Source organism: Vigna umbellata, chromosome 2 (genome assembly GCF_029865625.1).
Source record: "Vigna umbellata cultivar VRB3 chromosome 2, Vumbellata_1.0, whole genome shotgun sequence".
NCBI lineage: Eukaryota > Viridiplantae > Streptophyta > Magnoliopsida > Fabales > Fabaceae > Vigna > Vigna umbellata.
The window spans coordinates 4,698,580-4,770,668 of NC_142166.1; the positions used below are offsets into that span (position 1 = coordinate 4,698,580).

The 72,089-nt window shown below is 29.7% G+C and overlaps 6 protein-coding genes across 11 annotated transcripts; 2 read left to right on the top strand and 4 right to left on the bottom strand.

Moving 5' to 3' along the window:
• Positions 1–21,009: 21,009 nt before the first annotated feature.
• On the bottom strand, positions 21,010–27,942 carry LOC124834294 (glycosyltransferase BC10-like). The gene is made up of 11 exons (XM_088105825.1): positions 27,656–27,942; positions 26,048–26,562; positions 25,075–25,173; positions 24,277–24,377; positions 24,058–24,129; positions 23,837–23,927; positions 23,308–23,388; positions 22,602–22,661; positions 22,406–22,528; positions 21,772–21,810; positions 21,010–21,686 (listed from the first exon to the last, which is right to left on the bottom strand). Exons 2-11 carry the CDS (start codon positions 26,429–26,431, stop codon positions 21,558–21,560), a joined length of 1,179 nt encoding a protein of 392 aa, XP_087961951.1. The 5' UTR covers positions 26,432–26,562; positions 27,656–27,942; the 3' UTR covers positions 21,010–21,557.
• Positions 27,943–31,636: 3,694 nt separating this feature from the next.
• On the top strand, positions 31,637–33,201 carry LOC124821182 (aspartic proteinase CDR1-like). The gene has a single exon (XM_047293046.2). It carries the CDS (start codon positions 31,864–31,866, stop codon positions 33,199–33,201), a length of 1,338 nt encoding a protein of 445 aa, XP_047149002.2. The 5' UTR covers positions 31,637–31,863.
• LOC124821181 (Pentatricopeptide repeat (PPR) superfamily protein) lies at positions 33,146–41,031 on the bottom strand. Of its 4 annotated transcripts, none has more exons than XM_088105827.1 (4): positions 37,587–41,031; positions 36,400–36,571; positions 34,527–34,686; positions 33,146–33,272 (listed from the first exon to the last, which is right to left on the bottom strand). In XM_088105827.1, the coding sequence occupies exon 1, from the start codon at positions 40,869–40,871 to the stop codon at positions 37,677–37,679; it is 3,195 nt and encodes a 1,064-aa protein (XP_087961953.1). In that variant the 5' UTR covers positions 40,872–41,031; the 3' UTR covers positions 33,146–33,272; positions 34,527–34,686; positions 36,400–36,571; positions 37,587–37,676. The 4 variants fall into 4 exon arrangements, with proteins under 4 accessions (XP_087961953.1, XP_087961952.1, XP_047149001.1 ...); XM_088105826.1 differs by lacking the exon at positions 33,146–33,272 and adding an exon at positions 34,023–34,333; XM_047293045.2 differs by lacking the exon at positions 33,146–33,272 and adding an exon at positions 34,023–34,349.
• A 2,466-nt stretch (positions 41,032–43,497) lies between these two features.
• On the top strand, positions 43,498–44,524 carry LOC124821184 (uncharacterized). Its single transcript, XM_047293048.2, has one exon. The coding sequence runs from the start codon at positions 43,825–43,827 to the stop codon at positions 44,335–44,337; it is 513 nt and encodes a 170-aa protein (XP_047149004.1). The 5' UTR covers positions 43,498–43,824; the 3' UTR covers positions 44,338–44,524.
• Positions 44,525–47,285: 2,761 nt separating this feature from the next.
• Positions 47,286–52,101, bottom strand: LOC124821185 (oxysterol-binding protein-related protein 4B-like). Of its 3 annotated transcripts, XM_047293052.2 has the most exons (8): positions 51,949–52,101; positions 51,116–51,178; positions 50,866–51,027; positions 49,463–49,708; positions 49,028–49,124; positions 48,014–48,308; positions 47,733–47,835; positions 47,286–47,597 (listed from the first exon to the last, which is right to left on the bottom strand). In XM_047293052.2, exons 3-8 carry the CDS (start codon positions 51,019–51,021, stop codon positions 47,349–47,351), a joined length of 1,146 nt encoding a protein of 381 aa, XP_047149008.1. In that variant the 5' UTR covers positions 51,022–51,027; positions 51,116–51,178; positions 51,949–52,101; the 3' UTR covers positions 47,286–47,348. The 3 variants fall into 3 exon arrangements, with proteins under 3 accessions (XP_047149008.1, XP_047149006.1, XP_047149005.1); XM_047293050.2 differs by lacking the exon at positions 51,116–51,178; XM_047293049.2 differs by lacking the exons at positions 51,116–51,178; positions 51,949–52,101 and having other exon boundaries at positions 50,866–51,036.
• Positions 52,102–59,414: 7,313 nt separating this feature from the next.
• Positions 59,415–66,170, bottom strand: LOC124821183 (subtilisin-like protease SBT2.6). The gene is made up of 11 exons (XM_047293047.2): positions 65,910–66,170; positions 65,542–65,779; positions 64,823–64,967; positions 64,316–64,710; positions 64,023–64,118; positions 63,876–63,948; positions 63,304–63,589; positions 62,176–62,501; positions 61,710–61,977; positions 60,786–61,067; positions 59,415–60,051 (listed from the first exon to the last, which is right to left on the bottom strand). The coding sequence occupies exons 2-11, from the start codon at positions 65,724–65,726 to the stop codon at positions 59,642–59,644; spliced, it is 2,466 nt and encodes an 821-aa protein (XP_047149003.1). The 5' UTR covers positions 65,727–65,779; positions 65,910–66,170; the 3' UTR covers positions 59,415–59,641.
• Between the last annotated feature and the right edge of the window lie 5,919 nt (positions 66,171–72,089).

Below are 72,089 nucleotides of genomic sequence, written 5' to 3' on the forward strand. Positions count from 1 at the left end.
GCAACAAACACGTAGCAAAATCTACAAAATTTGATTCCAAACATATATTTTGACAATGGTTTTGGATAAGGCTTAAGGAGCAAAGAAAACATGCTCCTTCGCCTATATAAACAAAACATGCAACGATGTATAAGAGCAAAGAATTTAAATATAATGTAAGTTTAGAAGAGATGCATGTTAGTTGTTTGCTCAAATGTCTTGCATGAAGAGGAAAGAGAGTACGTTTGAGCCAAGGATGACTTGCCGGCATCTGGTACAAAAGCAGCTATCAGAAGGTTTTACACTTTTGAGTATGTTGCTGGCGAGACATCTTGGTTCACTTTTGCTCTCTTTCCTCTCATATCAGACTAGAAAGAGCTTGAATGCATGACCAAGACTCTGATAAGACATTCGAAATCATGTTAGAGATATATGCAAACCAATAAAGAAATTTGTTTGAATTTGTGCTTTGTACTTTTTGACCTCCACAAAATACTGATATTCTATGGAATAAGTTTCCATGAATAGTACTGTTCGGCATAAGGTCCGTAATATTTGATGATGACTGTAACATTATTCATTTTCATGCAGTATTAAGGTACGAATCCAACATGGTCAACCCAGAAATCTCATATGTCATTTTCTTTCACCATAAACCATAAATCACTCGATTACGATATTTTGAGAGAGAACAATATGCATAAACGACATGGAAGAGACAATCGTTGGAAGTTGATAATGATAGTGGGTTCGTCAACTTTTTCGTTTTCTATAATTTTTTAGAGACAAGTTTTAATACATATTTAACTATACGCTTATAATGCTTCATGTTTATAATTTTTATTTGTTTTCTTCTCTAAAATTTTAATTGTGGACATTGTGTACGTAACAATAATGAAAACTCTACTGAGGCTGTAAATACATTATCTAAAATGATCACTCAATTTCTAGCTAAACATAAATTGGTAAGTGTGTCACCTGATTTTAGAGAAAAAAAAACTTTTAAAATGATCAAAATAAAAAATTATAAGAATTAAAATCAAAACTTGTTAGTTTTATGTTTAATAAAACTGCATTTAATTCATAAATATTAAATATATATGTACCAATCATAAGGAAAAATAAGAAGCTCGTTCACTTAAACTATATCGTTTTCAACTCACCACTAGTAATTTTTTTTCATTTAAGATGGAATACATTGACATTAAAATATTTTTTCTACATTATCTCATCATGAATGATAATGTGTGTAATATCTCAATGATTTTTTCTGTATTTTGGCTATCTAATTTGTAAAATAATTCATTGCATGATAAATTATAAAATTTTTAGTTCAAGTTTTAAAAAAAATGTTTTTTTCACGTTTTGTATTTAATATTAGGTAAACTTCTTTTAGATAACTTTTGAAATATTTTGAGATATTTTTATTTTCCAATTTAATTTTTTGTCGATTTATCTTTTTTTATCGTAATAAATTATTGATGAATAAGTTAATGTTATACGCTTCATAGTTATGACATAAAGATTTTATTAATGAGAAGAATGAAAAAACATGAAGAACGCATGATAAAAATATATCCCACACATAGAAAGAAGCAACACCTATAATGAAAAAGCTAAATAAATACATATATGAAAAAAAATCAATGCAACAATAAAATACTAAAAGTCAACAGTCAAAATATTAACAAATTTATCATTAATTAACACATTTACCATCTATAAAAGGTCTTTAAAACTAATTTAAAAATTGTTGCTTTGCAAACTATAGTATGAACTTTCTTTTATTTACTTGACCAAGTTTCTTTTGTAGTTTGAATTAGTTCATATTTTTTCTCCAAATTATAATATTCCCTCTCATTAAACATACTAACTCATTTAGTGACTATTTTTAATATTATATTATATTATGATAAAAAATAGATAAATTGATAGAAAATAAATTGAGAAACAAATCATTTACATATTATTTTTTAAAATTTTAAATCATTTGAAATGTTTTTAAATTTTGCTTCATTTCAAAGAAAATTTTTCTAGATATTAAAAGTAAATATAATATATATATATATATATATATATATATATATATATATATATATATATATATATATATATATATATATATATATATATATGGGGTTTGCTAACGCACGTATACCCGTTGTTTTTCAGTTGGTATATTTTAGCAATGTGTACTGAGTTTTTTAGTAGACAAAAATATCCTTCTACATCATGGATTCTAAGTTTTAAGGTTAATTCTCATTCCTCTCAACCCTTTTCTCTTTCATCTCTCTCACTCTAACATTTTTTCTGTCATCCTTTGGTAGCATCAATTGAAAAAAATCAGAAACACTGACGGTTAAACAATCTTACAAAAAATGATTTTATAATGAGTTTTATATTTTATAATTTTTGTCTTATCTAATTTTATCCAATTTGCACAAGCATAAAGAAATTGGTAATTGACCTAGAAAAGAAATACTCGCGGTTAAACAATTTCTTACAAAAAGATGATTTTATAATGAGTTTTTCATTTTATAATTTTTGTCTTATCTAATTTTCACAAGCATAATGACATCAAATGAATTGGTAATTGGCCTGGAAAAAATCAGAAACACTCATTAAACAATTTCTTACAAAAAATGATTTTATAATAAGTTTTCATTTTATAATTTTTGTCGTATATAATTTTATCTAATTTTCACAAGCATAATGACATCCGAAGGAATTAGTAATTGGCTTAGAGGGTTTTTTTAGAGATGATGATTCAACATATGCAGATGATGAAATTAGAGAGGTTAGTGAAGATGGTGAAATTGAAGAGATCTTTAATGAACCTCTACCTGAAGGTGAATATGTCAATGACTCAACTCTTTACAAAGACAAATTGTTTAACGACAAGTGCTTCTGATTTTTTCAATTGGGACTACAGTAAGGATGATAGAGAAAAGGTTGGAGTGAGAGAAATGAAAGAAAAAGGGTTGAATAAGGGTTTGGGGTTTCTTTTTTAGTTTTGAGAATGAAAATTATTAAAATACCCTTAAACTTAAAACTTAGAATATATAAGGGTATTTTTGTCTATTAAAACCTCATACACATTGCTAAAATGGACCAACTGAAAAACAAGCAAACCCATATATATATATAAGCAATAACTTTACATTAACTACTAGCTCTACATTTTGCAGGACATGGCTTTTTTTTCTAACAGTGACTGTGATTATTACTTTTAAATTTCTAAATAATACATTAACAAAAATAGCAAAAAAATAAACTGAGAGCAGAGATTTCAGATCTTCAAGGGAAGTTTTCTGATTTTAGTGCTTTGGAGTTATTGATTGAACGTTCTATGGAATAAGTTCACATAAGCTTCATAATCTTTTGATGATGACAGGACTATTATGGAATAAGCTTCATAATGGTCAACCAAATTTAAAATACTCTCCTATTCCAATTCTTTCAACATTATCATACATAAATTGTTCCTGATGGGACACCACATGTTTCTCTTTCGGTTCAGACATACTTATATGGCGTAAAGGAGCAAAATAAATGCTATCTGTGGTTTCACGATGCACTATTCTATCCGCAAATTAAAGTTAGGGAGTAGTGTGTCACGTTCTTCATAGCCATAGTGATTAGATATAAACCCTACAAATTTTAATCCACTAATTAACTATTTGATATTGATTAAACAAATAATATATACTGTGAATTACGTTTTACACTAATCCTTAAATTTGTCATCCAGATACTGTGTAGGTTGAGCATTTTGATTTTGCAGACATTTTCAAAATTCTCATATCTATTATCTCAAAGCTTAAAGAGAGTAACTCAACACGAACAGGCATGCCATATATGAGTTGAGCAAAAAATAGGTATATTTAAGAAACGTCCACGATTATTGTATATCACTTTCATTTGTGGTACGTAAAATATTAAAGGATTGGATAAAGACAGGGATATATAATTTCAATGATAAAATCTATGTGCAATAGTAAAAGATTTTTAACCTGTTTTACATTATAAGATAGAATTTAGAGTGGTAGATGAGAAGGTTCTTGTATCCAAGGAGTCAAAGCACATGTTTTAAAACTGAGTGAAAACAGCAGAAAGAAAAGTACTGAGATATTAAAAGAAAGAGTGAAAGAAGTAGTAGCTGTTGCTAACTATTAACCTATAAGGGTAATGACACGCTTCAAACGCGCTTCATCCTTTTGTGTAACACTTTGAACAAATTCTAGCGTGTTGACCCTTGACATATATATCATTCATATATACTTATCTCTTTTGCAAGCGACAGAATCTATCTCCTACCTTCTATTCTCACAACCCAAATCTTATCTCAACAATAATTCCATGCTAATCTTTCACATCAATGCATGCTCTACGTTATCTATAAATATGTAAACTTGTTAGAAGAGAAGGAAAAGAAGGAGAAAGTTTATCAGTATTCGTGCAACTTTTATTTGTTCAAAGCTGATTTTCATGGAAGAGTGAATTGGTAAATGTGAGCCAAGGATGACTTGCCGGTTGTTGTGTAATATCACTCGGTAAAGTCTTTCTTGGCTCTTATTTACTATTTTTCTTTTCATGTAAAATCTTTGAACATTTGTAACATAAACTCAAATTTTAACCTAGCAGTAGATTACAGTTTGTTGCTTATGATAGACCACCATCATCATTCCTCTACCAACAACATAATCTGTACCACAAAGACTCAAATCTCTCGAGTCCTCCTATCAGATCTGTTTGCTACTGCAGAATACTTCTTCTTTCGTAGACCTCCTTCTGTTCACTAAGAACCTGTTTCTGCTATTTTGACAACCTAAATTCTTGAAAGTTGTATATGCTTGATTAGGTTTTACTTAGTTGTGACCACTTGTTACACATGTTTCATCATTATTTTCCTATGATATTAAATTATTAAAATAAGCTAAATAAAACTTTTTGAATTAAAATTTATCTTTATTAATATTTTATTAAATTATTTCTATTTAACTATATTTTAGTTATCTGTATTTTACAATATTTACTATAAAATTAAAAGATTATACGTGATAGAGATCTCGAGCGGAGAGAAAATCTATTTAAAAACTTTGACACTCAATCTAGTAAGAATGATAAATGAATAAAGTAGATAAATAATATATTGATCAATAACTCCTAAAATAATGTATTTATAACACTTTTTAGATCATACATGTCGGTCTACATTAACAAGGTAATATCCCTCTGAATAATAATTGAAGAGAAAGTAACGTCTTAATAGCAACATATGTTTTCAATATTATTATTATAATAACCTTTTATTATTGAGTTTCTTCAAAAGTTATTGGGCCGGCTTTTAGATAGGAAACATAAATACAATTACTTGTATATACAGATAGATAATATTAAATTAGTAATTGATCATGTTATGAAATAAATGTTAAATTTATCAAAGATTTTATCAAAGAAATAAGAACTTTCTCAAATGAAATTCATCGTTTGAGCTTCTTTCATGGTGGAAGGTGAGGTGCTCTATGTTCCTTATAAGTTTGTCAAGCAGGTTATAAGGGCTCGTACGATATAGAAGATGTACGGTGACATATCAGAATCTTACATTAAACCGATAAAGTTAATTTATAATATAAATGAATATAAAACTTATTTTATAAAATAATTTTGTTATGTTGAATTAGAAAATTTAATATTATAGTTTTATTGTTGGTTGGATGTATTATTTTATTCAACCAAGTGTTATTGGACTGCTCATTATATTTAATCTCACTTTTAAAATATATATTCTTTTACTGAGCGGGTGGAATACAAACATCATTTTACAAATCAATTTTATAAAATTAAATTAAACTTAAAATTTACTATTTAACTATTTATATTTATAGTAGATAAAAGAAATAAATGCATCTAAAAAAATAAATATATCTAAAACAAATATTCACATAATATAAAGATGTATTATATTAACATCACACTAACGAAATAAATAATAAAATAAATAAAATAATTTTATCTAATAAATTAATTTAAATAAATATTAAAACGGATATTAATTTTATTTATTTTAATAACATTTACAGAAATACTTTTACATATTAAAATATTAAAAATAACTAACATCATTTAGAATTAAATAAACTAATTCTAATACTGTCTAACATTAACTAAGCTTTAATCCAATACTAATATAAATAATTCTATTTATTAAAAAATTAACGTTAGCGTCAATCCTATTTCTATAATAAAAACCGACTTAACATTACTTGAAAAAAGTAAATTAAAAGTAACTTTATTCTTTTAAAAAAGTTAATTTCTTTTATTAGAATCAGCTTAATTAATTCTAATAATTTTATGATTTTTTTCATAAACATTATTAAATAATATATTGTTTCTCCCATAGCTAGAAGCTATAGGTTATTTTCTAGAAGAATATCTTCCAACATTTCATACAATTCAATGAAACTTTCGTTGCTTTACTCATTTTCCTCTTGATATTAATCAAACTTAACATTACTCACAATGAATGAATGTTGAAAAATCTAATTCAGAAATGAAAATAGAAAATAATTTTTACCGTTGTATGAGTTTTTCTAAAATTAATATAGATAAACAATACCATTTAAATTCTTCCGTTGAATCTAATCCATTTATCTTCAATATTATATATATGCATCTATTTTTGAATTTTTTTTTTATAAAAGATACTAGTTATGAGCTTTTTTTTTAAGGAATTGAACTCATACCCCTCATCTATTTCTTTAACTTTTATAAGATAACTTTATAATTTTTATCTATTTTTAAAATAGTAATAATAAAGTGATACATTTTTACATTTGTTTATTTACCAGATAACATGATAAAATGGTTATAAAAAGTAATTTTTTATACTTTTTTAAGAGAACAGATAATAAATTTAAAGTACAAAAATTTAATTTATAAGTGTAAAATTTAATTTATAAGTGTAAAATGATATAATATATATATATATATATATATATATATATATATAAATTTAAAGTATAAAAAATTACTTTGACAGAAAAAAATGATATAAAAAATTACTTTATATATATATATAAATTTAAAAGTACAAAAAAATTTTAAAGAAAAAGAAAAATAAACTTTGACAGACCAGTTTGTCGTGTTATTTTCTAACCAGATGGGTTAAGATTTTCATCTTATTTTCCTACTATAGATCAAGCTGTCCTGTCTTATTTTTAGCAGGCCAGCAGTGAAGAAAATAAAACAAGAAGGACTATTATTCCTGTTTTTATTTTTATTTTCATAAAAAAATGCGCCTGTATCGTATTCAGAAATATATTTAAATACTTGGTCAATAACATAAAATAAAGTGTCGTTTCTTAAATTTTCAATGTTGGAAGAAGATATTACTCTTGAAAATGCAAACACCAGTTATACACGAACAACATGACAACTGAGATATTAAGGTGAAGCACTGAAGCATGAAAGAAGGATCCAACCATTTTCCTACACGCATGAAAAACCATATTACATATCATATCACCCGAATGATTCATAAACTTTCCTATTGGTGTGCAAACAACATCACTGTTTACAGCTAGAAAAGTAAAATTTTCTGTTGAGGCATAAAGCCAAAAGAACAGTGTAAAGTCAAGAATCTGTATGTAACTTGAGTGGAGAGTTACCAAGAAAAACACCTACACAACAAGATATGAAGAACAGATTAGAAAGGTTAATTAGCCACTTTGACAACGTTGCTGTGATTCTGTGAAACCCAATTTCAAAATCTTATCAGACACTCTTCTCATCCACATATTTGGGAGAAGTGATATCAAATTCTCATTGACAATGCCATAACACAACCATGGGAACTATGATTGCACTCTCTTATATTATTCTATTCCCACAACAACAGTGCTAATGATTCAATCGACAAACAGTTATGAAACATTAATGGGGCAAAGTCAACTTTGGCTTATTCCTTGCCAATTCATTCACAGAACTACAAGTAGCATCAAGTGATGATTCTAGATAACAAAAACGATTGTGGAGAAGGAACAGCACGGAAGTGTTCGTGGCTAGGAACTTCAGCCTTTGACATTCTCTTCTTATAAATGCAAAGTTAACATTGATGCATGAGAGCATAGGGTTTGAAATGTAAGTGTAGAGGAGTGTGAGTGAAGTTTAATATTGTATGCTCAAATGACTTGCATAAAGAGGTAGAGAGAGTACGATTTGAGCCAAGGATGACTTGCCGGCATCTGAAAAAGCTTGATCCTTTTCTAAGATATTGCCGGCGAGATATCCGGGCTCATTTTTGCTCTCTTTCCTCTTATACGAGTCTCTGTAAAGAGCTTGATTTTCTCATTGCATGATTTCAATTGTGGCTTGTGTTGTTCAAATGTGCAGTATGTTCCATTGTTTTGTTACATAATGTATGTATATTGGATCATTTCGGTGAGCCTTTCTGTTGTCTTCCGTCTTAGGATGTTTTTTCTCTTCCTTTCTCACGAGTTCATAGTGCTTTGAACAACTTCGAATGAATTGGACAGAAAAATGAACTGGTTTGCATATCTCTCAAAGACAACAATCAGTTTCGCATGAATTTTTCCTATAAAAGAGAATGTATGTCGCTACTTTACAGGCTTTGGTGGTGGTTTTTCCTATTGCTTCATGCAGCACACAATCCACTGTTTGCACCTATTCTGACTTTCAATGCTACATTAATGTCAAACTAATTATCCTATTGACCTACTGGACAACCTTTCTAAGCTCCCACCACCACCACGAATCGTGCAAGACAATCTTCCATCTTTAGGTTATTCCAAAATCCATATTTTCCATATTCCATACTCCTCTTAAGCTAGTTGATAATCATTATTGTAGGTAATTTCAAACAAAACTAAGTTTCTTTTAAATTTACAATATAAAAATAACTTAAATTAATTTCAAAGGATACATATTAATTCGATTGTATTTGATTTTTAATATTGTTTTCTTACAAATTAATTTGGAGATCTAGACTTTAAAAACATAAAATCAAAGAATTAAAGTGCAATGAATTATAGAGAAAGGAAATAAAAGGCAAAAAATTAAATTTCTAAAACAGAAAAAACATATACAAACAAAAGTGTAAACAGATCAACAAATTCAAGAACTAAACAAACCAAAAAATTTCTTTGCTTGTGAGTTGATCGTTAGAGAATTGGAAAAAAAAAAACAACGTGGCAATGACAAAAGAGAGAAATGTGGCAAAGAATATAAAAAGAAAAAAAATCAAATAATTGAAGAGAAGAAAGAAAAGGAAAAATAATAAAGTTATGCAACTTTGCAAATGATTTCTCCATACACTTTCAGTACATTAAAAATCTTATATAACCTCTAAAATTTGAAGCTAAATTCAGTTTAATCTGGACTTTAAGCCCAATTACACAAGAAAAGCAAAAACAAGGAAAAACCTAATCCATAGGGTTTTATATAAAAAATTTCAGCAAATATTCTGTAACTTCTAAATAGAAAATAACAAAGCAATACAAATCTAGCAAATTATATATCTAAATTAATCTTTAGAAATGTAGAATCCAATTTAACTAGAATCAAGCAAAAACTATGTTTACAAAGAAAGTTATAGTTCAACCAGTGAGTAAAGGTCAACTAAACTAAAATTACAAGATGATTAAAATATATCATATTATCCAATTTATTACTAAAGAAAATTAAAATAAGCATATTAAGATAATAATTCTAATTTATGGACATTTTTATTAGTAAAATTTCATCATTAATTTCAATAAATTTTATAATGTATATTTTAATTAAAGAAGTTAATTACACTAACTTTATTTATTTTTAATATTTATTTTAATTGGTATTCATTAAATCCATAATTATTTATTTATTTCAATTAACATTTGCTAAACCATTGTTAATAAAAATATTTATTTAATAAAAAATTGAAAATATTTTTAATTTTTTTATTTTTGAAAATTAACATAACACTTCTGAACAAATTTATTTAAATAAAGAGTTACAGAAAAAAAAATTTCAAGAAAAATAGTTTTTTTATATTGTCTTAAAACCAACTAAATTAATTCTAGTAACATCATAATTTAACTGACAATGATATTTAAAAACTAAATTTATGTTTTTAATAATATAAAAAGTATGAAGACAGTAGAATGTTTATATACAAGTATTATTACTTTTAGTAATAAATAAATAAAAATGTCGCTATAAATATTATAGAAGTACTAATTACTTTTTTTTATCAGTTACAGACAAAAAAAAAAGTGTCACTATAAATATTATCATCAAATCTTAAATTCTCTTCCAAAGTCTATATCCTAATAATATCCTTAACATGTATTGTGTCACTATACTATGTACACATATGTCTAGCTTATGATTGTATCCCTACAGCGTAGTCCTCACAAGTTATCAGAAATTGATAAGAGCCTTTCTACCTTCTCATTTGTATCTACATTAACGGAATCTAATATCTTTAATCAAAACTGTTATGGATTCATGCATGCACTGAAAGTAAAAAAAAAAATAACATATTCTACCGTCATTGTTTGATAGAAAATTATTTGTAAAACAACTATTTAACAAATAATAAATTTTATTAAAATAAAATTATCTATAAAATTAATTTAACTTTATAAGATAAAATTCACACTTATGTTGGGATCTTTTTACATAAACCTTTTTTATAAAAGAAATAATATGGTAAACACCTTTGTTTTATTTGCTTTTAAAATCTAACTTAAATCTTTAAAATCTTGTAATCAAACTAATGTATTTAAATTAAATATCTCAATTAAGATATTTACAAAATCCCACTCAAAAAGTAAATTATATTTTATCTAAAAAAATATAAATGTCTGTAGAAATTAAAAAAGAAAAAAGAAAAATAGCTGCGGTCAATGGTTGAAGAACAACACAACGATTTTCCATTGGAAAAGATTAAGGGTTATGAAAATTATAAAGGAGATAAGAACAGACGAGTGTAATAGAGAATCTGCATGATGAACTTAGAGCATAATAAGAGGGACACGATATCTAGAAAAGAAGCAATGAAATTTATACATTCCTCTATTAAGTCAAAATCTTATCAGATATATACTGTTCTGATATACTAAAATTCTGAGAACAAATTCACACTGACAATGTCATTGCAGAAACGTTATACTACTGTCTCGTTGCCTTCACTTATACATTATTCTATTCCCACAACAATTTTTCGACAATCAGCGAACAGTTTTGAATGAGTCAAAGTCAACTTCTGCTTGTTCCTGGCTAATTCTCAAAGCTGCACGTAGCAGAACAAAGGGTAATTTCTAGTACATAAAAGTGCTTTGGGAATTTTCTTTCTGATGCCTATAAATTGAATACACATGCTACCAAAGTGTTTGAAGTGTTTGCTCAAATGTCTTGCATGAAGAAGTAGGGAGAGTGGTTTTGAGCCAAGGATGACTTGCCGGCTAAACTAATAACTGTGATTTCTTTTTAGGGTTTTTGCTGGCGAGACATCTTGGCTCACTTCTGCTCTCTTTTCTCTCATATGAGACTTGGAAAAGAGCTTTCAAAATTCAAAGTATGATATATTTGATAATGTCTCTTGTTGAAATCTACTATTAGCTATAACTAAACAATGTGACTTATAATCATATTCTAAAATAATTCTGAAATGTGCAGCTGATGAAAGTAAATTGTGATTCAGATGTGGTTATGTTGAATTAAACACAATTATACCCTGCAATACCTCAAAAATTAAATTTTAAAACTACCTATGTCCTTATTATTATACAATTTTACTTGTAACACTACAAAAATTTAGATTTTTTCATGAGGTTATTTTTTTTGCTTCTAACGATTTTAACTCCCAGAAAATACATTACCCATGATTAGGAAAGCCGCTAAAAAAAGTTGAGTCCCTAAGTAATTATCAATGGTTTTTTGAGAAACTGTCGCAATTTTCAAGGATTTATAAATAAGAGTTATTTTTAAATTTGTTTGGATTAAATATATTTTTGGTCTCTTAATTTTTAATGAAAATTAAAAATGTTTCATTTTCAAAACTTTGATCCAATTTAGTCTCCTAACTTTATAAATATGCAAATTTAGTTTTTTTAATTAAGTTTTGTTAAATTTATTTAATATTTTAAATGTGTTCCATAATAGCATTTGAATTGTTTTCTTCTGCTTAATTGTTAATCAAGAAACAAGTTAAAAATATCAAATAAATTTAAAATATTTTTATTGAAATTATTAAATTCAAAAGAAAAACTAAATTAGTTCAAAAGTTTAAAAAAAAGTCATTTCAATTTTTAGTTTTGATTGAAAGTTAAAAAACTAAAATATATTTAATCTAATTTTCTTTTATATTACTCTCTTTTATATTATTTATCTCATTTTATTTTATTATTTTTGTATTTTATATTTCATCGTTTCAAATAAACGAATTTCTCTTTGAGGTTAATTCAAATTTTAAAAATTGAAACTTGTAAAACTCTAACAAATTGAAATTATATTTTTCTATAGCCACATGAGATTACATACTGTATCCACCACCTCAAATTAACATATATTCATCAAAATAATTTATTTTTCAATTTTAAGGATTACTGTTATTTTATCTTATCATATAAAATACAATATTTACCGTTAAACTTTAGAAATTTAATTTATATTGATAAATTGTATTTAACATATAACTATTCATGTATAATCAGATACAAGTAATACTTTCTTGACAAAACAATCCTTAATATAAAACGAGAAAAAATTTATTTCATAACTTAATTTTAAAACATAATCATCATCATATCTTTTATTAAAAGTCACTAAATAATCTTATGAGCAAATATTATATTAAAATAATCTAACATAAAAGAAATGAAATTTATACACATATCTCTATCACGCTGTCATGCAAAGTGAAAGTCTTTTTATGAGATACTCTTGTAATGAACTAAAATTGTGAGAACAAATTCACATGACAATGTCGTTACACAGATCTGCATGCCATGGCTTCTCATATATTATTCTATTCCCATAACAATTATTAACCAATCAGCCATAGTGAGACCTATTGGAAGAAAAAATCAGCCAAAGTCAACGCTTGCTTATTAGAAATTAGAAAATTATGTAAAGTACACTAATTCCTCTTATGAAACAAATGCAAAATGCTCTTAATTAAATCATTTTTTGTGCTGTATTTTCACTATTAAGTGCATTATAATATCATAAACTCTGTCTCCATCAACGTAAAAGTAAACATAAAGCTACTTACCACACACAAAGAACAATACTCATTCGAAAATAGAACAATTTTTAGCAAGCAATCAGTCTTTAACACGTTAATATCTCTTGACCAAAACATTGACAGATTGTTCGATGATGGGAATGACTTCTGTATGACTTCAACAGCTTGACAAATCCTGCTGAATTTTTTAATGGCTGAGAGATTATTTCATTACTGCTGCAACATCTTGTTCTTAATTGGAAAATCACGAAAGTCAAAGCTGTCCCATATCACCTTCTCCTTTTACAACCCTTTTCTGCACTATACGTGAATTATATTATTCCTTAGCACCTTATGTACTAATCATTAAGATATCATGTGACAACTCATATGCCTAGCCTTTCAGCTAAATCAATCTGTGTCCATTTGCAAATGAAATTCAAGAGAGAGAAAAAGAACTTGACAAATAGCATATGTGCATTCATGACAAAAAGTCATGGCCATGTAGTGGCACAAATCCTCGTTAATTACCCTCCCTTTTATGAAAGATGCTATTCCCACAAAAAGAAATATAATTAGTCAATTGATTGAAACTTGAAAGGTTGGTGGAGACCCCATAAATCTTGATTGTGCTAAAGTGGCCAACCCAAATGCTGAAGGAAGAAGCTTTTGGAAGAAAATCAGATACTTTTTCAAATGGGATGTTTTTATCAAACAGATAGAATTGTTGGGTTGCCCTTTTGGAGTAACACCAATCAATTTTCTCCAAAAGATTAATAAAGTCAAAATGATAATATTGTCCATTGCATGAGAGCATCAACTTTTGCCACTAGGCCCTTCCTTGAGCTTATAAAAGGACACTAAGTGACTGAGAATAGCAACACATTGAGCTTGATATGGCTATGGATCCAAATTCATTAGCCATGTGAAAACAAGTTTGGAGAAGTTCGTAAGTTTTTGGTCTAAGAGTCTTTCATGGAGAGGTTGAAAGTGGAATGAAGCCAAGGATGACTTGCCGGCATTAATTTGCTACCGATCTAGCAACTTAGGTATCTTCATTTGCTGGTTTTTCCGGCAGGTCATCCTGTGGCTATATTTTGCTTTTTTCCTCTCATGTGAGACTCTAATGACTTTTCTCGTACAGTTTGAAGATGTTCTTTGATACTATTACAATTCCATGTTCTAAAGATGTTCTTTGATACTACTACAATTCCATGTTCTAAAAAGGATGAGCAATATTAAGCTGGCAAAACAAGTCAAATATATTTATCTCCTCCATGTTTCACAAGTTTGTAACATATATATTCAACATTATAATGCCTTTTATTATTTCGAACTTGTCTTCTTGAAGAGTAGAAGCTCCACAATTTAACTCTTGAAATTCTGTTTCAGGGACTTCTGTTTATTAGAACTTGTTTTAATAAATAAAATAAAATCAATAATCATGTTCATCCTGATTTATACTTTTAGCACCAGACTTATCTTACAACAATTTACACAAGTCAGACTACAAAACTATTGATTTACAAAAAGTGAATAATACTCTCTTTTTTTTGTTAAAAATTGTTAGTAATCTGCTGGACGATGATGATACCTTTTTTGTGTATTTCACTATTATATTAGATAGATAAAGATTATTCGTCCAGAACTGTGTTATGTTCATGCAGGTCTTACAAGGTGAAAAATGCAGACATTTGGAACATAGTTTTACAATTTTTAATAATGCATGAAAGGCTTTGATTGAGTTAGCATTGGCTTGTTGGGTTTGAGGATGCTTGGGGTGTAGTTAGTAATTATGGGATTGCAGTACGAAGGAACCTAAAGAAAGTGTAAATTTGAGCCCAATGCATGAATGGGACCAAAGTTATATTTACTGTGACCAGAACCGAAAGCATCATTAAAGAATTTCATATTCGAATATTTATTTTTCTCCTCTCCTTTTCCTTTTATCTCATACCATAACATAAAATAGCCGATAAGTACTAAATTAATAAAATTAAAAATACTTTAAGACTAGTTTTTCCAGATGAAAAGAAAATAAAATATTATATATATATATATATATATATATATATATATATATATATATATATATATATATATATATATATATATATATATATAAGCCAAAGAAAACATGTTCAAGTTAAATTCAAATTTTAAACTAGATTGTAAACATAACAGGACAAGTTCTAAACGTAGTTTATAAACTTAAAAGTGATTGGATTTTCAAGAAGAGATAAAACATTACAGAGACTTAAATCCAATCTATATATAAAGGATTCACACCAATTTTAATCCAAATTAAGATAATGAATTTATAGGTTTTCATCCTATGCTAAGTATATGGTAAAAGAAATTTTTCAAAAAGTTTTTCTTATGATTTCAAATAGTATTATATTGATGTGGAGATTTTGTATTGGGATTATTCTAACGCTCTATAATAATCATATCATCTCAAGCAGAGAATGATGGAATATATGTGGTAAGAGAAGTAGGAGGTCCTAGTCTAAGACATTTATCTTGAACAATGATGATTGACCGGCTAACTTTGTGTATGGTAATTTGAGTTGGCAAGTTGTTCCACTACTGCAAGTGTTTATGTGTAAACATTTATATTTTTGTCATGCCTTTTTTGATAAATTAACTTTTCTTTCTATTTAATTCTATTTGTTTGGTTTATTTTTCTTGTTTGCAATGATTGTATTAAATGGTGTGGGCAGATGAGGATGTATTGGTATGGAACTGAAACATATAGAGTATGATTTATCTTTTTGTAAAACTCTAATATTACACTTTTAGTTTTAATGATAAAACTCTTAGTGTAATTAGTGTTGTCAAAATGGGTTAGAATCTGCGGGCTAACCTGGCCCACCACGGGTCCGAGCCGGGTTGGGTTTGAAAAAATGAAATTTTTTTATACGGACCAATTTTCAACCTGGTTCAGTTAGAACCCGACTCACCCGGGTTGAACCCATGATGAGTCGGGTTGGCACCTAGTTTAATTTAATTATTTATAATTTTGTGTTTCGATATTATTAGTTAACATTTTTTTATTTGTATTATAAATGAGAATAAAGAAAAAGACGTTTCAAGAGCAAAATATTATAAATTTATCCATTCAAAACTCTAATCTTATAATTGGATAAGTGATACAAAAATTATCAATATTATAAACTTATTTATTCACTTTTTGGGTTTATATTTTTGGATTACATTTGAGTTGTTAATTTTTTTTTATTTTGAATTGTCTTTAGAGTTTAACATTATTTTAGAGTGAAATTATTTAAATTTGAATTACAAACAAATATTTTTGGATTTAAAACAAAAACTTGTAATTAAGTGAGTTAATGATTGAATGAGTTAACCCGTTTAACCCACCTGTGGTAGGTCGGACTGTGTTCGAATTTTTTTGCCTCGTTAATAAATTAGTCAGGTTAGGTTGACTCACTAAGTAACCAACCCGTGATGGGCCGGCCCAGATTCAATCGGGTGGCCTGTTTTGATATTACTGTAATAGGATTTTGTATATATATATATATATATATATATATGTTTTGTGTATGTAAATTATTATAAAATATTGTTATGTCTTTAAACTAAATAATAATATATGTAATGCTTATATTTTATAAGAAAAATATAAATAAAACAACATTTCTAACAAATAATATAAATGTTTTTTATGTGATAAAAGCATAATAGCTTAATAAACTAAAATATAATTGTTATATGTCTATTGGAAAAAAAAACATGTTTTATATTAAATTTTATAAAATACAAAAATTAAATACTTTATAATTTAATTTAAAAACTAAACACAATTCTTCATGGAAAAATATATATTTTATTCTTTATAGAATTATAAGTTTTAACCAGTTCAGCCTCATTGGAATTACCAATAGATGCGTATATAAAAAGACTAAAAAGAAAGCTTTTTAAGCCTCCAATAGGACTCGACCAACTAAAACTGAACAGGAAAAAAATTAGGACGAAAAAGAAAAAGAATATAAGAAAAATATTATGTTGAAAAGACTGTAATATTGACAATAACTTGATTGGGGAAATAAATTGGCACGGGATCCATTTAAGGAAATTATTTCTTAAAATGTATTATTTGGGGGGAATATTCAAAAAAATAATGTGCCATTTTTTCAAAGCACAAATACTCATTTCTTTTACCTTGTTAGAAATATATTCTCTCCTTTCCTCCCAATTAAAATTTTCTACATATATTTATTGAAATATTCTATTCCCACCAATAAAAAAGAACTTTTTAGCATCGCGGCATTGACTGAAGAAAAACTGTATGGATGTTTTAATCACAGAAAATATGTATTTTTTTAACATTTAAAACTTGAAATCAATTTTATCGAAATATTAACATGTGAAATTTATATTTCTTTATATATTATAAATTATTTATTTTATTTCGATATAGGATTTTCAATTATTTATATTTATTTAAAAAAATGAAACAAAGGAATTTGAGCTTAAATGTGATCATAAATCTAAGTTTGACTTGATTCGATATAAAAGAAAAGGAAACAACCAGAGAGACTGGCCTTTGAGAGAAGCAACCAATACATAGTTCATACAATATATTAATACTCTAAAAGGATTGAAATTAATACTCTAAATATTCTTTACATTATATTAATTATTTATTGGTGATATAAAAAAAACGCAACACAAAACATAACACACAAAAAAAATCTATAATAATAACCCATTTAAACTTACATTAAAAGTAAAAAAAAAAACAATTAAATAAATTCCTTAATTTGTGCAAAAACAAAATTATAAAAGAAAAGAATATTATAAGAAAAAAGTTTTGAAAAGAAAAAGAAAATATAGTTATTTAATTTAGCACCCAAAAGGAAAAATAGACACTGCAAATGTGTAGATATATATAGAATTTGCCCTAATTTGGATTACAAGCATATTTACATATACAAAAGTTAAAACCCTTAGCATAGAGTTTACAAGTCCCAACTCCATCTTTGTATTTTGCAGCACATTTTGAATTGCAGCAACCTTCATCACAATTGTCATTGCAAAGTCCCTGAGAACCATTGCAACTCCTTATAGGATCATCATCTTTCCACCATGACAGAGAGAATTCACCATTTATCTCAGACTCATTTGAATCTTCTTTTTGCCCTGTGTTCCAGAATTTCATGCACAAAAACCAAATGAAGGAAAATATTCATATCAGTTCTTCAAAAGAATCATATGTAATGATAATTCAGAAAGAGACTAACCTGTTACCACCATAACAAAAATGGTAAAGAGAAGAAAATGGAAGAAGATGTGGTTCACCATTCTCATATAAAACAAAAAACTTCTTTCTTTTGGAATCTCAAAATGAATTTGATGTGATATGCAGTGAAGATCATTGCTCTATAAATAACAGTTTCTGTGCATTGACTCGAGGCTTGCTAGCATTATTATGGTTATTAAAAGCTGTCTTAATGAAGGTTTAATTTGCTAAAGCACTTATATAATATTATGCCTCTAAATTATTTGTTATTATTTTTAATGAATTGAAAACTTAAAAAGTGTAAATATTTAAATGTTATAAACTTAAGTTCTTTTTTTTTCGCTAAAGATCAATGTGATAGAGTTTTGTTTCTTAAAAATGGAATTTTATTGTTTGAAAAAATAAGTTATTGATATTTTTTTTAGGAATTATTGTCGTATACTTTTTTGAAGAGAAATATGAAAAGTTAAAAATAAAACTATGACATGGAGTGCTGAAAAGTTTTAAAAAGGGAAAGATATACAGTAAGAATAGAAACGAACATTATACCAAACTAAGATCAGTTTCACTTTTGAGAAAACATCATTACATATTTGTTTATCATAATAAATATTTTGATTTATTTAAAGAGGTATTTAAAAAATTACAAGCAAAACTGTTTTAATGACTTTTGAATAAAATAAAATTAAAGTGCATTAAATTTTAGCTTAAATAGTATTGAATACTATTTATGGATATTTACTTGAATAAAGTTTTATTTTATTAAAAGACAACAATAAACACTAAATAAATGAGTATTCCAATAAGAGAATGTCTTTCATTTAGAAAAATGACAACAATAAATACGCACATTTCCATTTTTAATTATACACAAACTAAACTACTTTTTCAATTTCAAACACTAATAATCCCTCCTTTTATTTTTATCTTATAAATGTCACATTTGTTTAAACGCTTTTATTTCTATTTAATTTTCAATTTTAGAGTTTAAGTATATATTAATTATTTTTTTATATTTAAAAATATGATGATTTTTCTAATAATTACATCTAATCTTAAACTAGAATGAAGTACTCTCAATTTTAAAATTTCTATTTATGTTGGTAACTTAAATTAATAAGTTTTATATATGTATTAATTATTGTTCTATAATGTAAGAATGATATAGGATCAAGTTGAATGATAGTATTTATTCGCTCTCCAACTTGTATTATTCTTATTTGTTTTATTTGTTTAAAAAAATTTATAGACACAATTATTTAAAAAATGTATTGCATAAGTGTTTAACATGAGATAAAAAAATTATAAAAATAAAATATAAATTCAAATTTTATTATGATAATGCTTGTAATTTTATTATAAATTAAAAAAATGTTGGCAATTTTATTATGATTAATTATCCATGAAAAATAAATTTTGAAACTTATATGGGTACAATTAAAATTTGTATATATTTATTATATTTAATCATTTCAGATCACGGTAGCATGTTTAATTAATGACCATTCCTTCCACAATGGATTATTGTAATTGAGAAATGTGAAAAGGGGTAGAAATCTGAGCAGCATAACACTCTTAATTTGTTGATTTTATATTTTAAATTTTAGTTTTAATTACTTGCATGGAAAAGATATTAAAATAAAAAAAAAAGTTAAACATTGATACGTGAATCATAAACCATCTTTAATAATAAATTATATAAAATTTAGAATAAGACTTACATGTATAACTTCTTAGATTAGGAATGATCACAAAATCAAACTAATTAAACACTAATTTTCTCTTACTCATAAATAAATAATTAAACCGAACAAAACATAACAGCATGCGATTAAATTATAAAACAAAGTGAATTTTTAAAAACGGGAAAGAACCTTAGTACAAATAGCAATACAAAATGGTAATAAAAGACAAGTGAGAAAACAAAAACAAAATAATATCCAATGATCATAAAAAAGAAAAATTCATGGCAAAAATTAAATAGTTAGCACCTGTTTGTGGGAAACAATGACATTACAATAAAATAATAAACCATTATTACAGCCAATGGTGAAAATCGGGAAAGAAGCAAGAAAATAAAATAATTAATAATTAATAAAAATTGAGAATAAAATTTTAATTTTAATAATACTCACTGAGTATGGATATTATTCTCATCAATAATAACTTCTTATCAAATTTGTCCCGTAACTATTGTAATTATTTCTTCTCTTTATTAATATATGAAATACATTAAAAACAAAAATGAAAGATAAAGGAAAAGTAAGACAATTGCAAGGTAAAAAGAAAAGCAAGACAATTGTATACCGTTTTGGAATTTGGACAGAGGTGTCAAATTAATTTTTTATATATAAATTATTATTTTTAATTGAGAAAATTTCATTTCTTGTTTTTAATTTTGTTATTCCTTATCAAATAAGCTACACTCGAAAAGAGGTTAAAATGATAATTTTTATTTAAAAAAAAATTATACAAGACTTGATATCTTGTGGGACATACATAAGATATAAAGCTTTAGTCATTCAAACCGGGTATGTGGTCATTACAAGTTTCTTAGTTCATTGAATCAAGAAGTACAATTACAAGTATATAAAACTTCTGAAGCTATATCAATAAAATTAAAATTACAGATCTTCATGCTACATCTCAAAACCCTAGTTTAACAGCATAAGCCTCATCAATAGGCTACGAAGATTGCATCAAGGGGGTACAGTGATGCATGAATTTCTAGAACGAATGGTAACATTTGTATTTTAACTAAACATTTTTGCATTTGCAGAGTTCTACAAAGCCGAGCAACAAGAGAATGAGTTCTTATGATTCCCCCAAAATTTGAGATGCAATGAGAAAACTTACACAACCCAAAATGAAAACAAGGGGCAGAGGGGGATGAATCAAGCTACTGATCCCTATCCTTAAGGAAGCAACACTAAAATGTTAGCCACAGTAGCTGTGATGCCAATAGACTTTGCACTCAGTGTAGATAAAAATGATGTAATTTACAGCTGCTACCCTATGAGAGACCAAGAAGGAGGTCGAAAGCAACAGCTAATCCGACCAAAGAATGGATCAAAAATTGCTTGCTCAAGGTGCTGAGTAATTAGAAAAAAGCTGCAACAAAGTGTTCAGTGTTCCAGGATTGAATTTCCTAGCAAATAGATAACATGGCTTCTGAATCCCATTCCATAAGCAAGGCCAACTTTGTACTTGTCTCTGTAGCAATAAGTGATCACTTTTCAAGTCACTCAATGCATTCTTAATAAATTAAGGATATGAAGAAAGCTTTCAGAGAGCATACCTTCTCATCACTCGAGACATGCACACTAACATCAATGGACTGCGAATATGAATATTCATGATCTCAGTTAGAAAATATATTGAAAGAGCAGTTGAATGAGTAAATAAGTAAATTTTTCCCCACAGCACAGAAAAGCCAGATCAAAATGACATGATTGCACTACATAAGGGCAATTGATGGCAGCAAGATATAGAAAAGACGATCAGACCAGACACTAAAATCAAAATATGCCAACTTTACAGTAACTTCCAATACCTCTGCGGAATTTCATAAAAAAGTAAAGATAAATCATACATAGAAACCTGCACAACATGTATAGATATGGGATACACATCAAGGAGATTCTTCCAAATGGATTTTTTTCTTTCCAATTTTCCCAAAAGTCCAATTTCCAATTCTCCTTACTACTCTGGCTGTTACTTAGCATATGTTTTGGAGTGAGATTTTAAAGAGAAAGAAATACAAAGGAAGGGTACTTTTTTTGCTTTTAAACTGAGAGGATGTTTTTCTAATAAAAAAATACATTGCTTGGATTTCAAGGAAAATATGGTTCATAAGATTGGATATTCTCTTTACATTCACGTCGTGGGTGACTATTTCTGTATTGAAAAATAAATTTATCATAGCACTATACCGTAATATTCTTCAAAAGCTCATATGAAATATCTCGAACCCTATATGATTTTGGATGCCACTTTCTCTCAGACCAGTCAACATGAGTTGTTGACCAATTGGCAATTCCACCAGGATCAACAATCTGAAACAGAATCCTATTAGTTAACAGTTTGAAACTGTTAGAACAGGCCAGGATTACAGATAGAAATTCTCACCTGGAAGAATGTAGGTAAGTAATGCTCATCCGCAATGCAATTTTTCCCTTCAAAACCAGGCTGTAATATCATAATATTCACGTTAATAATTGAGCACAGCCAAATTTAAAAATTATTAAATTCATGCTTCAACACACGTTTGAGGGAAGAGCTAAGATATTTAAATAACTCCTTGCATCAGGTTTTCATTTCAAATGTAAGAGAACAATAAATAAGGGAGTTTAGGATAGCTTCTAGCTTATGGAACGTTTTCATATTAAAACTTTTTCAAGACAAGAATGAGAAGCTTGGCTAAATTAAATAGGTGCTTGTAAAGAAACTACAAGAGGGAGTTTCCTAAACAATTAAGACGCACAAGTTGATCATAACTTTGCAGCAAGTTTTATTCTTTCCATTTCCTTGATTTATCTTGTTTTCCTATTGGTGCAATTGTTAATTGAAAAGTTTATCAAAATCAGCTCAAAATACCCATCATTATGAGAAGGACGGAACTTACGGCAGAATACATATGTTGTATTAAAAGAAATTTCATGTAAACCATATGCCAAAGACACATAATCACTGAGCGTGTACGGTAAAAATGAAATACTTACACCTGCTTGGTTTGATGAACATGCCAGTTCAAAGCAAATTAATAAAATATTCAATAATGATAGACAAAAGAAATTGCTCAAAATTTTAATCCAAACAGTATTTAAAACTGTACCTGACAGTAAGCCTTAAATTTTGAGTAATACAGGTTGTCAGCCATAACTATAACAGCATGCTGGCGCTTCATTGAAAACCACTGCATCAGGAATCTAACAATTAGCCAGAAATCTAAACAGATGACATAATGAATTGAGCCCACGACTTATATTGAACAAAAACAATTGAGCTCCTCCACATCATGTGTGGAGGTATTAAACAACAATAAGATGCAAATAGAACTACAGAAAAGTAGAAAGAAAAAGGGGGCGATTTCAGGCAAGAACAAAGAATACTTATGTTATTGAGAATCTATTCACCCCTATGTTTTAAGCCAAAAGACTGGACTACTGCTTTCTCTTGTAATTGATGCTTTAGTAAAGCCTATTGACATAAATCATGGCCAACTCCATTTATTCAATTAATATCCTTTGAAAAGGGTAATTGCAAAATACTAAGTTCAAATTTCACATTCCATGTATTGTAGTAAACAAGAAAAGATTCTAATTGAAATGCATAATTTCCAGCAAGCAGCCTATGTAATATACCTGTGCACCCTTTCTAAAGTTCTTCATCTCAATTTCGGGTAACATGCGCTTTGAATACCTGCCATTGCCATGAGGACCAGGATCCATAAAGCTAACAAGAAAAAGAAAAGGTTGGATCAGTTGAGAACACCAAATTGGTGGCAGAAAACAGAAATTAGAAGAACAACCCACTTTACAAATGAACACACGGGTAGGTATACTCTATGTAAAGCATGACATACCAATCAACAAAGCTGACGTTTGTGTACATCAGATAATCAAAAATATAGTCAAAGGTATACAATGGCACACAGCTGCAAAACCAGTACGAAAGGATTAGAAACTAAAATATATATATATATATATATATATATATATATATATATATATATATATATATATAACATAAGTTACCTGGAAATAAGAATATAATTAAAAGCAATATCATGGCACATATTTACCTATCAGAAAGTAAAACAAATTGCTGGTTATCAGGATCTTGTAAAGCATTTGCCAGTAGTCGTCGTTCTGCATTAACCATAGATATTTTACCCCACACCACCTGCAATAAAGTAACCAACTATTAACATAGCTGCTAACTACCATAATAGCTACTTTTAGAGCATGTAGTTTAACTTCAAATTAAACTCATAGCTTATTATAAAAAAAATTCTAACTTCAAATATGTTACTAAGGCATTCTCAAAAATAGTAAAGTCACAAGTAAAACTAGACTAAACTTCCTAGCTTATATATAATGTTATCCTAGACTTCTAACATAATTCAAATAAGCAAATACATGTACATTATAATCTCTTAACAGGAAGTAAAGTGTGTGAAATTAGCAGATTATGTTACCAATGCAAAATATTGCATTTCAGACTGTCAGGTTGACAGAGTCAACACTACATTCCTATGCATGTCTATTAAATAGTTACAGCATCAGTTAATCTCTCACGTTGATAGACATTTTGGTTTCATATATTTGGGTACTCTAAAGTAGGAGATTCGTTTTGGTCACAACATTAACAAAAGTCGACTCATGCAAAGAGGGCACTTTAAAGGAAATTTCAAGAAGAAAAACAAGAAGTAACAACATTAAACAATGATTTAAATTCAATACATATACATGAGGAAAACAATTGATCGGTGATAGGAAACAGAACAATCATGAGACAAGTTGCACACATGGTCACTATGTATATCCTGATTGATAAAATAACAGATGATAGTAAACATAACAATCGTAACACTACACACCTGAGCACTTCGTATATCCCGGTCAACAAAATAACGGCTCACATGAATTGGTTTAGTCTTAGATGCATGCACATATACTGAGAATTTCCCTTCATGTCCCTACCAAAAAGGAGAAAAGTATTCTTCCAAGTGAGCACACTGAATTAGCATGGTTCAGAAGCAAAGACAATTAACCAACAGAATTGCAACTACAAACTATGACTGTTCATTCTCCCATATGCATGTATCAAGAATTTATGAATCGAACATATTTTACATCTTGTGGTGTACATTTATTCAAACTTAATAGCTAAGATCCAAACACTTAACCTAAATATAAAACCATTATTCATTGCATTCCGTTAGGACCAGAAAGACCATTAACAAATTTCATGCAAAGCACTTGTTCAGTATTCATATAAGTGTACAATAAACCAGTACCCTAGTTTGTCATTCAAGTTCAGTCTCACCGTCCCAACAGAAGGAATAAATTTTCCAAATTCTATCAAATCCTGATATCCTGATGATTCTCCTTCATCCTAGCACTTTTAATACAAGAGTAATAAAAGACAAACGAGTTTCACAATCAATGGAATCACTAGCGTCATTGGAGAGTACAGCAGGTTATTTCTCTAACTCGTCAAATTAAAGATTAAACTAAACATCGAGTATACTAATACAGACTGCTATATTCTCAAGGATCATATGCTTTAGAAGTATCAAAAATGTTTTAAAAAGAAAGTACTAAATTTATTTTAGAAAGGGAAACACATTAGTTGATTTAGTAAGAGACAATAAGAGCTTGCACATCCTAACTCTTGTACAAGCTAGCCATCAGTCCTTGTCCTAACTCTAACAATTGTCATGCTTGACTTGCTCACATATTTGTTTGAAAAAGAAATTATTTACAAATAAGATATGTGTACATGAACTAATACAATCATCAAAACAATACAAAATAATCAGTTACAGATAACACGTGACAATTCCTTACTTGAAAAAATTTATCCCATAATCTTTCAAATGGTAGAGAACCAGGTGACAGAAACATGAAGGCGATTTTCGGATTCTTTGAAAGTGCTAGAGGTGTTTTCAAAATATCCCTAACAACAGCTCGTGATGCAATCTCTTCATCTGTGTATTCCCTTGCAGGAGCTGGTGGAAGCCAATCAGTAATTGACCGGCAATTTTCAGAAGAAAAGATGTAGCAAGCAGAACTGCTTTTTGGTGGGTAGATATAAGCACATATTAGAAACACGCATACGAATAAAACCAAGACAATAATCCACATTGGCTTCTTCATAGGAGGACGATGACGAGACCCAGGCAGGATCTGCACATCGCCCGCGCCTAGGCGCAAATCTTTTACTGTCTTCATCTAGGCACTTGAATCACAATTTTCACCAATTCCAACCAATTTCCTTTTCATTCATATTCCGCACCACTCTAAAATGATCAATCAAGATAAATGGCCAAAAAGAAGTCTTCAACAGGTTGATGCAGAAAAATCTGAAACAAAAACAGAACAAAGATACATTAGCAAACAACTCGGCCAACTAAATCCACTAAGGTTCAGAAACCAGCATCTGGGCCCAAAATAATATGCACAGTGCATGCTAAGGTTCGCCACAGAATTGACTGCAACAGCTCAAAATATGATCAAAAGCAAACCTTTGACACATTTTTGAACCCCACATAATAATTTACTGACCAATGAAAAAAACTCGGTCACAAATTCCAAACTTTAAGAAACGGATGTCGAAATCAAAAATATCTTAATATGTGTTAAAGAGTAGACAATCCTAACTGAATAACCAACAAATTGTGAGGAAGAGGAAGGAACAAATATGTGTAAGGTTGAACACAAAGTCAAAAGCAATTTTCTTTAGCCAATTTAAAAATGAAAAAATAAAATATCAACATAACATAACATAACCCACACACTCCAATCTGATCCCACAAAGTCCCAGTTCCTCAATCATAGGAGCGATTACGTAAATATACAACAAAACCCACGATCGGGTGGGAAAGGGAAGTTTCTCTAAAAATCTAAAATCATAAAACAAACCTATTTTCATTCCACCACACCTTTCTGGTATAACCAAACACGATAATAACATTAAGGAATCAGAAAAAGACATTGTCCCAGAGAAAAAAAAACACACGAGCGTGAAAAGTGTGAGCATTTATTACATCTCATAAGTTAACACAACCAATCAATTCAACGTTTTATAATTCAAAGGGGGCACTTCTACAAAAAATACACAAGTAACCACCCATACAAAAACCACGTGAAAACTCAAACACAAAAACATATCGAAGAAAAAAGAAAACCTTACACGTTAAAATCGAATTATCTTGCAAAACACTACACGATTTCATTAATTAATTTACCACAAAAACACCAAACAACCTTAAAGATTGAAACTGAACTATCTAGAAAAACACTACACAATCCCATTAATTAATTCACCAAAAAAAAAGGCATTCCCTTCCCTCCTTCACTGTTTTCAAATCTTCCACACCCAACATCCCAAACGCTTCAAAACACAAACTTTCTCTCTCTCTCACGCAGTGAGAATGGAAAAAAGAGTGTCGATACCTGCAACGTGAAGAAGACGAAAAAATTCACATCACACGTCAAAGGAAAGATCTCAGAGGAAAATGAGCGTTGAAAGATCTATCCTTGTAGGGGGAAATCGCAAGGAACCATGCACGATCACAAAACACATACGCGAGAAGAGTAAGAAAGAAAGACAGTGTGTGTGCCTCTATTTCGTTGTGATGGCTTTTTCAAAACGCGAATCGTTTCGCTTTCTTTTGTTTCTGCGTTTGCGTTTTGCTTTTTCTCTGAAAAACCAAAAGGGTCCTTGCTTGTAGCAGTGGCACACACTAAGACACAAAAAACAAAGTATACCATGGTTTAGAAAAAAAAATCATTAATTAATCAATACTGGTTATAATATATATTTAAGGTAATTAGTGGAAAATTCATTAATGTGTTTGCAATTAAATGAGAAACTAAGTCATGACAAATATGTAAATTGATTAAAAAGCAAGTGAAAAGAAGAATATAAAGCATAAATAAATATGTTGAAAATTAAAAAATAAAGATGTTTAGAAAATATTAAGGTGTGTGTTGCAATGGAGCAATGAGAAAGTTGGGGTTGACTAGGAATCATAAGGTCCTTCTGCTTTTCTCCACTTTAGTGTTTGTTGACAAAGAAGTTTGGTATTTTTGTGATGACTCTGTTGTCACATTTGCAGCTTTTGGAAATGAATTGCAGTTTCTGCTGCTTTATTCATCACTCATTACAAAAACCAAACTTGGGCTGTCAAACTAAAAATGGAATATTAGTAATCAGAAAAGAAAAAAAATGTATAAAGAACTAAATTACATTTGTTAAATCTTACTTAATATTATACTGACAATATATTTTTATTGATTTCTTTTAAATGATATTGATGATGAGCTGAGATTTTTCTTTTATTGTTTAATTTTTATAATTGTGATATTGATGATGAATTATTGCTTAGTCGTTAATTGATAAAATTCTCGTTTTTTATTTATACAAAGTTATTGATAGTCTAAAATTTCATGAAAGTTTCCAATTTTTTTTTAATTAGACATTTTAAAAAAAAAATCTCACGTCATTATATTGAGAGTTCTTTTTATATATATAGTTTTTTATATTAATTTAGAATAATTGATATATCAAAATGTGGTTTTCAAAATTTATTAAAATATTATTTATAATTTAATGGTTAGATTAATATAAAGTTACTAATTATGTAATATTTAATAGTAAAAGTTACATCATCTAACATCTTAGCATGTAACTGTCAAATAAAACATTAAAAATTAATAATAAATAAAAGATAATGAAAAATATATATAATATTAATACATATTTGTAAAAACGTGACATATATGTACATATAAAAACGTAATATATATATCTATATACCAAAAGAAATTACAAAAATTATTTTTAAAAGCAAGAAACTCCTACATTATCAATTACATAAAACTAAATAATCATTTTGCTACATCTTTATCTTCCACTTAACTTGTTATCTGCTCGTATTGGGAAGTGATCATCATAAAAAATAACAAAACACAAAAAGAAAAGATATGGTAAGTTAATATACAAAAGAAAAATCATAATACAGTTTAATCGTGTCAAATATAAGCTTAACATTTATAAAGTACTATAACTTATTATAAAAACACGCATAATACTTTAGACTCAATTATCCATATACATACATTTGACATAGAGTTTCACTCTATGTATGCACTTGTAGTAGTATTTATACTCTGTAGAGTCATAAACATAGGTGTTGTCATTCTCTCCCCCACCTCATTCCTCTCTATATGAGATGAAGGACTGGTAGTATATCAGGATATCTCCTTTAACAAGAATACCACACATAATCATAATAAACATCCTTATTTTCATACATACAATTGTCATACTCACAAGCATATTCAATGGTTATATAAATCAATACCAAATAGCCAAAAAGAAGAAGCAGAACTATCATACAGACTACCGTTCAAAGTTGGCACTCGTCAGAACTTTCGCAAAAAGGTGGCGCTCAACGACAGTCCTAACACCCAGCATCAAACCTTTCGCAAAAGGTGATGCAAAGCATCTTGGAACTAAAATTGATACAGACCTGCAATGCAAGATGACATTAAGTTGTACCTTGTCACCACTCAATGCCAAAATATTCTCAAAACTAGGCGCTCAATGATAAAAAGGGGCACTTCGCGAACTGAAGAACAAATGTTTCCAAACTTGTACAACCAAACTTGTGCTCAACACCACACCAATACCTGTTAATGCTACACCAAATTACAGTACACTCATATTTTTGATTTTAAGTGAATTAAGACTTGTTCAATTACTCAAATTGGTATTCTTTTTTCAGAGAGATGGTTCAACACATTTTTTATACCTTAAATTCATACCAATTTGTGCAATTTAGTTCCCTCAATCACAATAGTCCAAACCACAAGTCAAAACTCAATTCAAGTACAAACATCAATTAGATTCAACAACGTACCAATATCAATCAAAATTATTCAACTGACACACACTAAAACAACTAGCTTCCCTTACCTACAAGACAACCAAATAGCTTAATGATCCCTAAAACATACTTAAATGCACATGTAGCTCAATCTACCCCTATGAAAAACACAAAGACAATCAGGACACACAATTATGACCACTGATCAATAGAGACTAGCAAGAAGAACACGAATACTACATGCGAGCCAAAAAGACTACATGTAGAAGAAGAACCAACAAACTAAAAGAGAGACAAAAAATCAACTTATTTTATTGAAGAAACTAATCGGATGATTTGATGAACTTACTCTTAAGAAAAATCTTACCGTCTCTTATATTTAGAAGATGAACGGATTGTAAAAAATCTTAGAGAAAAGATAAAAAGAGTTATAGGAAAAGATTTTTTAGAAATAATGTATATTTTTTAATAATGAAACTTGTTTATAAATATTATATTTATACTTTAAAATTTTAATATTAAAATTATTAAGTCTCCTCATTTTAAACATATTATCAATTTTAAAACACGATTTTCTAAACTCTTACACATCACTCACATCATATGTTGATTAAAATTGATGTATCATGTTGATTAAAATTGATGTAATATATTTTTTAAATATAAATAACTTACTTATTATTTTTATTATATAAAATTCAATATTAATAATTATGATAATATGAAATTATAATTTAAAAATTACAGCAATAAATTAATGTTATTATGTAAAGTTATATACTTTGTAACACCGATTAAAAGTTATGTTTATATTTATACGAGAGGGGGTCAGTTTTTAAACTCAAATTCTTTATATTTTTATTATTTATGATAAGATTCGATAATTAATATTTATTTTTCTTACTCTTCTGCTGCACAGAATATGGTGTAGTCACTTTGTGTTTGTACTTCCTTCTCTAACTTCAGCATTATTATAAGCATATGTGTGGTGATTTTTTTTACTCTAACTTTTATTTTATTTTAACATTAAATATTACTTTAAATATTATTAGACTAATTGTGTTTTTAGTTCCTGTGAATCCTTTCTAGTTTTTATCCAATAAAATTTTAAAGGCTTTTATTTTTATTCTTTGCTGAGTTTTGGTTAAGAATTTTTACGAGGCGAGTTACTATAATGATATGATATATCTAAAACTATTAATAAAGATAGTTTTTAACTATTTATCTCGTATGCATAATATTTTACTATTTCTATCTTAATATTTGTTACAAAAAAACTAATAGTGAGATGTTGTGATGAAAGATTATATAACATTTAATTAATAAAAGTAAGTAATTTTTGTAACCAATTTTCTATATATTTATTGTAATTTTATTTTTTATGTTTGGATATTTAGATTTTACTATAATAAGAATTACATCAAATAAAGAATGTCAAATCACAACAAAAGCTGGTGCTCATTTTCTAGATTGATTATTGGTAGAGAATGTAAAGATGGGCCTAGTAGAAAAAAATAAAGACATGCAACGTTCATGTGGCTGGTGCCTCTTAAGGGTAATTTACTTTTTCATTTCTTCTCATAAATTTCTTTTGTATATACAAATCATACCTTCCACAAGGTGAATCAATCAATAGATATATGTGCGTGCAAAGCCTAAAGGTTCATTTATCACTATATATAACTATCTTGAATGTCTTGGAAGCAATATATAACTACAATCTACCAATAAACTAAAACAACAAATTCAATAACAAAGAAGATCAATATTATGGCATTTGCATATGAACAATTTCTTCTTTTGTTGATGGCTTTTTCAACATGTTTCTCATCAACTAGCAGCAATTCATCTGTTAAACCTCAAAGACTGGTCTCCAGACTCATTCACCCTGGCTCAATTCATCATCCTCACTACAAGCCACATGCAACAGCTCAAGACCGAATTCAACTTGATATCCAACACTCAGCAGCACGTTTAGCCTACATTCAAGCAAGGATAGAAGGTTCTTTGGTCTCTAATAATGACAACAAAGCTAGTGTTTCTCCCTCTTTAACTGGTAGAACCATACTGGCCAATATCTCAATAGGCCAACCCCCTATCCCACAACTAGTTATTATAGACACTGCCAGTGACAGCTTCTGGATCATGTGCTCCCCTTGCACAAATTGTGACAACCATTTAGGACCACTCTTTGACCCCTCAAAGTCTTCCACCTTTTTCCCACAGTGCAAAATACCATGTCTCTTCAAGGGTTGCAAATGTGACCCTATTCCATTTCGTGCATCTTATGCAGATGGCTCCACAGCTTCAGGAACATATGGTCGTGATACTGTTGTCTTTGAGACAACTGATGAAGGTACCTCTAAGATATTAGATGTACTATTTGGATGTGGCCACTACATTGGATACGATTCAGATCCAGGACACAATGGAATACTAGGACTAAACAGTGCAGTTGAATCTTTGGCAACAAAAATTGGTAGAAAGTTTTCTTACTGCATAGGCAACCTGGCTGACCCTCATTACAATTACAACCAACTGATATTAGGTGAAGGGGCAGATCTTGAAGGTTTTTCCACCCCTTTTGAAGTCCACAATGGTTTTTATTATGTCACCATGGAAGGCATAAGTATAGGGGAGAAAAGGCTTGACATAGCTCCAAGAACTTTTGAGATAAAAGAGAATGGCACAGGAGGAGTCATCATTGACACAGGTAGCACTATCAGCTACCTAGTTGATAATGTGCATAAACTAATCTACAAAGAAGTTAGAAATCTCATTGGTAGGTCCTTTAGAGGAGCAATAATTGAAAATTCCCCGTGGATGTTGTGTTATTATGGTAGTATCAACAAAGATCTAGCTGGGTTTCCAGTGGTTACATTTCATTTTGCTGAAGGAGCAGATTTGGCTATGGATTCTGGAAGCTTTTTTAGTCAAGTCAGTAATGACATATTCTGCATGACTATAGGTCCAGCCAGTAACATCGACATTAAAAGTAAGCCTTCAGTGGTTGGATTGTTAGCCCAACAGAGCTACAACGTGGGATATGACCTTGTTAATAACTATGTTTACTTTCAAAGAATTGATTGTGAACTTCTTAGTGGTTGATGATTGTGAATGCATTCACAAATCACAACTCTTGAACTCCAATTTGATTGAATCCACAACAAAAGCATTATCTGTGCACTAACAAGGTAAAGTAAATGGCAATGCGTTGCTCTCATGGCATATATGGCTTTAATTATTTTGAATTTAGATACAAGACATTAGAAGCTATAACAACTCTTGTATTCTGAGTATTGTGATAGTATAACTAACCTCCAAGCTCAAATATAAGCAAAAGCAAATTATTTGGAGACATTATTCTTTAAAGACTTCCAAAAAAGTAAAATAAGAAATAATATATCTAAATCTGTGTTGTTGTTTAACTTGTACAAAAAGTAAATTTAACTTAATGAAAATAATTATTTCATTCTTTTCTACACTTTTTTTTCTCTTTCAGAATTCATATTTGTCACAACGTACTTTAAGATTGATAAATAAAGATAACATCACTAAATAAAAACATTCAATATATTTTCTATCATAAGTAGCATTTTGTCAGTACTAGTGACAAAAGGAACTTAATAAAATCATTACTACTACAAATCATATGATACATGTTCTTTCAACTTAACAAACACATAAACAGTAATTAATCTCTCAACTTATTTTTATAACCAATATGATTTTCATAATCCAGCGACATATCTTATTAGTACACTTAACAAAAGAGACTTAATATATACTATTTCTCAACACTACAAATTGTATGACATGTGCTCAACTTAAATAACATGTAAACTCGAGAACTCAAAAGTAATAGACTTAAACTAAAACATGTACTCAAGAAAAAAAACAAATATTTATATTAAGTACTGAAAAAAAAATTAACCACATATTAAAACTATAAACTTTATTTAAGCCATAAATGAATAATGTAAGTAGTTTAGGTAGGTGACTGGACTGACATGTAAATTTGAACTATCTATGAATACATCATAATTGTTCTTACATAATATTAATTTTCAATCACCAACAAAAAACACTTTTTCACACCTTCCTATAATGTTACAGTTCTATTTTTAGTGACATGACAAAAATCATTCTTCCAGACAGGCATTTTTCAACGTCTAACTCCAGTTTTCTCCACAGTCCAGCCATCTCTGTTAAAGGCTCGTTTGCAATTACATGCAACTGGCTGAGAAATACTTATCCTTAGTAGAAAAAACAATCAAGATCTATAAGGCCAGATAGAATAAGGTAAAAAATTAATGTCTACAAATCAAGCATCATTCAGTTGAAAGAGGGGAAGAAAGGAAGAAAAACAAAAAACAATAACCCCACTCAATATGCTTATTTATTATAGCATGAACAGAAAGGAAAACACTTACGTTCAATAACCATTTAGAGAAGGAGTAACTTTGGTCGATCCAGGCCTAAAGCAGAAATTAGCATGCAGTTTATCACCTTTCTTTCTAGAAATACAACATTATGACAGCTCTTGTATTCCGAGTATTGTGTTAGCAGCCATTCTTCATGTATTACCATGAGCTGTATATCATAAGAGTAGAACCAATCACAGATGGAAAAAATACTACAAAGTGGTGGAAACTCTGTTCAGATCAGTAATGTGTAATGTTCAACATGTTGTAACACCTTTACTGCTCTTGGCAGTTACACAGTCATTTTATTTAAAATATGTTTCCATACAGTTCATAGTCAATACATGCATACGCACACATTGTTAGAAATATAAGAAATATCTTCAGACTATCTTAGAATATTGTATAGTATCTTAGATTATCTCTTAGGACTTATTCGTCTTTTATACTTTGATTTATTTTCTTACTTAATTAGGATCTTTATTATAAGAATATCTTATTAGAATATCATCTATAGGCATATCATAATATTATGTATGTAAAAATAAAATATCCTATAATTATTTGTATTTATCGTCATCAATCTGTTTAAAATGAACTTTGCAGTGTAGTCCATATCCATACACAGTTTTTAGCATCTCTTCCATCTACTTCTCTCTCTTTCATCACTTCCATCCTTAAGTCTAAATCATTTGTCAAAAAATTGTCAGCACAACCCACAACCATTGTTCAAGTGCTGCTTCAAAACACGTTTCCTTTTGAAAATTTGAATTTAGTTGCTCGAAGGAAGTTCACAGATGAAGTTCATCAAAATGCTATGCTTCAAGAAAAATAAAGATAAACAGTATTCTTTTTATCGTGAAAGATATGAAAGAAACCAGTTTTCTCTACAAATTCTCAACATAACTTCCATGCACAACAATTTTATAGAGTAAACTGAGACGTGACTATATGTAATCTTAGCCAAAGGTTCATTTCTTCCAAGCCAAGCCAAGAACCTTTCAGATTCAAGGTTCTTAAAACAAATATATGAAATGGCTAGAAATTAGAAAGTATAATAATCAAAACAAGAATCTTCAAGTCAATGAAAACTAAAAAGTAGAATAAAATAACAATTCAATAGGCAGTGCATAAGAAAAATTCAAAGTTTCTGTTTCACTCATCAAAATGTGGATTAGCCTTTCTTCCATCAATTCAAAATTTATATGCATAAAGAAGAAAGAAAACATAGAGATGCAACTTTTGAGTTTATGAAAAGAAAAAAGAAGTCTGGGCAGTGTGTATACAATGTGTCTTCTCTAATTTTTCCAGGTATTTGGGTTTCCTTGTCTGCCTTCCTTAACTAATAAAATTTTATTTCTTTTCCATGTTTAATAAAGCCTATTTTATGAGAATGTTATGATTTTTGAGTCCATATAATTTATTTTATGAACAAAAAGTGTCTACTAAACAACAGTTAGACAGAAAATGCATCATGACATGACATACCCTCACAAAAAGGAAGTTATCTACCGAAAGAACTACTTCACACAAATTAAAGAAAAGTGTTTCAGTCTGTTCAGTTTGAGCCTAAGAAAAAAAATACTTCTTTTAATGTTTTTGGTATACAAGTACTATATTAGCCAGCATAAATGAAAACCACATATAATTGAAAACAGAAAACAAATAGAGTATGAAACTAATTTCATCACCTATCCAGTGTAATTATATACAGTTTAATAAAGTGAAAAAAAAAAGTAAAAATAAAATAAAATAATTGTATAGTTGTAGGGGAAACCAAAGGAATTAAAAAAAAAGTTCAATTTTATCATCAACAAGATGCGCTTTACCAGAATCATTGCTGTAGCTAAATCTCTTTACTGGAAAGAATTATATATATTACCATTTCTATAGTGGCTTAGTGTTGAGTCCAGCAGGTTCCTTGGTAGTCACTTTATGGGTGAAAGTGCAGAACAGGAGCAAGGACAGACGGTAGTTCATCAACCACGTTACATAACTGCCTTTTCAAACAGGATCCAGCATTGATCCAGTCCTGTGACTCAAAGCATGATACCCTGAATGTACATGTCAAATGTCAAGAATACCCTGAATGAGCTTTCACTGTCTCGTGCCTCGTACTAAAGATTATCATAAGGTTATAAAAAATAATTATGATTATTTCTGCAATGTATTTTAGGCTGATATTGTTTCCCCTTTCTTTAGACTTTTGTCCCTTTCAGATTGATTGTAGCAAAAAGGAAGACAGAGGGCTACAAAATCACTTCTCTGTCTGGCTTGTTATTACTACAATGGAAACTGGAAATCTTGTTCGTCTATATCATAGTAAGGGAATGTAAAAGAGAAAGAGACCACTGCAACCACCCTTCATAGTCCAGAACATTGAACATGACAGAAATTTTTCATTTTTTATCATTACACACACATTACTATTATGCATTTATAGAAAGGATTAACCCTTTAAGGAAAATCAGAAAGGGTGCCACATTCATTGACTTCCAGGAACTGATTTACTGGAAGCATGGACACACAGATCAAGGTTGATGGTATGCTTTAAGGTTTAGGGCTAGGCAAGGAGGAAAAGAGTGAAAGGCAGCTTCTGGCAGCGAAAGCATGTATTGTATTGCAATACCATAAACTAATACACCCATTTATTTAGTAATAAAATTAGATCCAGTATTAGTACAGGCCCAGGTCTTTGGACAATATGTGTAATAACCCCAATATCTCCAAGCATTGGGGACTGGGAACAGCAGAGTCACAACCAGATTGACCAAATAAAATTGAAAGACAAAGGGTAAAAGCACTCAAACCAATTGACACTAGCAATGACATGCAATAAATGTAATAGTTCAGAAGACAATAAACATGATTACAAGAATGGAAATTGTAAAGAAAGTAGATGCCATGCCAAAATTGTCTAACAAAGAAGTTAAGAATTTACATAATTTAAAAGGTGGCATTAAGCTTTCAGGTAAGTTTCAATAAATTATGTTAAGTACCAAAGGAATGGTAAACCATTATACATGGATAGACACTTTAGAAGCTTAACTATAATGAAATATTATGTACCTGTAGGTGTCATCCATGTGCTCTCTTTGCCAACCGCACACGGGAACCAGTTCAAGCACTAAAAGAATTTTCCTTATTTACCCCACACGTTCAGTTCATGGACTCTGTCAGATCAGAAAGCATTTCTTTCGCTGATTGATTTGCTTTCTGAAGTTCCCCTTTGGCACAAAATGCAGCAATTCTAGAATAATAGAAGTCAAAACCCTGCATCTGGGATCTTGTCATACAATCACTGTTATTTGTTGCAAGATTATTTACATCTTTGCCATCACAAGATCCAAGATTCCAACCACTTTTGCAAGAGGAAGGTAGAATGCTTGAGCATTTAGAACCAAAATCCTTCCATTCATAAATCTTTTGTCGTTTATAAGTGGACAACTTTTGAACGGGAAAAAGTATACAGGCAATTTCATTGAGAACTGTAACAGCTTCTTGAACCCTTCCTTGCTCACACAAAGTGGTAAGGAAATCACTTATTGACTCACTATCAACCTCCTTGTTGACTATGTTTATCAATTCTGCCACATGCTTGGATTGGAGCATTTCTCTCAAGACACTCCTGGCTTCTTCCATCCTTCCCTTGGAACAAAGACCTCTTATCAAATATAAGAAGCCAAAAAAATCAGGTGATACAGATTTCATCTTGAACTTATAATAGAATTCAAGGGCTCCTTGCATGTCACCCTTTTGGCAATAGCAATTAATTGCGGCACTTATAGTCAAACTGTCAGGCTCGATATATTTTGTCTCCATATCAATAAGAAGCTCAAATGCCTTTTCTAATTGTCCAAGCTTAGAAAATCCATCAAGTAATGAGTTGTAAACTTGTACTTTAGGCTGAAAGCCCTTGAGGACCATTTTCCTGAAAATATGCTCCGCATCTAGCAAAAACCCCTCTCTACATAGAGCATAAACTACTGTAGCGTAAGTTATTTCAGAGGGTACTAAATTAAGTTTCTCTAACGAATCTAACAGCCGAAATGCTTCAATAAGACATCCCTCATGACACAATCCATTTAAGATTGAATTATATATGACTATGTTCAAATTCATCCCCTTCCTTTCAACAAAGGAACAGAGATCCAATGCTTTATTGAGATATCCACCCTTGCACAAGCCATCAATAACAATTGCATAATCAAAATATGTGACTGCTAAATTATCTTGAATCGCTGTGACAAGCTTATATGCATCTATAGATCTACCTTCCTTTATGAGAATCTTAAGAATAGAGGCAGGGAAAATGTCGGCAAAAGAGTTATCCACCATTTTTCCAAGATACTGAAGGGCAAGGTTGACATCTTTCAGACAGAGGTAACATGCAAGTATACTTTGTACGGTTGGTTCAACTAGACCATATTCTTTCAGGAAGCTATTCAAAAGGGGCAGAATTTTCTCCCTGTTCCCATTACTAAGATACCCTCTCAAAATTGAGTAATAAGACTTGCCCGTGACAGGTTGACCTCTCTTTTTCAGCATCATGCACATATGATTTGCATCATCAAGTAATCCTCTTTGACATAATAAAAAGATAGAATAATTACATACTGCACTATATATGTCTGGTCCCAAACCATCCATTCTGTAAACAAAATCTAAAGCCTCTTTTGTATTGTTTTCTTCAAAGATTGTATTCATTAACATCCTAAATGTACCTATATTCAACTCGAGACCTGAGTTATGGAGTTCAAGTAATGCGTCAATGGCCATTTCTGCCATACCATTCTTGCAAAGGCCATTAATAATACTATTGTAGCACGCCTGTGACAAGATTGAAGTCTTTCTAAATTCATCAAATACCTCAAGAGCCTCGTCAATTCTACCTACCTTGCAATAGCCGTCAATCATTGTGCAGTAAGTCACTGAATTTGGAACCAGATCCATTTCAGACATTCCTCTGTAAAGTGCATAAACATCTTCAAAAGCACCCATCATAAACAGTGCTTTGATCAGTACATTACACATCACAACATCCATAGCTATCCCAGATTCTTCTATTCGCTTCTTTGTCTGCAACATCCGGGGAATGTTCTCTTCTTCAGTATACCCATGCAAAAGTGTGCTGTATGTAATCACATCTGCAGCAACATTTTTCGATAACTCATCCGCCTCGACTGTCCTCCCATGCTTGGATAAACCATTCATAACAGCATTGTATGTAACAACACTAGGGCTGATCTTGCTCCTCTCCATTTCATCAAACAGACTAAACACCTTACTGAAATCCCCTCTCTTTCCAAACCCATCAATCAAAATCACAAACACATATTCATCCATTTCAATTCCTAATTCTTTCATGCTTTCGAATACAGCGAACGCTTCCTCCACCTTACCCTTCTTACAATAAGCAGACATGATTGCACTGTATGTGACTTTATTAGGTCTGTGTCCTTCTTTTATCATCTTGGCCAAGAAAGTAAACGACTTCTCCACATCACCTAGCTTGGAGAACCCATCTACAAGCACAGTATAACTCACACAATCATGGCCTATTCCCTTCTCCTCCATTTCCCTCATCCTCCTTAAAACCTCAACCAAAACCCTCTCCTCAACATACCCACAAGCCCAAGCACTATACAAAACAACATCCAATGCCAACCCTTCCTTCTCCATCCACTGCACCAAACCACATACTTCTCCAACCCTCCCCATCTTACAGAGAGCCACCACAAGAGCCGTGCACGTCACCACATTGGGCCTAAACCCACCACAATCAGTGACTCTCTTAAAAAAATCCACCCCAAGTTCCGGTTTTCCAACCCTACAAAACCCAGAAATCACGGAACTACACACAAAATCATCAAAAGGGTACCTAACTCCATCCTCAGCCATCAACTCCAGCACCTCAACGGCCATACCCATCAGCCCCTTTGAGCTCAATTCATGAACTATAAAACAAAAGGTGAAAGAAGAAGGAACTACAGCACGGTTCCTAACACAACGCCGCAAAACGGAGAGAGCTTTCTCAGGGTCGTGGCGTTGGGCACAGAGGCCTTGGATGAGGGTGTCCCACATGAAGGGGTGAGTGATTTTCAAGTGAGTGTGCATGAATTGTTCTGCTTGTTCGAATTTGTGGGATTTGAGGAGTGCCCATGTGAGGAGGGAGAGGGTTCGGGGGTTGGTGGGGGCGTTGTTGGTTTGCAGCTGAGAGAAGAAGTGGGTTATTAGGTTGAACTTTTGAAGGTGGAAGAGGAAAAGGAGGAAGCGGTTGATGGGTTTGGGAGTGGGGGTGAAGCCACGCTTGAGCAAGGTTTGGAGGGACAAGGGTCGTGGGTGGAACAACATAGAAGGGAAAAGACAACGCTTGGATTTCAAAAACAACGTAGTTGTTGTTCCAACATTGGATGAAAATTGAAATGCTACTTCCTTCGGTCAGATTCTCTTCGGTTCGAGACTGAATTGAAGCTGAGAGAGTGACATGATCAGAGGGGTGCTCCCTCCCACTTCAATTGGGCCTGGTCGATCACTGGATACAATTAGGCTACATATACTCTTGAATTTTGGAAGGACTTTGCTTCCTGCACTTCCACGATTATTAACTGCATCTCGACATTAATATGAAAAGGATTAAACCACCCTTGAGTCAAATATGATTTTTAAATAAATTCTAAGAATTAAAATTGTATTACAAATTATGATTTCAACCTAAAATTTAAAAATTAATACTAAAATTATGCTTAAAATTATATTTTCTTCTTCTTATGAAATTATGACTTATCTATCTATCCATATATGTATTTAAATTTTTCACAATTATTGTTTGAACTCCTTACACCTAAGTCTCACAACTCTTATTACCAACTTTTAAAGATATAAGAAACGTGTTAATGTATAAAATCTTACAAAGTAAGTTCATATATAATCTTTTTAAAAGAGAATAAATTAAAAAATGTGAAACTTTGGTGCATGTTAGAATATTCAAAACTATAAGGTAAGAAAATCACACATATGAAACATTATTATATGGTAATAACATCCCACGTTCCAATCAATGTTTTTCAATGCCAAATTTAAATATTCCCAACTTCATCATCTTTTCAACCATGACACTTTAATTTGATATTATCTTTAATTATTTATGTAGACAATTAATATTAAACACTTTAAGCTTTCATCTTTTTATAACTTCAATGTCTATTACGAATTTTAGGCATTAATATTGTATTTTATCCATTAACTGGAAAATAATTTGGATGTTGAAAATTGATTTTGTATACACCAAAAATCACGTATAGAGAATTTTGATTCTTTTATTGACCCAGAAGAATAGATTTTAAGGTGAGTATTTTTCAAGATTTGTCTTATTTGCACACGTCAACTTCACTAGGCTAACTAAGTAAAACTTATCAACAGCCACTGAAAGTATTTTAAACAAAAACCACTTTTTACAAAATCGATTTCCAACTTAAAAGATCATGGATAGGTTTTTTATTTGTATTGATTTTTTATATATATATATTTTTTTAGTCGACTGAGTCTATTTTTTTGAAAAAGAATTTAATCAATTGTTTTTATTTAAAAATATTGTTTAAAAGTGTCACGTGTTAAAATATTAATATGTCACATATTAAAATTTAAATTATTTTTTACTTAGAATGTGTTATATGTAAAAATAAAAATAAATATTTAAAATAAAAATTAAACAAAATTTTGACACATGACAAATTTAAATTTTTATATTAATTAAACAGAGAAGAAAACATATTGAATTCTTTTTACAGAAATAACAATTAAGTTAAAAACAAAATATAAGAATAAAAACAAATAAAAATCTAAATAAATAGACTAAATTGCTAATTAAAAAAAATTAGATTTATCAAAATTTGGAATTATATAATAAGAGTAAATGAAGGAAAGAATTTAAAAAATTTAAGAAGTTTATATTAATTAATCTGTGACACAGTTTTCTTCTTTGACACAAGTTATTATCCACCAAGAAAAATCCAAGAGCGAAGAAATAGTCAAACAAAAATGAAACTTTGCTATTTTTTTTCTCTCCTAAAAGGAAATTAAATAACATTCAATAAAAGTCACAATCACTAATTTCAAGATACCATTTGAATTTTCTATTTTACGTTATTATTAAAAAAATCATTATAATTTACAATCGAATTGAGAACACTTTTTTTCAAAAAAACATTATATTTATAAAATAAATCAATAATAAAACATCAATATTAAAGTTTACATGTAAAATGAGTTATTTATATAAAAAAACGAGAAATAATGTTAAATGGATATATAAAAAATTCAATATAAAAATACCATTGTCATTTTCAAAAGAGTCTAAATTTTTCTCCCAATAAATGCATTCAAACTAATATTATACATTATACACGCATTCACGCATGTTAGAAAGGTAAAATAATTATAATTTTACTACTACCAAAAATATATAAAATATAATAAGAATAGTTTCAAATTAATGTAAAATTTTATACATGACAAATTATCTTTTCCTGAAACAAAAACTCCAACTTAATAGAATCAAACCAAAAGGGTCAATCATTCACTGTAAAATCACAATGACAAAGTTAGCTTTTCCAATACTTCAGTCAAGACCTCGTGTTCTAAGTCCACAATCTTCTGTTGAATGCATATTTCCCTCCAATAAAAGGGACCCACCAACACATTCTCTGAGAGCTGTGATTGGTAATGCTTCTCACACTAAAATCAAAAAATGCTAATTATGCCATTAAAGTCTTTTAATTCTTGAGTTTACTTCTAATTGCATGATTACAATCACTAATTTGGCTCTGTTTTGAATGTTTCAACGCTTCAAGATAGCATTTGCAGGTCTAATTGGTCAATTACCCGTTTCATACGCTTGGGTTAGAAATTATGGTGTTTGAAAAAATACCACAGAGAGTTTCTCACTTAAACTAACATGTATAAATGCCTTTATTGGCCACATGAGGCTTCAGCTTGTGTTTCCATGCAGAAGCACTTTTATTAAATGGCCACCCTTTTGAGTCCTTGAATGAAGTTGAAGATAAACACAAGGAATCAGTCAGAAAATTCACTGCTTAGGTTACCAATAACCGTCCATTTCAGTTTATCAAAAAGGCTGCTCAGGCAAAAAAAATACTAGAAAATTATCCCTCCACGCATCAATAATCAAACCCCAGTTGTGTATTCTATATAGTAAATTAACATTAGTCATACATAATAAGTACAAACTTAGTAGTTAGCTTTACCCTTTCATTCTGCATCATCATCTGCCAAGAAAGAGTCACATATGGGAGCCTGTTTTTCTTCCAAACCATCCTCCACAACCAACAATGTCCGTTTGGTTCATCTCAGTGGATATGTGGAGGATTTTGAGAAGCCAATTTCTGTGAGCCAACTCACTGGCACCTCTCAGAAGCACTTTGTTTGTACCTCACTTCAGCTTCTTTCACCTTGCTCAAAACCATTGAATGGAGACACAGAACTTCAACCTGGGAATGTCTACTTCATGCTACCATACTCAATCCTTCAAGCTGATGTTTCTCCTGTGGATTTGGCTTCCCTTGCAAAGAGGCTCACTGCAATAGCAAAAACCAGCAAAGGGTCTTCCCTCAAAGATGGTCCTTTCTCAAGCCAACAAGGGTTGAACGATGTTTGGAATTCGCCTTCAAGGAGTCCTGGGAGGCTTGGTGTGGTTGAACGAAGTCCGTGTAGAGTGCAGCCTTGGAAACCTATCTTGGACACCATCAGAGAGAAGTCTTTCAATCGGAGAAGTGAATCAGATTTGCAAGAACATATTTGATGTTTGAAAGACCTTGAATTGAGGTAAAACTAGGAAGGAAGAAGACACATGTTAGTTGGTTTGATTATCTTTTGACAAGGAAAAAAATTGAAATTTGAGACGGTTACGCTTGAATTTTTCTTGTGTATAATTCTTCTTTGTATTTATGATCCAAATTATTAAGAACTTGATATTTCAGTTTGCAGAATTCGTACACAATCTTTGATTACTGAAAATGTGTCTTGCAATTAAAATTAATGGAGCAATCAGATGAAGAGAAATCTCTGGTAGGGGATTGCAAATTAGGATATAATACAACACAACACAACACACAATTTATAACTTATTTAGCAACTGATACTATAATTTGGTTGTCTGATTGAAGGGAAAGAAAAAGGATCAAACTTAATTTTTGTTGAGTCAGGTAGCAAAACTTGTATCATAGACATAATTTCTTCCTTCTGAACACCAATCCAATAAGGGATGTGTGTAATATCAGATAGACTTTTCTTTGTTCTTGTTTTCAGGAAGGTTGGCCAAGCTAATTGTGACTTTGGCAAAAACTCTCACATGGCTACTTTTATAAAATAGTACTAATAATGTAGTAGGGGGACTGGTGGCTAATATAAACAAAACGGCAAATTACAAGGTTACAAGGAGATGATGGGACCCACTATTGAATAGGTAAAACAGTCCAGACCACTTCTTTGCATTGAGACAGAATCAAATGTTAAGGAACATCAGTTTCTCACTTCCTCAATTGCTCCCTTTGTCTTTCCTCCACAGCTTTCTTTGTTTCTCTTGCTTTTTCCCAGTCTTTGCTAAGGATGGCTTGGCTCAATTCACTCCATATAAGAGCTGATTCAGTTGGCCACACACTGTGATTAAAAATATACACAACAAAATCTAGGTTGAACTCAAGAACACATGGCAACTCATGCATATTGTGCTTTGTTATTGAGCTGACATATGCATGAAAATAAAACATCATGATTTCCCTTTGCATTTTTGAACTCTTTATATTTTAATTGGAACTAGAGCAACCAAAATCAGTGAGAAGGGAAGAAAAAGTTGCTTTGATTGGTTTAAAGTAAAATTTATTTTACAGTAACATGCTTGGATTTCTGTAAGAACTTAAAGAGTGCACATGAAAATACCCTCTTTATAATGTGAATAATAAACACTACTGTGTAGAATGAGAATAATAATTTGCACACGAAAATACACTCATATATAACGTCTGCATCCTTCAAGTAGGAGCCTGAAGCCCTGAAACTACCTCTTTTTGCATCATACATAACTTCATGTAGAATCTTCAATGAAGATGAATCGATGATCTTCCCATTTACCAATCTTTTACTTCCCAAATCCAAGGAAAGGGAAGTTTGACTCATGCAGAATGATTCAACCAAGTCGAGGACTAAGGAGTAAGAATCACATAAAACCTTTTTGTTTCCTCCATATACAAACACTACTGTTAAAGGAGCAGGAATATAAACTCTCCTTAAACTTAACAAAATAAGAACATTTTAGACCAAAAGTTATATTTATGAAATACTTCTTAATATATCTACTCTTAACTTTATTTTGTACCACAACATTTGTCATGCCAAAGAATAATAATAACATTGAACTTTGGAACGGGATATGGAACCAAGTAATTTGTATGTTTTCTTCTAATCAGTTGCTTCATGGCAGACAAAGGAGGGTAGTGTGAAACCTGCAAACAAGTAAATACAGAACAGTACTTACTGAAAAATGTCTGTCCATGATGTGTCATAACACAAGACATGAGAGGCTTAAGCATAAAGATTATGAGAATGCAATGATTGATCAAATCTGATAATTTTATGACAACATTGAGCTTGTACAAGAATGCAAAAGCATGTGCTGCTTTAGTAAGACATTATGATTTCCTTCGGAAACATGATGAATAGAGGGGATAGCTGCATTTAGATTTATTTTTTACATATGATAAATGTGTATAAAATATTTTTGAATTAATTTTAATAATTTTTAATGTATCTATTTATAATTCACATTTTTCCTTGAAATGGTCACACCACCTAATAATGGACCAAAAGTTATAAACCACCTTCTTTCTGAGAAAGCAAGAACTGTTGTCTTGGATGAACCTAAAAGAAGTGTTGAAAAAGGTCTAGTTATTGTCAAAAGTAACAAGATTTCATCTAGGAGTATCTATTGTTTCGGATGGATTGAAAAACTTCATGCACTTGTTATTGCTTAAAAAAACAATTATTATGATTAATAATTTAGTACTGTATTCTTAATATTTTAAATTTAAAAATAAAAATATAATTAAAATATTAATATTTTGAAGTAATAAATGTTTTTTTATTGGTAGGTGTCAAAATATAACTTCCCATTACTGAAAACATAAAAATGTGGGACATTCGAATGGTTATGAAAATAAAAAATGTTCAGTGTAAGTAGTACAATTGTTAATCTAATAAAAACACTTTAAACAAAATTTTTAAAATAATTATCATAAATACCAATATTTTATATTATATATGTACCATCATAAAAATTTACACTATACAAAGCGAGTTTCTGTTTTTAATGCGTGAACGATTAGATTTTTTGATTTGTCATAAATATTTCTTGAAAGATTTATATCAGTTTCTTGAGAATTTAAAAGTAATGTGATTTTTTTTACCAAAATAATTGATTCTTATCTAATAATAAAAACATCATATTACTTTTATCTATTAATATTTTAAAAATTGAAAAAATTTAGATTCTTATCTCTTCCATTCGAACAATTATCTGAAAAACTTCATTTAAAAACATTTATTGGTTTTCTAATAATGTTACCTTTAAAACATAAACCAAACATAGATAATCAACATTTTCAATCTTAAATTCCTAAAAGCTCTTATCTTTTTTTTTATCAAACTTTTCCTTACTAGATAACTTATATATATATTTAAATTTCAACAATTAAATTCTTCAATGAACATTCTCTTCTAAAATGTATTTCATTGCTTTTGAGTACTGAACAGTAACAATTATTGTGCTGTGATGGGGGCAGCAGGTACAGTGTTTTGAATAGGTGAACATTCCCACCCTTCTTTGTTGTTAGATACTACAAAATGCTTAGAAACCCATGTTTCTCCTTTTGACTCTCTTTCTTTCAAGAGCTTCCTTTGTCTTTCCTCAATTTCTAGCTTTGCTTCTCTTGCTTTCTCCCAGTCCTTCCTCAATATGGCTTCACTCAGTTCTCCCCAAACATGAGCTGACTCAGTTGGCCACACACTCTGATGAACATAAATTCTCATGTCAAAATCAGGAAAACATGACACAACACACTCACTATTTGAACATAAAGTTTGATTGTTTGATGTGCATACACATTGAGTATAGAATGAAGTGGAGAGTAGAATTTTTAGTACCTCCGAATCCTTGAGTTTTGGAGTTTCTAGACCTGAGAGAAATTCCTTTGCATCATATATTACTCTTACTTCCTTATTATTTGTATCCTTCAATTTTACAACCCTGCATAACAAAAGGGATAAGAACATGCACCTTGGTTGAAAAGTACCATTCTTGAAAATAACACAGCCATGTAACTAGTGAATAAGTTACTAGATACTATGCACATTATATACTTATACTAGATACGATTTGAAAAACAAGTGAAAGTTGTGAGATGTGTTTAGGAGGAATATAATACCTATCCCAATGACCATCAACTTCATACAAAACTTTTAATGATGAAGAGTCAAGGATCTTTCCTTTGATCACTCTATGATTCCCTCCAATTCCTAGAAAGGAACTACTTGATCTGTAGGATAACTCAGCCACTATGCCTGTCTCTTGGCACCGGATGGTAACTGTGCCAGACCAATCAGCCGAAGTAACTGGAAAAATTCTAAGTAAAAGGTGAGGGCAATTCATTTCATATGTTTCACCATGATTGAGTAGCTTCAGCTGCCGAATACCATGCACCTTAGCTTCAACTGATGTGCCTGTATGTTTAATTTGCAGACAGACATAAAAATTTGTAAGTCTTTGCTGTCAGAGGCTACATTTAGAACATGAAAGTTGAAACTGACTTGCTCAGGTCTGTCTGAATAATCTTTCCTCACACAAATTAAAATCAAATCATGTTCTTCATCTTATTGATGAGATGTCAAAGGAGGAAGCTTTTTTTAAAATGTTGAAATTTTAATTTTGAGAAACTTTGATTTTTTTTTTCTTCATTTTCTGAAAGTACTTGTTGAAATGTTTAAGCTATTTGAACCTTATTATAATTATTCTTTGTGAAGAATTTAAGCAATCCAAGAATTCAAATTGTGATGCACATTTCTGGTTTCAAAATCAGAAAGATCTTTAAAGAGTTAGATAAACACTGGCACTGAGTTCCTAATAATTTTGTCAGCATGGAAGTTTCCTTGGTACTGGAAACTATCAAATCAACAACTTAATATAAAGGATTGCTAATAAGTGTGTCTAGAACCACTGATTCTTAGATTTCCCCTGTTGACATCTGATTGATAATATGAAGAATATGTCCTCAGTAATGATTCTTTGTTGACATCTGGTCACAGTTTTATTTAATAAATTAATCAGAATCACAAATCTTTGCAACACGAATCACACACAGATGAAACTTTTTGAGCAAACATTTGAAAGTTTATTTTTGAAATGGATAACAGTCTAGAAAAGTGTCAATATAGTGAAATACCATTAAACTTTGGATCAGGTCGCTGGCACCATATCATTTCAATGTTTTCCTTCTCATCAGTTGCATGGAGAGCAGCTACTGGAGGGTGATGTGAAATCTGCACACAAGAAGAAGTAAACCCAGAATTTAATTAAGTAGGAAGATATCAAGAAAGGGAACCAAGCCAAAAATCATGTTTCAAGTTCCTATTAACTAGTCAAAAAGTCACCAATATAGAGTTCAGGAGAAACAGAATTTGTACAATATCTTGTATAACAAATGATGGTTGATATGATCAACAGAGGAAAAAACGGATGCAGAATTTGTTTATGAATAACATTACTTCATAAAAATTCAGAATGAAGCCAGTCTTAGCATTGTGACCAAACGTAAGTAAGCATTTAGACATAAAATACTAGGAAGAAATATGCAAATGTGGAAATGAGAAGCATGTACCTGCTCCAATAACACATTAAGATTTCCCTTTGAAACATGGTGTGTCTCACCAAGAATTGGATTATAAGGCGCAACCCCAAAAGTCACAGGGCGAGTGGTAGATATGGTCCATGCTACAACAGATATGAACCTGTCAATTGGACTCTCTCCATTGTTGCACATGCTTAGCAAGTCTGAACCTGTGCAATACACTGATTCACCATAGCACTGAAGTTGTGACTTCGGTAAGTTGAATAGTGGAGGCAGCTACAATCATGGTAAAAGATTTTCATCATTCTCTGTAACATGGTGACTCAAATGACACCAGTTAATAGACCAATCAAATGTAATTCTTCCTAAAATTTCTTTCAGAAACGAGTTAACTTTCACAAAACCTAAGCTACACTTGGCGTAGTGTATACAATATTTGCATTTCATGTATTTCAAAGAGTAAAATATATTTTTACTTAACAAATTTTTATTAATAAATAATATGTCAAACATCTCAAGATTACTCGATATACATCACCTTCCAATGGTTGCTGCTCTGACATGAATTCAAGAATGTCAATTCAACTAACAAAAATTAAGTTAGAATTGGTGAAAATTGAAGTACAATAACTGAATGTAAGTCAAATAATGTACTATTTATCACACTTTTTCTTTCTATCTACGTTAATAGAACAGGAAGTTAACACTGTAGAACAATCTCTGACTTACGTGCTGATAATAAGAAGAAATAACAATTGTGTTTACTTGAAGAAACAAAAACAAACCAGACTTTACATTTTTTTCAATATCATAAGTCGTGATCATTACTGTGTAGTTGCCAAGTGGGGACATTATTTGGTCCCAAAAGGTGTGGCTTAGGCTCTCATAAGCCATAAATGCATTAATATCCCAATTTATCAAATTTCCCACTTGATACATATGCATTTCCTATTAAATTATAATATATAAATAGATATAAATCTTACCTTATAAACTGATTTTATAAAATGATGGGCTTAAAATTAAATTAGCATGTTATTGGAGCTTATCAAAGTCTATCCTAACTAGTGTCGTTGAATATATCGAACCACCTGCCATCGAGCTTTCTCTCTTTTTCTCATCATCGATGTGTCTAATCCTCATTATAAGCATAAGGGTATTTCGATTTGTGAAATTGAGTGAGACTTTCTGTTAAACAAAATTTAAGTAAAGTACCTGAAAGGGTGTGAGGTAAGTTTAAGATTAAATTTCTTAACTTTCATGAATGGAAAAACATACTAAAAAAATTATATTAAAGGTAGATTACCAAAACTACTTTGAATAGTTAGTAATTGTTTGAAGTTGGAAAGTGATAGACAGTGCAAATGTGAGATCAAAGTGGAAATGGAATAAGAACAAAGAAGAAAAAGACGTGAAAGAAAGTGAAGTAGTACCTGAAAGCGTGTGAGGTCAGAACCGGGGCGTACATTCTTGAATAAACTGAGCATTCGTTGCATAAGATTAGGGGCTTTATACGCGTCTGAATTAGATTCACTGTCTATCGTTAATGGCTTTGTGAGTACAATTTTCCTCTCTTTTTCCTCTTTCATCTTAACCTGCACCATTTTTCACATTCTTATTACCAAAACGCGGAAAGGGTTACAACAATATTGCCATAAACACGTGTTGTGCATCGCACGTTACCGTTCTTGAATATTCTTAATTTATGCAAAGTAAAAGCAACGGTGACCACAATGCAGTCTGGGCCTGCAAATTGCAAATACAGTCCAAATCTAAGTCTACAAAGTTTGACCCGACACCAGATGTTCTAAAATTTCGATTTTTTTTATGGAAATGTCTAAACATTGTTCTGCAAACATATCGAACTTGTTTTCAGAGGTTTCACAAAAGCAATAGAATTCTTGAGCCAATCAAAACACTCTCAACCAAAGGGTTGTTGCCAACTCGCAATTGACAGGTTCCGATGCACTTTGCCCGTGAAATAAGGAACAATAAATTAAAAAGCATCAACTCTTTTGTTTTCCTTTTCCTCATTCACATGCATGCTTGAAAAGAGAATCATTATATATACTATTGTAAAATATTCTGTCCACACAAGGAACTGTTACATTAATCTTGTAATGATAAAGATGGATTAACTTTCCAAGACAAGAAACTGAGAATCTGTGATTATCTGTGAAATTGCATGCCTCGGAATACCACTCATTCGACCCTTGAAACACTAAACCACCTTCCGAATCCGAAAAGCAGAAACATCAGAGAGATTTTCACCACGACGCAGATCATTCACGCTTGTGAAGAAGAAAGAAACTTATCATGCAGAAAGTTAAAATTTTTTAGTGGGTATGTCGGTTCTACAAGCCTTATTTAATCGGCGTAAAAAGAAGATTTTTCTAATGAAAAAAAAGAAAAACTTAGCAGAAAAGAAAACATATGAAACAAAAGAGAAACGTATATATGACAGAGAAACTTATGCTTATGAGAACACAAACTAAAGCAATAGACTAGAGACATACCATGTTTATGTTGAAGAAGAAAGACTTCGAGTGAAGAACAATGGCAAAAGGATGTGATGAGAAGTAAGGGTAGATTTGAAGATGTTAAGGAAAGTGTGAAGTGCTTTGGTTTTGGTGTTGAAATTAAGAAAAGAAATGGTGTTTATAGAGATAGCCAATAGAAGATGCAATGGATTGGGAGGTATATATATATATGTGTGTGTGTGCAAGGTTGTCTTTTTCTATTTTTATGATATAAAATGTTTGCAATATCAATTCACACATGATGCATACATTATTTGTCTTTACTTGTTTTCCTTTTGTAGGATTTGTCTTTACTTTAAATGCTTGATTTGTTTTTAATAATTATCCATCTTTTTAGTTAATTAGTTAAGTATATCCTCGTAATTATACTTAAATATGAGTAAAATGATGGTTTCCGAGAGTTTCTTAATGGGATTTATCATTGCCTTTTTAACAAAAAAAAAAACCACTAAAGATAATTTAGAAAATCAAGATTGGTATCATGTGATTTGCGTCATTTTTTCTTTCTTCTTCTTTTTTTTACATTTTTATATAGAGTGTAACAATGGAAAGTGTCATCAAATAAAATAAAAGAAAAATCTTGCAAATGATTGATCCATCATACACGGGGAAAAAAATAAAGAAAGAAAGTTTTGGAAGCATTTTATACGAAAAATATTCTAAAGTACTTTTATGAATATTTAAAACATCGAAAGTCAAAAGAATTCTACGCGTTATATTGTGATATATGAAATGAAGCTTCTAAGCTAACAATATTAAGTGGGGAAAGAACATGGACCTAAACGCATGATTGAAAATAGTTAAAGCATACGAAATTAATTACGTTCTTACAAAAAAGTTAATAAAGAAAAAAGAAAAATGAGATGCTGCTTCTAGCAATTTTTTTATTTTACTTTTATGATTAGTAAGAATAAACGAAGAGATGCGGATTTATAATCAAACAATACATCTAATTAATGTTCCGTCCATTCATAAAGTTAAACTAAAATAAATTATACTATTAATATTCATTTTGGACACGTTGAGAATTTTAATATAAGAAATTAAACGCGTCATATATATCAGTTGTAACACGTCGAAATATTTATGTACATGTTATATTAGTTGATGAAGTCTTGTTGCATTTGACAATTTTAAAGCTTTTAGTAAATTTTCATTCTATTTTAAAATATCAATTAATCAATTAAAAAGTTTCATTTTCTTTATTTTGTTATTGTCTTTTGCGATGTGTATGTTTTTTCTGGAATTTAACATTAATATGACACGAGTTTAAGATATTATGTTTAATTCAAAATTTTAAATATTTTTTTTATAAAGTATTGAACTTCTTTATATATGTTATATATGAAACGTAAATTTTCTGGAATTGAACTTCTGTTATATATGAAACGTAAATTTATACTTAAATTTGCAACAATTTCTTTTTAAAGTAAGTCTTTTTTTTCATTTATACAGTTCATGAAAAACATTTTTAATCACATGTGTTTTAATTTTTTATATCATTATAATACAACTTAGATATGATAAAACGGATCAGTTTGGTTAGTTTTGGTCCAACGTATCATTGACCTGTCAAATATAGGTTGTTTTGAGTTAATATGTTATAACAAAATGGATTAGAATTTGTGACCCATCCTAAAAGAATAATTTTTTTTTAAAATTTTTTTAATTTAATTCTCTAATTTATTAAAAAAATTATATATATATATATATATATATATATATATATATAACCATATAATTATTTTCTAAGTTTTTAATTGACTAATTAATATTTTTAATTAAATAAATTAAAATAATTATTACAAGTTTTTTTAACATAGTTATTTTGTTAAAAAATGACTTATATTTAAAATATTATTTTTTTATCTACTAACATTTCATTTTATGATTTCTAATAATTTAATCATTTGATAAAATTAAATTTAGAAAAATATATTTTACTTTTGTTTTTTAAAATGATATTATTTAAAATATAACATGTGTTTACCGATAATAAAATATATAAAAACAACTGTGATGAATAATTTGATTTTTAAAAATTATATTTATCATTTTTATATAAAACAATAATATAAATATTCTTATTATTAAGTAATTTTCATCTTTTTAGCATGTAAAAATTAAATTATTTTTGTCTAATAAAAATTACCATTAATAATATGTACATAAAATTTCGTACAAGTTTTAAATAATTATATTTAAAATAAAATAAATTAAAATATTGTATTTAATAATTTATTTCAAAAAATTTAAATAAATACTTGTAATAAAAAAAGTTACATTATTTTGTTTACTTAATACATTTCAAATGTTTAAAAAATATATTTGTAATAAAAAAAATCATACTTTTTAATATTATAGTTTTTTATTACATTCTTTTAATTCATTGTTTATTATTTTCAACTTCAAAATGTAACAAGTTATAATTTTAGTAAGACCAAAACAAAAGGTAAAAGCTAAAAAACTAATTGTCTTAAAATATATAATTAATGTATTTATATTGTCATTGAATGAGTATAAAAACATAGGTTAATCATTCATTAACTAAATAAGTCTAGAAACACATGCTATATGAATATAAAAAAATTAGATGAGTTTAACAATACACATGAGATAATTTTGTTCATACACTAATTATATGAATATAGAAAAAAATTAGATAATTATAGAAATATATATTACTCAAGTCTATCTATTTATTAATTAAACGAGTATAACAAAAGACATTACACAAGCCATTTCGTTCATTACTTACACAAATATAACAAAATTTATTAAACACATCTTGCAATACACATTAAACTAATCTGTCAATACACTGACTAGATTAGAACAATGAAAAATATTACACAAGTCTAACAATATACATTAAACGAGTATGTTCATATATTAATTAAAAAAATATATCAAAAATATTAGAAGAATCATTTCATTCATTGATTAAACAAATATAACAAAAAACATTAAAAAAAATTATCAATGTATTGATTTAACAAGTATAACAACACATATTAAACGACTTTGTCCATACAATCAACTGACAAGTATAGTAAACAACATTAAATGAGAAATTTCACACATTGATTACACGAGTTTAGGAATACTCATTATAGAAGTTTGTCTAAACACTGATTAAACGAGTTTACCAACAACTTACATTTGAATCTACCAATAACTTACATTGATAAGATGAATTTATCAATATACATTAGACAAATCTATTTATACAAAAATTAGACAAGTATTAAAACAATCTAACCCTCTTCATATACTCATTGGACAAGTTTTGCAATACACTTTAAACAATTATAAACAAACACTAATTAAACAACTCTGTCAATATCCTAATTAAATGAGTTTAGAAAAAAAATCATTAGATGAATCATTCCATAATTTAATTAGATGAGTCTAGACAAGTCTTTTCTTGCATTGATTAGACGAGTCTATAAAAAAAACTATACGAGTTTGTCCATACACTAATAAAATGAGTATAGCAAAATAAATTAGACAAGTCTTTTCATACATAGATTAGACGAGTTAGTTCACTCGCTAATTAGACGAGTCTTACAATACACAATAAATGGGTTTGAACATACATTGATTAGACGAGTTTAACAATATACATTAGACAAAGATTTTTCATACACAAATTAGACGAGTCTATTAATACACATTAGACGAGTATGTTTATTCACTCATTTGATGAGTTTTGTAATGTGCATAGTTTGTTCATACACTAATTATACGAGTTTAACAATATACATTAGACAAGTATATCCATACACTAATAAGACAAGTATTTTGCGCATGAAACAAATCATTGTTTGGATTAATTAGACGAGTCTAAGAATACATATTAGGTGAGTCTATCCATACATTGATTAAAGAAGTATTGCAACACACATTAGATGTTTTTTTCCATACACTAATTAAATAAGTTTAACAACATACATTAGAAGAGTCTATTTATACACATATTATACAAGTTTATTAATACACATTAGACAACTCTATCCATTCTCTGGTTGGACGTGTCTTGCCATACACATTAGAGGATTATGTTCATATACATTAGATGAGTATAACAATACACATTAGATAAATGTATCCATATACTCATTATATGAGTCTAACATTAAATATAAAACAAATTTGTCAATGTCCTGATTATACGAATCTATTATACCAATATGTCCATACATTAATTTGTATTTATAATGAATATACCAAACGTATTTTTGCATAGTTTATCTTTTGTATTTTTATAAAATTAACTCTTTACCTTTTTACATATATATTGATTTAAAATTTTCACATTAATTCTATTAAAAATTTAATTATAAATTTAAAAATATTATTATTTCTTTTCTCAACTTCTAAACTTCTTTTAGCATAATATATTTAAATATCTTTTAATATAATTTATTACCAACATAAAAAAAACATATACAAACAAATCAACTCGTGTATATATAGAGATATTTAAAACTAGTATCGTAAATACTATACCAATCCATTAAGTTTAAATTGTTTTTTAACACTTAAGTTTTAGTTTTAATAAGAGTATACATTTTCTTCTATATAATCTTTGAGGGAAAAGCACAAGAAGACGGTAAGACGTTCGATTGCAAGTTTTTTTATTTTTCTATTTTGAGACATTCATAAAAAATAAAATATAATAATCCTAAGACTTAGTCAAATTCACATAAAAAATAATATTATCTTTAATTTAGAATGTTAAGATAATAAATTCATGTCAAATTCACATAAAAAATAATATTATCTTTAATTTAGAATTTTAAGATAATAAATTCATGCATCTTTCTTCTCTATATGTTAGTCAGATTTTTTATTTTTATATTTGAATTTTTAAAATGTAAATAATTTGGGTGACTGGAATGAATGCCCAGTTGGTGTTTGATAAAAGTCCTCTGAAATCTTAATGGGTACGTATAGGACCACAAACGAACAGCCCAATTTGCCCATATCTTGTGCAAATTACTTTATTATATCTTGTGCAAGTAAATTGATGGTGATTCATATTTTTATATATTAATCTTATCATAAAACCTCGTGCACATAAATACTTCAACTTTACCTTATCTTCAACTCAACTTTCTCTTTCTCTTGCATTTAATGAGAACAAAAGAAAATTTTCTGGGGAAACAAAGATTTGAAATTTTAAATATCGTTAAAATATAGTTTCTTTAATAATTTGGATTCTCTACTACTGGCTTAATCATTGTGATTTTTATATTTTTTTGTGAACAATCAATATGATTAAATATTAGCGAAACATTTAAAGTATAGTTAATGGTTGGATTAGATCGATGGGTATAAAATGAACTTTAACAGGTATGTTCGAAAAAGGATAATATACTTCACTTTACCCAAAAAAAAACTGAATTCTTTACTGTAAAACAATGGGTTTATAAATTGGTTCCAGTCAACAAAGCATTTAAAAAATAATAAGTTTTTTTTATCAAGTGAAATTAATTTGCACTTGTGTTCGAAGAGGACATTTAGATAAGTATTTATAAAAATAAAAAATAAAACAACTTAGACAAGTTGAAATGTGTAGTTAAACATCTGATTTTAATTAAACTAGTATAACATAGTTTATATAAATGAATTAGGACAGAAATCAATTTAAACTAATGAAAAACCTTATTTCATTTGTTGGAAAATACGGAAGAGGCTCATCAATACATTGTTCAAGTATTTTATTATTATATGGATGATATACAATTTTATTTTTATTTTCACTATATTTCACTTTTTAAAGATATAATACTATTTTTTAAAAATATTATAATATCTAATAATATATTTTAAAATGAAAAGGAAATAAAGTTAATAAATGAAAATTAGATGCTCACTTTAAAATCTTCAATTTTAGATTTTTTTTTCTTATTCTTTCTAAATATTATCGGTTTTTGACTGTGAAATTTTAATCAAATCATGATTTTGAGAAGTTGGTGGGCTCTAAAGTTTAGTTTTAAAGTAAAATTAATTTTATCTAAGTTTCGATCTTGTTTTTCTTCTCTTATTAGATACAGAGAGGTGTCATTAAGAGTCCAAATTCTCTTATGAGTTTATGATGTTGTTTATATTTTCGAAATTAACTGATTTTAATATATTAAAAAAAGTTTTTAATATATTTTATAATATCACAATCAAATTATAAATTGGTCTTATCTCTAATCAATAGACATAGTTTTGATATCATTTTTAAATTTACTTTAATCTCACAAAATCAGTTTATAAGATAAGGTTATTATCCACTTATATATTATAAATTGATTTTATCTCTAACAAAAAGAGAAATATTTTTATATAAAATCTTTGTTATAAATGCATTATTATAGTAATTATATATTATCTAAAAATTATAAAAATTTTAGATTGATATTACTTTGTAATTTTACTTACAACATTGTCAATTTTGTAAATAAATTTAGAAAAGAAAAAAACTTTCAAAACTGTTGGAACAATGTGAATTATTTGAGATTTATATAAAAGTAAAAAAATCTTTTAATATTTTATAACTTGAGTGAATAAACAATCAAAATTATTATTTCTTTTTTTAAAAGTATATTATACTATACACTAGATAATAAGTAAAGTTTCTACTTACTTATATATTATAAAAATATTTTATTTTATATGAAATTCAAATTCATCTCTCCCACATTAATAAATATATATATTTTAAATATTTTAAATGTAAGATTGATGTTATAAAGTACTTCACTAACGACTTAGATGATTCGATATATCTTATTGAAAACAAATATCCTTAGAATAAACATTAAATTACTTATACTATCTTATATCTTAAAATTGACTTTAAACCTAATTTAAATCTTATAAAACCATGTTAAAGCATTTGACTTATACGTTTAAATTTAATTCTTAAATTTGATACGACACTTTAAATCCTTTAAATTTACCAATCACCATGGAGACGCTCGTATCAAACTTGATTCAAAACTTACTGGTGGCTTTAATTCGAGTGATTAATGTCAAAAAATAGTCTCAACACTCTAGTTTTACTGCTCTCTTTCTTTATAGCCTTTAACTTGTATTTAGAAAACATTAAGAAGAAGCTTCATTCGTAAGCCCTCCCTACACTTTGATAACATTGTATTTAGTGTGTGGATCCAAATTTACTTGATAGATTATAGCTTGCTTATGCTTTCTTTTGATCAAAGGTGGAAGAAAATAGGGATGAAGTTTTTGGGTGTTGGTAATGAACCATTCCCAAGTTAAATATTATCTCTTTAAACTGAACCAAATAGTATAAAAGAAACCAGCAAACCGTTAACGTAGTACCGTCCCTTTATGACTTATATGATATGTCATACTCTAATTATTTTCTTGTGTTCCAACCTGCTATAAGAAATTTGATACGAACAGTGGAAAAAGGGACAGAGACATGTAAAACCTTCAGAAGAAGCATTCCGATAAATAACAAGATGTTATTTGCAAAACTTTAAATGTGAAATAAAATAAACCAGGAGTCTTCCCCTTACACCTTCTTACCTTTACATCTATTCAACACCATATTATATTTTCAGAATAAATCTAAAGCCGTACATACCTTATTTCCACAAGTTACAAAGAATATTACATGCATAACTTTGCTTTGCTGACCAGACTAAAGCTATCTTGAGTATCCATGGGCAAGAACAGGGATCCTCACCTTGTGCCCTCTGCTTCCTTTCATTAACACCTCTCCAAAACTATACGATCCTGTCACTGAGCGAACAGTGAGTGTCACAGTAAACTTACGTGATGCACCTGCTCTAATGGTCATTGCTGGAGGGTTCACGTCAATGGCAACTGCTGGTTGCATCCTGGCTGTGATCACGTAGGTTTCTTCCTCATCAGCAACATTCGTGACAGTGCGTGTGACAATTTGAGTTCTTACAAGATGGGAAATTGTAATGGATGGAGTGTTTAAATTTGATGGGTGGCCCAGGCTGTTGTTACATGGCGAGTTTGTGTAGTTCTTTATCTCATGAACGTCAATGCCAGGTGTTGTGCACAAGAACCCTAGATAATCCTCATACCCTGCAAAATCAATAGAAAAATTACGTAAACAGTTCTTTGCTGTTTGTTTTGCTGTACAAATTGATACTAAAACGGATTACAGGGACGCATTGTCTTTTTTAATTAAATTTAAAATACATGCACAAAACTGGAAAGAAAACTTCCAGACCTTCAGAAAGATGTATTTAAGTACATATTTTAGTAAGAGAAAGATTCTAAAAGAAGTCTCGGTACAATATTTTCCATAAAGGAACCGCAATATCTTAGAATAACTATCTTAACCCAGACCTTCAGAAAGATATATTTAAGTACATAGTCTAGTAAGAGAAGATTCCAAAAGAAGTCTTGGCACAATACTTTTCCATAAAGGAACAACAATATCTTAGAATAACTATTTTAACCCTTTTTTAAATGACTTTTCTTTAATGGTACCGTTTAATTACATCTCCTACCTCTCAGCTAATGCGATCGGTTGGAATTGCTGTCCTGATCATTGAAACCTCAAAAAAACTTGACTTTATTGCCACAATGGCAGTTTTCAATCGCTTTTACAAACTTGCTCAAGAACTTGGTCACATCGATTTAAGTAATTTTTTATAAAGAAGTGTTGCATCCAATGCCAATTTCTTGTCACAAATTCTTCAATTTTACTTTAACTTAAATTCTCACATACAAGCGAATTCAAGTTTATTGGTCAACTCAGAACACAAACGTGCCAGTAGAGGAGTACATTAGAGAGGGAGAGGTGAACAAACCTGCGTCAAAGACTAGGCCAGGGTCCAAGGCAGCTCTTGGATTAACGTGTCCACTCCCATAATCAAAAGGAGTGGCTCTGACCAGGTTCATAGCTTCTGATTCAGAATATTGCTGTGCTAAAATAGGATTTCCTGCTCTGTCTAGAGTTGTCGATGTTGTCATCAAGGCTGATTTAATGGCAGCAGGACTCCAATGTGGATGTTTTTGCTTTATAAGAGCAGCAATTCCAGCTATATGTGGTGCAGCCATACTGGTCCCAGATATCATGGCAAATCCCTCTCCTGCTCAAGAAAAAACTGCTTAAATAAATCAATTTCTATAATATATTGACGATATATCTTATTTCATATTTTTCTTCTCTTTCGTACTTAATAGTGCAACAATTCTTCCAAAAATGCTACGAAATCCTGCCACATGCGCAGGGTCCGAAAGTCTTTCAAAGAAGTAGATCTATGTTCAAAATTGAAGACTCTTTTTTCTGGATATTGCAGACTGCACCCATCATCCCAATAAATTTTACAGTTTCATATCACAACACTAAGCATTGTTATAACTTTTAAAATAATTATATGCTGACTTATGATTAGATGATGAGCTAAAACAAATTTTCTTAAAAAACACTAATTGACGCTTATTGAGAAAAATAATAGGCATTATTTAATTGTACCAACATTTAAAGATAAACTTTTTATTAAACTACTTTTTCTTAAAACTACGTCTCAAAAGTAAAACAGAGTTATGGGAAATAAAATCTCAAATTATGAAAGGCCTTTTAGGATAGTCTCACTAAATTATTTAAGATTTGTTTACACGTAAGACACAAGAACCTTTTATATATTTGGATGAAAGGGAGTAATTGTTTGAATAAAGGCAAAAAAGATCCAACGACAATTAAAAGGCAACTTAGTCAAACCATTACTTACCAACATAATTTGGCTCATCAGTTCCATTTAGAGACCAAGCAGCCCAAATCAAAGAACCCGGAGCTAATATATCTGGTTTGAGAAGATCTGCCTCTTGGAAGCTAAAGTCCTTTATATTTGGTCCTCTAGCAGAAAAAACTGCTACTTGTGGCGCAGATTTGTGGAGAATAGGCATCAAACCGTCCTCAATTTTACCTGTACCTGTGAAAGTCTTCACCCTTCCAGTCCAGTCTCTTGGTGTGGAAATATTATAATAATCTATCAGTTCCTGAAGATAAGATTTTGCATGTTCAAAATAATTATATATCGCACACTTTGTGATAAAAAGAAGTAGTAATAGAAACATACAAAAAGGATATTAAGACAGTAGATGAAGTAGGCTGTGGAGTAAATAATCGGGTACAAGAAACCAGATAGAAACAGTTAGCATTCATCATCCATCTCTACCTATATGTGATTCAAGTACCTTTGATTTGCCGGCATCGGTGATAAGAATCCCTGGAATGCCAACGGGGACCGGATCAAATTTTGCTCCAGGAGAAACATTTTCAACACACAGAACAAATCCAACTGCTCCAAGGGCCTTCGCTGTTTCTGAGACCTGTTTTATTGATGCAGAACCAACAACAAAATTGTAAGAATAGCCACAGAGAAGAATATTTCCCTTTATTAAGTTCTTGTTTAAAACTTCTGGCCTCTGACAATCAGTGGGGCTGTACTTCGTAACCGAAGAATCAAGAAGCGCATCATTTGCGGCAACCAATTTGTATGTTTGGTTTAAACGTGTAGAAGCTGCAAAAGCCAATAGCAACAAAAGTAAATGAATAATAGACTACCATAAATATGTTTTGGCACAAGCATGAAGTTTGCAGAACACTAAAATGACTAATTAATTGCTAGAAACAACTCATGAATTTGCATTCCCACCTGCTGACATTTATACCTTCATTTAATGAAACAGATCTTACAAATTTAAATCCATAATAGCGAGTTGGAAAGAGCGCATTAAAGAGTATGCTACTATCATTTATCTTTTTACATAATAACTTATATCATCAAAATACCTTGGACAACTAGAGATGAATTACGCTTCAACAATTCTTTGTTTTTTTTCTGATAAATTAAACATGAATAAGTGAATAACAATACTCGTACTTTTTTCTTCAATATCTTTAAACCTACCACAACTTGATACAATTAAATCTAGTATATGCATGTCGTCAATTATTCTAAAGAAAAATACAGAAGATTATTTGGCGAAGGCATTGATCCAAGGCTTTTCCTCAAAGTGATCCACATCTACACTCAGAACTAATTGATTTTATTTGCAAAAGAAAAAATTATGACTCTTACTGTCTTTTCCATTTTCTCCTTGTCGCGTATGAGAACGATGCTAAAATATTCTTTTGAGTAAAGAAGTAAAATGAAAAGAGACTACCTTTACAATGTGGTTTTCTTTTTTACTTTTTATTCGTTCCTTCACCAATTATAAGGTAGATTTACACCATAATCATCAACAATGTGTCTCCAAGCATCCGTCCATGATTAAGAAAATTACATCTTAAGAAACATAGTAGGAAGTTTGAGAACTCACGTGACAACCCAATTCCAGCCAAGATTTTTCCATTTCCAAGGATCAAATGGTTTTTGTATCTACGATCATCAATTGCAGCTGCCACTGTTGCTATCCATGGACTGTATGAAACTAATGACTTGGGAAAAGGACCACCATTTCCAGCAGCCTGTGCGACAAACACACCAGCTTTCACAGCTCCAAGAAGTGTAGCATCAAAAGGATTCAAAAATGTAGTTTTGGTGTTTGATGGAGGACTATTTGGTCCAACTGATAGGCTAAGTATATCCACCCCATCATGCACAGCCTGTTCACTTTCAAATTTAAATAATTAGAAATCTTGAGATAAAATGCTTAAAAAGTTAAGTGTATAAGTGATTGTTTAATTTTATGTTGAACTTCAATGTTGAGTTAGACTTTTTCATCAGAAAATAAGAAAACCGAGGAATCATTTCTTCAAAAGCAATTTAAAACATCAGATATTTTCGTGCAGATTCTTCGAGCTAAAAAGAAATTCTGTCATTAATCTGTTGCAAGATCAACAGAACATTTGAGATAAAATAACATCATAAACATACAGCAAAGTTGCATACCTGATCAATTGCAGCAACTACATCTGCAATAAATCCTCCAAAAAGTCTATAAAGTGCTTTATACACAGCAATCCTGAAGACACAAAACATCAAGTAGTTCCCGGTTTTAATAAAAAGGTGATCAATTGGGGAGTTGTCATTCCTCACCTGGCACGGGGAGCCATTCCACTTGCTTTCCCGAATTCATGCCCGTACATCCTCACTGGAATTCCATTTCTTCCAGCTGCAATAGAGGCTGTATGACTGCCAGATGAAGTGCAAGAAGAATGGGGAATTGTTAAAAGAACAGTCGTTATCAAATTGGTATTAACTATTTCCTATGTTTATAAGACACATAAATAGTTTTCTTTTATTCAAAGCACAGGATCCCTTATGAGAGCATCAGAAGAATTCCTACTTCCAACTGAAGAAATCAATAAAGAAGGGAAACAGGGCCTGACCTCCCATGCCCATCTCCATCGAGAGGTGAATCAAAATCAATTGAAGGGTTAAAGGCCCCCGCAGCTATTGCAGCTTGCGCAAAATGTTGTGCTCCGATAATTTTCCCATTACAAAAACTTCTTTTAGTTCCAGGATCAACCTCACATTTTCCTTTATATCTCGAAACTGGTCCATATGGTTCAGTGTTATAAGTGGTAAAGCTCGGATGGTGAGGGTAGATTCCAGAGTCCACGAATCCAATCACAATGTCTTCTCCAGCTCTCTCATAGCCACCACCTGTTGGCCACACCCCAGTTGGGAGCCCCAAAAATTGTGGGGTATGTGTTGTGAGCCTCTTCACCTTCCAGTCCCTCTGAACAGATTTAACCCCAGGAGCATGTCGAAGAGTTTCTGCCTACTAATATAAGAGGATAGGCAACGCATGCTTAGATGAAGCTCAAAAACTCCACGTATGATTAGTAACATAACCACCACATGGTAAAAAAGATATCAACGCAAGACATCACCTGTTCGGGGGAAAGATGAACAGCAAACCCATTTATAAGATGTCGATAGCTATAGAGTTTCTCATACGACCCACGCTCAAACAGCAACGCCAGAAGCAAGTCGTGTCTCTTTTCAAGGTGGCGAGCATAAGAAACCACCACCTCACTAAAACAAGATTAAAACAGCACAAAAGTTAAGCAAAAAATATCACTGGTCAGTCCTAATCAACAACGCAGATAGCATTAATTCACGTAAAGGAAAAACATGGTAAAAAACAGAGTGACGCGAGGAATAACAAACTAAAAAAGAAATTGCCGAAGTCACAGGTCACCATAACGGAATATCAACACTTTATTATATTTAGAAAATTATTTATATTATTATGTTATCCATTAAACAAAATTTTACAACTATTTTTAAAAAAATTTAAGCATTAACATCAATAATTTTATTGTACACTTCCCTCTCGTCTCAACCCACATCTCTATTGTATTAAATTTTGTAAAAAAAAAAAAATAGTATCAAAACAATTTCTCTTAAAAGAAGACCTTATCGGACTAATGGTTGACAAAATTTCCCACAATCACGTTCTTTTCTGAGAATTTAATTTAAAAAACAAGGTAAAATAACAAATTCGACACGCGATTCCTATACTTAGTAAGAATAACAATTATAAAACACTAAATAATAAAATCAACAATAATAAAGTATAGAAGAATATTGTGATTAAACATTACACCTCGTGGAGTCAAGCTTGTGATCATCATCATCAGATTCCACCGCAGTGGCTTCAAAGCCATCGACACCACCCCTGTAACTTACAACAGGCTCTCCTTCAACAGTCACTATGTAAATCTCTGCCTTCCCGAATTTCGCAAGGCCAAACAGAATTATCATAAATACACACACGAACTCCAACCTCATTTCTCACCAATGCAGTCACAATCTCAATAAATAAATCACTACAAGCTTTAGATCTGTTTCATCACACAGCACGAGTTAGAGAAGTAAAACAGCATAACATTAATTGAGGAAAGTGAAATTGGTGAAGAGAGTGAAAACAGAGTAAGCAGCATTAAGAGTGGAAGTTAGTTAACGATAACGAACCTGCGTGAGAGAGAGTGCGATCGGAGAAGAGAAAAGCGCGTGGAGAAGACGATGGAGAGAATAAAGGAGCGAAGCGAAAAGTGAAAGCGAAGAAAGAATCGTGCGAGAGAAGAAAAAGAAGAAGGTTGAAAGAATGAATGAATGATTGATTCAGATACACGCCATTCCAACGGTGATCGGAGAATGAGATCTAACGGTCACCGTTCGTTGTTGAGCATAGTGAAAGAGTGAGTGAGTGAGGTTGCTGTGTGAGGAAGGAGCATGGACACTCCATATATGGAAACTATTTTTTATGGTGTTGATATTTTTTAATTTTAATAAATGGGTTAGGTGGTGTTATTAAGCTTTTTAACCTTTATTATCAGTAAATAAATAAATAAATAAATAAAAATGTTTGTTTGGTTTTCAATTTTCACGGTCAAATTAAATGGAATAATGGTTCTTCTTGTTCGCTTTTCGGTGAAGCAGCGCCGGCGCAAATTTAGTGCTTTTTTTTATAGGTTTCTCTGTAAAAAAAATCACACACTTGTCCAACACTCATAATTAATTTTTAAAAAAAATTATATTAAGTTCTGAAAAATAATATAAGTCAATATAATTAAAAATAAAATAAAAAAGTAAATGTTAAAATATATTTTTATCTGTTTTCACTGTTTTTGGATAATATCAGAGATATTGAAAAATAAAAGTAAAAAAAAATTAAGAAAAGTTCGATGTTAGATAAAAGAAATAATTATGAAACCATTAACAATTAAAGTTATATAGTTTAATGTTATATACTATAATATTTTATAAGATAAAATAATATAAAATTTTAAGAAAATAAATTGTAAAAGGTAAGCTAATTTTTTTTATTGGAAATAACGTTAAAAATACTTAAAGTAGTGCACCTGAATTTCGTCAAATGTTAAAACTGATTATTACTCATTAATATAACTTAAATATCACCTTTTGAAAATAAAAATAAATATATTTTATTTAATTACGTTAATTAGTTAGACTTCTAGATTTTTTTTCCAACATGAAATTGACTTTAGTAAGATTATGTTCCCGACATGAAATTGACTTTAGTAGCACATTATGCGTTAGTAATATAAACTTTATATTAATCCTACTAAAGAAAGAGTATATATAGTATGTAATAAACTTTATATAAAACTAATTTAATAGTAAAAATTAAGTTAAAAAAAGTGTAATGAGATTGTCTTAATCTTAATTAATTGTTGAATATAATAATAAAGGTAAGGGACAAGTTTTGATTATTCTACTGCAACTTGACCTAATTGAGAAGTTATCCATAATTAATTACTATAATAATATAAAGCATCTAGCGTATGAAAACCTATTGGTTATTACCAGTAGTATTACATAAGCAATTTTCCATCTTGGGATTTTTTTGCTCTTTTAAGATTTGACATTACTTTTCACTGTTGTGTATCTTTTTTATTAGCAAGTTATATGTATTTATAGAAATACATTTTCTAATTCTACCTTTTATTTTATATCTGAATAAATGTCATATTTTTTAACACATTTCAATCTATAAGAATGTATCCCAAAGTAATATATTTTTCTTAATTCAACCTTTACCTTTTTCTCAATATTCGTTTATTAATTTCTTCAATAAAAAAGGTTAAATATGTTTTTGGTCCCTTAACTTTCAACAAAAATTGGAATTAGTTCCTCTTCAAAACTTTGGACTAATTTAGTCTCCAAACTTTAGAAATATGTGAATTTAGTCATTTCAACCAAATTTTATTAACTTTATTTTATGTTTCAAACGCATTTCTTAGTGAACATTGAAGCAAAAATGTGTCAAACGGTGTAAACAACTCAAATGTTATCATGAAACTCACTTGAAACATCAAATAAACCTAACATACCAATTTATGAATTTAATTTATGAATTTTGGTATTCGAGTCCAAAAGCACAAACCAAACTAAATATACCTTCTTAAGTATATATTATTTCTCATCTTAGTAATTATCACATAACTTAATCCATACTCGTTCTTTATAGTCATATCTATATCAATAAAACAGTCATACAATATATCATTCACTAATTACTATCTTAAATAAGTATTTAAGATATTTAAACAAATTTTTGAAAATAAAAACAATTCACGGAATGAGACATTATTAAGACCTTATTCTAAGTAGAAATAATTAACATTAATAATTCCTTACTCAAGTTATAAAATACTACTTATGTAATAGAGCATGTCACTTGACTATTATTCCAAAGCTTGAATGATATGTCATAGGGAAAGAAATGATTCGTTTAATTTCTTTCTCCCTTAAAAGTATAGAATTTAAACGTCGGAACTCTTAAAAAGAGATAATCACTTTAATATTTTCTTTTAATGAAACTATAAATTATAACATTAAATGTCATTACTTAAAGTTCACTAAGTTATATCTTGGTCACTTTAAATATATATTTGGTTTAATCTCTCCGTAGATTCCTATTTTCGTGTTTGTAATCTCAAATAGGTTACTTTCTTTTTCCGCATCTCAATTGAGTCATTATTTTTGTAAAATTGAATCAAATAGGGATTTTTCGTCAAATTGAGAAGACGTAATTAAGAATGGTGTTACATGACATGCTCACAATGTCTTTTTAAATGATGTGGCATTAAAAACGTGTCTCAAGGACAAAGTTGGGAAATCAAATTAAATTAAGTATCCAATGGGGGATTGCCACGTGGAAGCTCTTTTCTCACCCAAATTAGGGTTTCAGAATTGGGATTTGGAAGGCTTGTTCTGCCTCCTCTGCCTGCGCTGCGAAGTGTGCTGCTGCCAATTGCCATGGAGATCTTTTTATGCGAGAGAGAAATTTCTCTTGTGGTTGCGTTTTGATTTTTGCAGGTGCTTCATGATTCTAATTATCTCTCGCGGTGATGGTGGAAAACGAAGGGAATCATGCTCCTGAGTTTCGCCTCTTGAGTCTCGATCGTGCTTGCGCGACTAGGGTTCGCTTATTAGGGTTCCTCTGTCGTTTCTGGTTTTTCTGCGTTTCAGGTTGCGAAGACAGTGGAGATCGAATCACAATTGGTGGTGGCCTAGTGAGTAGCTCGTGAAGAGGCGCTGATGTGTTTGGGTGGTCTCTGCGACAGCATCGACGAGGTGGTCAGGTGAAGATGCTTCACAATGACGGTTGATTTGGGAATTTTCGCTGATTCAACTTCTTTTTGTCAATTTTGCATCAGTTCACAAACATCTTTTTTCTGGATTTTGATTTGGGAATTTTCGTAGGTTCCGATTTTGTCTCGCAGTGGTGAAAATGTTGGGCGAACTCGCGATTGGGTTCCTACAATTTGCAGTTTTGTCTAGGATGGGTTGCCATGGAAGCGTGATTTGGTTACAAAAGAAGATGAATGATGATATTCTAGGAGTAATGTTTAGTGTTGGTAGTGCTTTTGGACCTTTCCATGTGTTCTATGAAATGAGATGACCACTTTGCCCTTATTTAAATTTTATTTTCCCTCTTTGCACTCCATTTTTTAATTCAAAAATTAAAAAATACACTTCACACACGTTTTTAATGCCACATCATTTAAAAAGACACTCAGCATGTCACGTAACACCCTCCTTAGCGGCGTCTTCTCTGATGAAAAGCCCCTAATTGCTTAAATTTTACAAAAAGAATAACCCAATTGCGACGCCGAAAAAAAAAGAGACATATTTGAGATTCCAAACAAAAATAAGGACATAACGAGACATTATATATTTAACATTAAGTCATTAACATTGGTTTGAAATTCATGATTTTAAACATGCATATATAATTCAATGATATTAGTGTCTTCTCATTCTATTTGCATACATTCTTCTAATTTACACCATATTATAATCTCAATATTAATTATTAAAAAAGTAAATATAAGTTACGATTCTCTTATTGGAGACAAATGATCAAGACGTACAAAAATATCATTTTAATATTTACAATTAAATACAATGTTTTTATTTTTATAGTATAATTTCTTCATTATTCATTAATATCGAATTTTGGTATCTTAGCATGTTAAATTAGGTTATCTTAGGATAAGATTTTAGAGCCACACTTTAATTGATGTATTTTGAGAGTCACAAATATTAATAATCACCTAGTAAATGGACCAACAAACATGTTTGTTGCTTTGTCGAATTTGATTTTGTAGCACTGAACAGTGTAGCCATCCTCATCCATTAAAGTTACGAGAAAACAGTGCCAACGTAGAACTTTACAAAAAATAATTGTTTATACAGAGTAAATACATATATGCAAAAAATTATCTGGGAAAAGGGCAATGATTATCGATTTGATACATTCCTAACATTACATTACATGAGATAGGTTTTTAACATTTTTGTACACAGATAAATGATAACCCACCCCTTTTAATATCAGTGGATTAAAGTAAATATTAATGGTGCTGTCTGGTGGTATTTTAAGGGGTACTAAAGAATAATATATTAATAGTTTTTCTGTTTTTTCATCTGGAATTTTTTTTTATGTGGAACCTGTAAAAATTATATGTTATCAAGTGTGTTCGGTAGCAGTACTTCTTATGTCCTTGGTTGGATTGTGATTCAGATTTTGTGTATAAAGTTTTTAATAATTAAATTATAGTTCTTTAGATTTATAGAGAAAGGAGATGTTTTATTTCTTACACAAAAAAATATGAAGTTTAAAGTTTTTCTAGGAAAGAAAACCAGTATCTAGATAAGTAGGTTTGAATGGGTTTTGATAGATAGAAAAAAACTTAATGGTATTTTGTTTTATCTTTTTATATTAATTTGGATTGCTTTTTTCATAATATATATCAACTGTATAGAGAAGTTTAGTTTTGGTCTAAAACTTTTACTTTTCATGAATTATTGATTATGAATTAAGTTTCACTCTATTGTTTGTTTTTATTTTAATATAAGGGTGAGGGTGATGATGAATTACGTTAAACTTAAATACATTCATAATCGATTGGATCATAATTAGAATAATATTAATTTGAAATCTAAAAATATAAATTTAAAGTATTGGTAGATATTCCTAAACTTAGATTGAGCTGAGTCAACTTAAATCCAAATCGATCATGTCAGATTAAGATATGATCGTATTAAATTAAGTTGAGATAGACCCATATTGACTGAAGTTTGATTAGACTTAGCTCGGCCAATTCCAATTAGACACAAATAGGACTATGCCATGACAAATCAAGTGAAGTTTAACCAAGTTAAGTTGAACATATGTTATACAAAACATTAGATGAGAGTCATGTCAAATTAAGTTTGATCAATTTTACATCAAGTCGAATCAAGATTATCTAATTTAAGTTGAGTCAAAAATCAATTGAAAGTCAAGTCAACTCAAATTATGAAAATCAAAAATATATAGAAGATACTAAAAATTTCAAATTCTTTTTTTTAATTAAATTTGAAATTCTTTTATTTTAAGTAACTTAATTACTTTAATAAAATTATAAAATTTCAATTTATTCCAAAATTTCACACTCTAACAATACATTTTTGTCATAAAACATTTCAAATAATTAGAGTTAAAAGTAAAAAATAAAAATAAAAAACTTGGAGTCATTGATCTCAACATAAAACTAAAAAAAATAGTCAATATTAATATTTGTGCAAGATAGTTAAAAGTTATTTATATATTTGAATTTTGATTAATTTTTTTATCAATAGAGTTCGTTGAGATTTTCATAAAAAGTAATGAATGTAAATCAAGAATTAAAGATGAATTAATATAACATTTTTTTCATAATCTATCTTAAACGGATCTGTATTCTTTTGAAAAGGTTGTATTGTAAAGTCTAAACAAGTCTAGGAAAAATGTTTAGAAAGTATAATAACAAAATTGTAAATGAAAAATAAAAATGAAGATAACAAAGAGTGTTATAGCATTGATAATTAACACCAATACAACACATCTCAAGAATTGATGAAAATGTTAGTAAAAGAGTGTAAATAGTATGTTGGAATAGATTGAAGCTTTCTCCCACATGACAATGGTATTGTCCCCATTTATAGTGCATGTCACATTCAACAAATTCATCAAAAAAAGGTCACATCCCACATGGCCATAACCTACAAACTCATGAAAAGGTTAACAAATGTATCAATCAATAAAGGTATAAGGTCACATTTCACTCTCTAATCTTGCATTTATATTTCTCAACCATG

Bases quoted from the DNA above. Each gene is read 5' to 3' on its own strand.
- LOC124821182 (XM_047293046.2), top strand. From the start codon at position 31,864: ATGGCATTTGCATATGAACAATTTCTTCTTTTGTTGATGGCTTTTTCA.
- LOC124821183 (XM_047293047.2), bottom strand. From the start codon at position 65,726: ATGAGGTTGGAGTTCGTGTGTGTATTTATGATAATTCTGTTTGGCCTT. The intron at 64,711-64,822 runs GTGATGTCTTGC...TTATATTAGTAG, and splicing joins TTCATCTTTCCCCCGAACAG to GCAGAAACTCTTCGACATGC. The intron at 61,068-61,709 runs GTAAGTAATGGT...TTTCTTGAGCAG, and splicing joins TGATGAGCCAAATTATGTTG to GAGAGGGATTTGCCATGATA.
- LOC124821185 (XM_047293049.2), bottom strand. From the start codon at position 51,036: ATGGTGCAGGTTAAGATGAAAGAGGAAAAAGAGAGGAAAATTGTACTC. The intron at 49,709-50,865 runs GTACTACTTCAC...CCATGATTGTAG, and splicing joins CTGACCTCACACGCTTTCAG to CTGCCTCCACTATTCAACTT. The intron at 49,125-49,462 runs GTACATGCTTCT...TCTTGTGTGCAG, and splicing joins TTAATGTGTTATTGGAGCAG to ATTTCACATCACCCTCCAGT.
- LOC124821184 (XM_047293048.2), top strand. From the start codon at position 43,825: ATGGGAGCCTGTTTTTCTTCCAAACCATCCTCCACAACCAACAATGTC.
- LOC124834294 (XM_088105825.1), bottom strand. From the start codon at position 26,431: ATGAAGACAGTAAAAGATTTGCGCCTAGGCGCGGGCGATGTGCAGATC. The intron at 22,529-22,601 runs GTGAGAATTTCT...ATTCTGTTTCAG, and splicing joins ACTTACCTACATTCTTCCAG to ATTGTTGATCCTGGTGGAAT. The intron at 21,811-22,405 runs GTATAGTGCTAT...TCATATTCGCAG, and splicing joins AGCTTTTGAAGAATATTACG to TCCATTGATGTTAGTGTGCA.
- LOC124821181 (XM_088105827.1), bottom strand. From the start codon at position 40,871: ATGTTGTTCCACCCACGACCCTTGTCCCTCCAAACCTTGCTCAAGCGT.